Source organism: Equus asinus, chromosome 16, assembly GCF_041296235.1.
Source record: "Equus asinus isolate D_3611 breed Donkey chromosome 16, EquAss-T2T_v2, whole genome shotgun sequence".
Lineage (NCBI taxonomy): Eukaryota > Metazoa > Chordata > Mammalia > Perissodactyla > Equidae > Equus > Equus asinus.
This window is the reverse complement of record NC_091805.1, coordinates 39,002,962-39,075,050: the sequence shown is the minus strand read 5'-3', so window position 1 is coordinate 39,075,050 and position 72,089 is coordinate 39,002,962.

Below are 72,089 nucleotides of genomic sequence, written 5' to 3'. Positions count from 1 at the left end.
TATTGGATGAAACAACTTACAGAAACTGGACATTAATTCATTCTATCATCTATCTATCTATCTATCTATCTACCTATCAATGTATAAATCGAAGTATACTTACACACACACCAAAATAGTGTAGAAAGAACAGAAAGCAAATCAATTTCTTCTCCCTAATAGAATATACGTTCTATAAGGGCCAAGCTATTACATACCCCATTTACTCCTACCTCCCCATTAGCCTGACCAGTGCCTAGCTTACAATAAGCTCCAAAAATATTTTTTCTTTTTCTTTCTTTTTCTTTTCTTTTCTTTTTTTTTTTTTTAAGGAATATTAGCCCTGAGCCAACATCTGCTGACAATCTCCTCTTTTTGCTAAGGAAGACTGGCTCTGAGCCAACATCTGTGCCCATCTTCCTCTAGCTTATGTGTGGGACGCCCGCCACAGCATGGTCCGACAAGCAGTGCACGGGCCCATGCCTGAGGGGGATGGGAACCAGTAAACCCCAGACCGCCAAAGCAGAGCATGAGAACTCAGCCACACGCCAATGGGCCGGCCCCTAAAATATTTTTTAATGAATGATTGAACCACACTTGTTTCAAAGACTAGAGATTCTAATGAGTATTTCCATAGTTTTAACTGTAAGGTACAAGGACGGATGCTCAGAATAGAAGCATAAAAACATTGATTTGTGATTAAATTGTTATCATGTGGGCAACACTAGTAGCACCAAGGATTTTTTCCATCTATACCCTTAATAGTAGACTGTAAAATGTAACACATACATACAATTTATACAAAGCTTTAAATTATAACAAATCTACTCCTTTAAAATTGTTTTTATTAAAAGTGGTTAATAATTCTCTCAAGTAAAATCATGTTAATTAGGAGATTATAAAATATGATCAGTAAATGTTGATAGAAGAAAACCCTATATAAGAATTGATTGAGGCAGGGTTGGAGGAGAAGGTAACGTCAGAAAAGGGATCAAGTTTTACACTTTCATAAGAGCTTCTTCAACCGAAGGGAATGAGGTGATGACTAGGAGAGTTCTAATTTACTAATTTCCTATAAACTTGAATGTTCTTAATCTACATTTCCTAAATAAAAAGTAAAAAAAACAAACTCAGATCTCATGAATCTTGTAATACTCTAAAATCATTCTATCAGTATTCAGGTAAATAGTTGCTATTTAAGAAATTTATTTTTTAGGGTTTTATGTCATGATAGAGCTATCAAGAAAGTTATCTAGCTCTCGCTGTCAAACACAACTCAGCCTTATTTCTATCTAATTCCTTTTAACAACTGTCTGGACATCTATCAATTGGTGAATATGAAAAGCTCTAGGCTTGGCCTGACACACAGACACAGACAGCTTATAGATTCACAGGACAAAAAAGAGTGACCTATTGCTCTACTCTGTTTACCTCTTGTCTGTACACAAATTATGTATGACACCTTTGGATGGATAACTCAGATATGGCTTCTGAGAAAACGGAGGTGTGGCTAACACCGCATGGCAGTATCCAAATTTTTTAGCAGACAGACATGAGCATCTATTGTTCAATGTGATACAGCTGTAAATTCACAGAAGTGATGAGGATGGCAACTGGGCACACTTACTGCAGGAACTGGTTTACAAAAAGTACCATAACTTCAATTCAGTGTTTCAACAGCTTAGCCGATTATGATTTCACTTCCATAAGTACACTTGAGCTCATTCATGTATCTATAGATACAAACACAAACTCACACTCTAGTCTCCAACCACCCTTGAATATAGAACATAGGATCTGCTTTTCTTTCTCTGTGCAACTTTTCCTTGCCCTGGAATTACACTCACCATTCCTGCTACCACATTGTTTATATTATTCTGATATCAATTATCCAATCATTCCTTGGATTATGAATCATCATGTGTAAATCTTTCTGTCCCATTACATTTTAAGTTCATTATTTATCTGATTAATTTTCTGTCATTTTGTAACATTCAGATATACCTGGCATATGTTTTCTCAAGGTTTATGAAGGACAGAAAATATATTTTTAAATTTTTTAATGAGAAATGGTAGCAGTAGAAGTATATGTCCCATAGAAAGTGATACTTTAGAAAAAAGATAAGTGTAAAATCTTTTTGTTTACATACATATATATTTGGAGATATCCTAATCTACTCATATACTAAGATTTTCAATAACAATTTTTTTCATTTTATATAATTTATATAATTTCAAATTTTTATGCTTTAAGATAGCATTTTATATAACCGGATAATTGTTTCCCTCTTTCAATGTATTGTGTATATTAAATAGATACCATAGAACTAAATACAGACCTGTTACAAGAAGAGTTTCACTTAATGAAGTCATCCATTTTGTATCATATTGATACATCATTAGTTTTTCATTGTTTTATTAAGGGGAATTTTCCACCTCACAATGTTTTAAAAATAATAGACTTTGCTATGCTTTTCTAAAATAAACATATAAACACAATTACAAATATTAAATATTGGGCAGCCTTATAGTCAGTGGCTAAAGACAGAAAATGTTAACTTAACAGCCAAAGACTTCTATGCTATCATGAGAAGTTGTATTCTTTCCAGTGATAATTTCTAACGGGTTCTCAGTGGCATGTTTATTTTAACAAATTTCTATTTAGTTTTATTTCCAAAAGTCGTTAAATCAATGAAAGTTTTGTCGTTTCCATTTCTGTTCTTGGTTTCATCACTGGCAATTTGTATGGATTACCTAGCCTCTCCCCAAAGACCAGTGAGGCTGGAATGTAAATTGAGTCCTAGAGCATTCTCTTTCAAGTGCAGTACACTGGGTTAATCTCTACATGAAAGGGTTTGGCTGCAGAATGGAAGATCTGCAGACTAAGGCTGGCAAAGTCAATATATTTTAGGGGATTTATCCCGACACACTTTTCAAAAGTTTCTTCATAAGAACCCTGTGTGGTCTATACTAATCTAATGACTGATTTTCTTTGATATTTAATTGAAACACAACTTTATCTTGCATCTTTATGTTTTCTGGCAAACAAAGAACTAGAGAAACTGATCCTTCTGGACCTCTGATTTTGGAAAGAGGGAGCTGAGACTCAAAGCATGTACACTATTTCATTTTAGTGTTTGTTTTATTTTAGGTAATAATTGCAAGATGACAACAGATGTAATATTAGGACTGTTGTAGATTAGAGGTTAAAGAAATGGTTAGATATTTTCAAAATAATACCCTTACTAAAAATATCTGATGAATGATGCAGGATACATAAATTCCTCCTTTTAAAATGTCTACCCCTAGATAGGAATATTTAAAGAAACACAAAGATAATGTATAATGTATAAAAGCAATAGGATACGTTTTGAGGAATATAGTGGTATACTTAGAAACACCTATTTGAACTAGATGTTCCTTATTCATATTGATATTATTGCTTATAGAAAAGACTAGTGGTTGTACAGTGTAATATTGCTAGTAATCTTTTAATGTAAATAGGTAAAGGAATTATCCAATGATAACCAAAAAAACAAAGGATTTATAATCCAGTAGTAAAGCAGTCTCGGCCTGATTTTTCATCTTATACTCAAGGTATCAGTTCTTTGCCCATGAGCATTTCAGCCCTAAGGATAATGTCTCTCACTGGTATGCCAACTCAGAGAAAATTCTCTAAGAATTAAGGAATTAAAAACATAGCGTCACAGAAAGTTTTTCAGCAATAGTTAAAAAGCTAATTTACACCACAAAGGGAAATTATGAGAGATGACTTAGAAGAAGATAGCTTCAGAAGATAATTTAAGCCATAAGTCTTTCTTTCATTGTATTTCTGTATTTCTTTCTTGGTCTATGGCTATCTTTCTCTCTCTCTTTCTTTCTTCTTCTCTTTCTCTTTTTTCTGCCTTTATAGTTTTAGCGAGCCATAGTGTAAACTAAAAGATTCAATTGCTTTTGGTTTTTAATTTGATAAAATACTTAAGCGCCATTTTTAACTAAAATAAATGTATTTACTCTTTTTAAAAAATAATGCTCCTTAGCTGTTTTTTTGTTTTGTCAGTGAAATATGAAACAACAATGAAAAATTTCCTCATCGTGTATCAGGTCACAAAATAATTATTTAATGGGATTGATAACTGATTTTTTTTTCAGATTTAATAACTACTCAGCATGTTTTTCACAAATGTAAGTTTAAATCTTCATTATACTTTTATAATGTTCTAGCTATATTAGAATATTAGTATGTGAAATAGCATAAATGCATGAAGAGAATGATCATAAATTCGAATAACATTTATATAGTGCATATGAAAATTTAAACCTTACAACTGCATTATTTACCCATTTTAATAAATGAGTCTAATTATAATCCTGTTGCCTAAAGAAGGACTATCGCTTCATATTATTGTTGTATAAAATAGCTGTTTTGCCAGAAATGCAAATCAGGACTGTGAGAAACTTTGTTACCAACGGCTGAACCTGAACGTTGATCAACGAGATACCTCAGATGGGAGGCAACTAGGAAGAAAATTCCACTCCTTTGTCTCTTGTGTGGAATGCTCCAAGGTGTACTTCCTAGTTGCAAAGCTTCTACAAAATCCCACCACGCTGAGCAGACGCACCCAACGAGCAAACTGCACTTTTTCTCACTTCTTGAAAAATAATAACCCAAGAGCCATGATTCACTTCTTTTCCTGCCTCACTTCCATTTTTCTTCATCTTTGCTTCCCTGGGCTGTACCTCCCTGATCAAGCACCAACTCATATCCTTCTGTCAAGCTCTGGCACCTAGATGATAACACCTGGAATTTGGCAAATTTACAGAAATCTCTTAAAATTCTATCTACAAATTTGTTATTTCTCTTATGTCTTTGATGCACATAAAAATAGAGGATACTTTCTAAATTTATGGCATTGTTATTAATTGAAATGTGTCCCCTACTCCATTTTTCTATGTTGAAGTCCTAGTTAAGATGAAATCATTAGGGCGGGTCCAAATCTCAAACGACTGATGTTCTTGCAAAAAGGGGAAATCTTGGGAGAGACAGACACACAGGGTTAACACTATGTGAAGATGAAGGCAGAAGGGTGACACTTCTACAAGCCAAGGAATGTCAAAAATTGCCAATGATTCACCAGAAGGTAGGACAGAGGAATGGAATAGATTGTCCCTCACAGCCCTCAGAATGAACCAACCCTGCCCACACCTTGGCCCAAGCCTTAAAGCCTCCAGAACTGTGAGACAACAAATGTCTGTTGTGTAAGCCACCTTCTTTGTAGGACATTGTTATGGCAGCTCCAGGAAACTAATGCAATCGTTTATAATTCTCTTTAATTAAAGTGTTAAACAGGACATCCAGTATTGTAAAGAACAGCAAAAATGATAGCAGGGATCCATGTTTTATTCCTGATCTTAAACAGAATGTATCTATGTTATCCTCATGAACTGAGTTTTGTTAGAGTAGAAAATTTTATTCTCCTAGTGCTTCTTCATTGTTTTTTTCTTAAAGATTGGCACCTGAGCAAACATCTGTTGCCAATCTTCTTTTTATTTTTTTCCTTCTTCTTCCCTCAAAGCCGCCCCCACCCCACCCCCCCGCCCCCCACACCCCCCCCCCCCGCCCCGGTACACAGATGTATATTCTAGTTGTAGATCCTTCTGGCTCTGCTGTGTGGGACGCCACCTCAGCATGGCTTGACGAGTGGTGCCATGTCCACGCCCAGGATCTGAACCCGCAAAACCCTAGGCCACCAAAATGGAATACGCAAATTTAACCACTTGGCCACAGGGCTGGCCCCTGGAATTTTTAATCTTAACTACATTTTGAAAGTTTTCAGATGCTTTTCTACAAATATTGAAATTATGATGTGATTTTTTTCCTCCTTTAGCACATTGATATGCTTACACTAGTAAGACATATATAATTATATATAAGCATTTTTACATAAATAATTTCTGTCACTAGTGGCTGGCCCCACTAATGTCTTAAAATTCTTTAGTACAGATTAATAACTTTACTGCATTGGTAAAGAAAATAATGTAATGTTGACGCTACAGAAGTTATTTTGGTTTTCATTTTGGCTGGCATCATGGTTCATTTTGTGAAATATGTATAATATATCTGATATGTATTCTGTATGAGAGGTTCTAGTTAGTGCATTACTCCAAGAAAAAGAAACAAAAGGCATGCAAATTGGAGAAAAAGAAGGAAAACTCTATTCTCCACTGATGACAAGATCATAGTACATAAAACATTCTGAGGAATGAAAAAGCTACTAGAACTATCAAACAAATTTATAAGGTTACAAGTTATGAGTTAAACATACAAAAATCAATTAGGTTTCTATACAATAGACTTGAACAATTGGCAAGTCAAATTATAAAGTAATACCATTTATAATAACACACAAAAATGAAATAGTCAGGTATAACTTTACTGAATACATGCAAAGCCTGTGTATCCGTTTGCTAGGGCGGCCGTAGCAAAATGCTGCAGACTGAGGGGCTTAACAACAGTAATTTATATTCTTATGTTTCTGGAGGTGAGAAGTCCGAGATCAAAATGTCAGCAGGTTTGGTTTCTTTTGAGATCTCTCTCCTTGCAGGTTTGCAGATGGCCACGTTTTTCCTGTGTCCTTACATGGTCACCCCTCTGTCCATGTTGCCTGTGTTTTAATCTCCTTTTCTTATAAGACTACTAGCCATACTGGATTAAGGCCCACTCTAACGACCTAATTTTAGCATAATTACCTCTTGAAAGTCCTGTGTACAAATACAGTCACATCCTGAGATACTGGGATCAGGGTTTCAACTTAATGAATTTTGCGGAAACACAGTTCAGTTCATAACACTTGGACACTGAAAACCATGAAATATTGCTGAGAGAAACATAAAATGTGAATAAATGAAAACGCATATCATGTTCATGGTTTGGACCAAGTCAATATCATTAGTCATTAGAGACACGCAAAGAAATACTAGAATGGGACTAACCACCAGAAGTGCTAAAATAAAAAAGATGATGGTATCAGATATTGGTGAGGAAGCAGAATAAGTGGAATTCTCATACATTTCTAGAGGAAAGGCAAAATGATACAGCCTCATTGCAAATCAGTTTGGCAATTTCTTGACATTTTACCAAGGATGGGGCAATTCCATTGCTAGGTATTTCATGATAACAGACATCAGAGGGTGGTTGTCAGGAATTGAGGGAAGATGTGAGGTAGGAACAGAGAAATTTGTCTCTCAAGGACAGGTGGGAAACTTTTTAGGGTGATAGAAATGTTATGTCTCTCATTTGGGATGTTCATTACATAGGTATACATAATTGTCAAAACTCATTGATCTGAACAACCTATTTTATTGTAATATAGATATATAATGTTTGTTGCACATTTATTGTCTATGATAGTTATTCTGAACTTATTGAGTATAATAATTATTACATATTTAATGCATATTATAGTGCTATCTTACGCAAATCATGTCCAACTTCACAAAAACTATACATTATTTTAGGTCCAGTTCAAAATCAAGTTGTTGTAATAAAATCTCCAAATATTTGACCTTCACTGATCTCTCCCTTCCATGAACTCCTATCTGTACCATAAAACTTAGCACTTAGTTTATGTAGTATTATGTTATCAGTATTACTCTACTAGGAATATAACTCTACTGGGAACATTTTGTATAGTAAAATATGAAGTGCTACATATAGATTATTGTAATGTCGGTTTACAATAAAATTTATCAAAACATTAAAAGTGATTAATAAAAATCATTTACTAAAAAGTGATCTGCATGCATTTCAAAATTAACACTGATTTCCAGATTCATCAGCTCTTATACAGATATCCTATATCATTGACGGTTACAGACCTGAAAAATCCACTTCTTATATTTCATTTTTTGATACACTGATGTAGGTCTATTTTAAAGTTGATGTTTTCACTGTGTGATTTCAGATGTGTTTTGGCATTAAACCCTCTCAGTCCCTTATTCATGTTAAGTGTTGGGTACAAGTGTGCCTCCAAAATTAAGACCCAAAGAACCATGAGTAACCATACTTGCTTGGTATCCTTTGGTACATGCTACAGTTCTTTATTTGTACAACATTATAATATTTATAAGTACTAATTTTTAATTTAACTGGTGCAACTTTTTTTTCCCCTGCAGGGTCACCGAACTTATGCAGAGAAGTTTTTCTATAATGCATGTCTGTTCCCTTGTGTGGACCAATTATCAGCAAGACATAGGGCCTGAAATCATATCACAGAGAAGGCTATGTAAAGAGAACAAATTTACTGCCATAGAAAACATTTTACTTTGACTAAAATACTATGGAAATAAAACATGGTGAACATATTTGTATTTCCATTGAAGAGAAAAATCAATAAATTGACATTGTATCACATTTAAAGCCAAGATTCTTTACCTTCCACATTTTAAAAAATGTTCGCTAACACATTTATTAATTGTTTCAATATTCCTTTTTACACTATTTCATTTCCCCCAAATCTATCAGTCTTTATATTTGATATGACATTGTTGTCACAATGTTGAAATTCTGTCATCACAGCAGATGGCATCAGTTTAGTGTGTCACCAGCTTCTAACATTTATTTCAGTGAAAAGTCAAGGAGTAAGGATGCAATAAGATGAATTTTATCTTTTGCTAAAAAAGCTAAGCAAAATTCACTTTAATTTTTATAAACAGTTAAAATTGTGGTCATGAGAAAGCCTAACAATTTTTTTAATTATGAATATTTCATACTGATCGTTATAAAATTTTATTGCTAAAATCAAAAACCTGTTTGTTGATTCCAATTACAAGTTATCACTCAGACAGCATGTGCTAACTGGTGGAAACTGTTGCATAAATAAGAAATTCTTGCTAAATTTCTATCCTAAAACTGATCAGTATTTATCAATAAAGAGCACTGATATAAAATGAAATAATCAAAACCACTCGGTTCTTAAGCAAAGGGTTTATTTAGTAATTGCTTTGCTTAAGGAATACTGATCTGTAAAAGTTTTTGAGAAAACCAAATATAGTACATTAAAACTATCTTTAGAAAAGGCAAACAATTAAAAGCAAAATAAATGACTCAAAGATAAACAAAAAGAATAGATAGATTGTTCCATAATAGGTTGTCTTCTTTAGAGTAATTTATCTAAATGATTTAAAACAGTAATATGGAAGAAGGATAAAGACATCATAAACCAATTTGCAGATGATTCATCAATATAATCTTACTCTTCTCAACAAGGTTTTATTAAAAAATCTGTAACAGATATTGTGATAAGTTTTGAGAATATAAAGTCAAATAAATAAGGTCTTTGCTCTCAAGGTATTTGTACTCTGGTAAGAGAAATACCTAATGCAAAGATTTAAAAAGACTGTGGTAAGAGCCATGACAGAGGTATGTAGGCAGGTATTCTGCAAGTTCAACAGAGGAGACTCTATTATCACTCATGAGGAATGAAGACAAGTATGTGGGGTGCTTTTGAAAGAATAGCAGGTGTTACTCAGATAAGAAAATTAAAAATGTATTCTAGGTAGAGGGAAGAGCATCATAAAAAATGTAGAGGTGGTAGTGACATTATGCACTTGGGGAACTGCAGGGGCCATTATATTCTGGAGTGAAGGGTATATAAGGCAAGAGTGAGACACTAGAGAAGAGGCAGCAGTCAGATTATGAAATGCCTATGTGCTAAGTACAATATATTTGTACTTACTAATGTAAAATTTTTAAGGAAAGGTTTAAATCAAATCAAAAAATGAAATAAACTTTTTCTCCTAGAAATGAAACTGGCAATAATGGGAAAAAATGATTGAAGGGTGATCAAACTTGAATAGGTGAACTCACTGGGAGGTGGTTGTAATAATGGTAAGAAAAATGAGCTTGGATTAAGCTTTAATGGAGGAAAGAAGAGGCAATTTTAGCAAAAAGAATCTCAAGACGGATTTATAAACTACATGTATGAGGTAAAAGAAAGAATCTTGCAAGTTTGTAGCTGCACATAGCCACAGTGGGCACCGCCCAGTACAGATGGAAGGGAAGCAAAACTGAGGGAGCAGTGGATTGTGGGGATGGAGAAGATTTCAATTTTGATACATTGAATTGTCATGCTTTTGGAACATCTTCAAATGGTGATATCCAGTAAATTGTTAGATCTTTAATCCTTTTCCAATCATTTTTACACAAATACATACACACATGCGGGCACACGTACATTAAAAACTCACCACTTTTGGAATCTTCTAAAAAAATTATATTTCTTAAGCAGTGCTCTGAGCAGCTGAGGACTTCAGTGGGAGGAGTCAGAACGAAAAACAGCGGGGATCTATTATCGTACAAAGCTTTACATGGGAAGTATCATTAATATGGCGAAAGATATAAAAGTTCATGGCAGGCCAACACTCTTAATGCGACTGCTACAAAAGACAAAAAAATAAGCTTTGAAACTTTATTTTAAGAACATGGAAGGACTGTGGAATCAAAAAGGACTAGATGAACACAAAATCTGGAGGCATTTGCCATTTCTGAGTATAGGCTGAAGATCTAGCTTGGCCTAGGCAGAGAGATCCTATTGTTGGAAAGAAAGCAATAAGGTTTTGGCAGTTGGGTAGGGCTGGTATCATGGACTACAACCCAGCAGAGCCCTGAATTCATAGCTCGTTCTAACTATGATTTCTGGGGTAGCTAGGGAGACTAGAGGGCTGACCAGCAAGGTGCAGCGCAATCTCCCACCGTCTCATAGCACTTAGGAGACAAAGTTCCACTAGAAGGACGGAATCTATCATAAAAAAAAATAATAAAACAAAATTTCCCTTTATGACTTTTGAGGCTGTGTGGGACAGAAGGATAAAAAGCTATGCACACGATCTTCAAAGGCAGAGCTGAAACTCTGGTGGCGTCTCAGGTCTGAGGTGTCAGAGACCCTAAACAGGCCTTAAAAATGCTAGGAGAGTCATCCTGAAGAACAAGGTAGACTGGGTCTTCCTAAAGTAGTAACCCAGCTCTGATTGAATCCAAGCGAGCACACGTTCAGCCTCAAAAGAAAATTCTATCTGGTAGAACTGTCATTTGCAACTTCTATGATTCTTTGTCTAGCCATATAATGAAAAAATCATGATATATGTGAAGAGTTAAGGAAACAGCACCAAAAATCAGAGGAAAGATAAATAGAATAGCAAATGCATGGACAATCTAGTCTCCGGAGTTAGCAGACAGGAACTTTTTAAATACTTGTGACTAATACTTTATATTAGAAAAATACATAGGGAAAGGAAAAAATATAGGAAAAATATATAGGAAAAGATATAGAAAAATTTGATAAAAATTGAGAATTTCAACAGAGAATTGAAATAGATGGGAAAAAAACAAATAGACATTTTAAAACTGTAAAATACAATTAAGCACTTGCTCGATGAGTTTAACAGCAGAGTACAGGTTGAGTAAATATAAGCCAACTCAATACAAAAATAGATAAACAGAAGCACTGAGAGAAAAAAATGGAAAAAAAAAAAAAGACAGCAAAAAAATCCAATCTATGGGCATAGGTTGAATCTGGAATCATACTGACTGGAAATGGACAGATGGGGCCAAGTGTGGTGTGGGAAATGTTCTGTACCTCAATCTTGGTGGTTATTGTGCATGTATAACCATATATAAAAATTAATTGAGTTGTATATTTAATATTTCTGCACTTTTGTATGTTATAGGTCTGTTTAGTTTGTGGAAATTCATCAAGTTGTAGACTTACATGTTCACTTTTCTATATGTATATCACAATTCTATAAAATGCTAAAACATATTTTAAGGAAAATTTATTTCTAATATGGATATGGTAAGTAAGATCAATTCAATCAACAGATTTCTTAATTATCCTCTTGGTTGTGACTGTGCTGGGTCAATTCATTAAGAAGTTGAAAATCCAATGAGAGAAAGATTTGTGATGGAATCAGATACAGTGATACAATAATTTGTTAAACTGTTACAGATGCAACGATGGGGAGGCAAAAAGGAGAAAATTATTGATCAGACGAAGATGAGTTTATTTTACCTGCATGATTTGGAAAATTATTCTTCATCAGAAATAACTCAGAATTAGCCATTTCCTAAAACTTATAGATGTGTATTAATAAACTATCATATGTAGTACATATTTATATGATACTTCCTTCCAGCTATTTAACATAGATTAATAACTGCTGCTTTGTAACAAGCACTTTGAGCTATTTATTTCAAATATACAGAAAATCTGGGTATATAAAAATCCTCCACTATTCTTGTGGATCTTTCAACAAACCCTCAGCAGCCGGCAGCACTATGGGGAACGAGCCTACAGGTTCTGTCTGTCATACTATCTGATATTCATGTCATTTTTGATGATAGACCCCCGCCTCCTGTTTTGGGGGAAGAAGGCTACTTCTAAGAATGACAAAACGAAGGGTTTGAAATGTGATAGGCCACTTTATAACGTGGCTTCATGACTGACTGTGACTAGCACTTTTATGTCACTTTCTGACATACTTTAAAAATACAATTGTTGGAAATGCTAATAATTCGCCTCAGTTGAGAGTGTTTCCTTCTTTTCAAAGAAGTACTATAAACACTTGATTCAGACACACAGAAAAAGTACATTATGAAGGGGTTATCTAGTAGAATAATCGGATTTGCTTTAAATGGCTTCTTTGTTATTACTGATGAAAAACAGACGTAAAACATTTAATTAACTCTGAGTACATCAGGGAACACAAACAGTAAGTCAATTTAAAATATTCAAAAGTGGAATAGCCTAGGGGTAGGCCTTTTTTACACATCACTTATTCTGAAGTCCTTTAACGAACTACTTGTGTACTTAGACACAAAGTGGATCAGGCCATACATTGGTGATTTGGGTTTGAAAAATATACATTTATAAATGTATACACACACTTTCCATTACTTCCCCTGCGTTAGGTTCTAATATTTGAATTCTAGTCTTTGGAGAGAGAGCACAGCTTTATTTTGCACCCAATAATCTGTATCTCATTAATTCCTGCCTTTTTAACATTTCACCTTTCTTCCATTAGACAAAAGGTCTATGTTGTCTTCTCATCCTGGAAGTTTATATGGAAGATGGCTGAGGGAGTATGAGGTAAGGAAACACAGGACAAAGATTTAGTCAGGGGTACTTTAGACTTTGTGCTGTTTTGTGATCAGTTATGGATGTTATATAAAAGGTTGGTTCTTCAATTTTTTAAAAATGATGTGTCAGAATGCCTTAGAACTGAATCGGTTCCTCGCTATTCTTCCCAAAGCCATCTTCTGAGGATAGAGGATACAGACTGTCTTTTATACATTATTGGCCATGTTTTGAATCTTGTGACTCTGTTGTCATGGTCATAAAATGCTAGACCACGCATTTCCCCTAGAAATTACAAGCATTCCATGATGCTTTGGTACCCTGTCTAGAAAAATCAATCCCTTAGACTTATTATATATATTGAGTGGTAATCGGGATTTGGTCAGCTAGAAGTAACAAAAATTGGCTAAAAGTAGCTAGAACCCCAAGGAAATGTATTCTTTACCCAATTAGCCACATGGATGCATGTGATTCCAGGACTTATTCAGCCACTCAAGAGTAGGATTGAGGATATAACTATATCTATCATAATACCACACTTCCCTCAGGATATTGTCTTCAAATCTCAGGCTTGAAACCTCATCGTTCTAAGGTGGCTGTCACAGTTTCAGGCATTATGTGGTTCCAAGGCAGCATGCTGTGCAAAATGGAAGGGAAAAGGAATGAAAGTGTTTTCTCCTCATGACACTGTGATATTTCATTAGGAAACAAAATCCTTCTCAGAAGCTCTCTAATAGGCAACCCCTAATTTCTCACTCACAATCGAATTCATTGGGACTCACACATGCATGAATGAACCAAAGCAATCATGAACCATCACCAGAGCTGACCATTGTTGTCTAAACAAGACAGAGCTTCTGTTTACAAGAAATATGGGTGATTGCTATCAAGTCAACAACCAAAGATGTCATCATCTGCCACAGATAATCATTATGCAATCAAATCTCTATTGGAGAATTTAAATGCAAGGCTAAATAGATAATACAGTGAAAGGAGAAAAGTAGTTAAGAAGTGCTAAAAGTAAAATAATAGCAGACAAGGCAAGAAAGAGTCATGAGTGTGGCAGGTTACTAGACCAAAAAGCAATAGATGTTTGATTCAAAAGGAACAGCAAAATTACTGGCTTCCTATATCTACTGTCTGGGTCATTAGAGTTGCTTATGGGTCACTGGAGCTATGTTTACATTCTGAATGGTGATAAATGATTTTCCAGAGCTCTTTGATATCTTGCCCTTTTGACAGAGTGTTGGTTTTCTCTCTCCCTGACTTCCTCTGTTCTCTCAACATAAATACCACCATCTGAGTGACACAAGAATACCTGTGCCTCTTGAAAACTAAAAGCACTATTATAGAAGAGAGATATGAGTTGGACTACAATTCTTATACGAATCATTCATTCAATGAATATTTATTCACGCCTCACTGCGTGCCTTGGCTCTTGTGATAAAGGGTAAACAAGACAAAGTCTTTGCCCTCACAGGACTTCATTCAATTCTAGGAGAGAGATAATATTCAAGAATACATATAAATTAGTAAAATACTTTTCTGTAGGTGTGATGTTGAAGATGACGATAATGATGAATATTAGCATGTTAGAAACGGTCTAAGCATTTTTTCCTTGTTAATATATTTAGTTAAGATTTTAATGTAAGTATCCTGTGTTCCATTTTAAGGTGAGAAAATGAAGCACTGACGAAATGTATAAAAAAAAAAGAATGAGGGAATTTTCAGTGAATGTTAGATAACCATTGATGTATGACTGTGTGAAAGAGAAAAAAATGCACAAAAGGATAAAAGAGGATGTGGAGAGAGATTTATTAGACAGAGAGATGAGCAAGACTAAAGGCTATACACCTGCAATAAGTATGGCATTTTGAGGAATAGCTAGGACGTCAAACTGGATCAAGTCCAGTGAGCAGGAATAAGAATGTAAGAGAATAGAGCTCACAGTTATGTAGTGAGAGATTATGTAAAGCTTCCTAGGCCATAAGAGGCTTAATAATTTTATTCTGAAGGCAATGGGAAGTCATAAATTGGAGAGGATGATGTGATTCAACTTTTAAAAAGATCATTCTGACTGCTGCATGGAAAACAGGGTCTAAGGGACCAAATTGGAAGCGAGAAAAAGAGTTAGTTATTAAGGAAGTGTTGGCAATAGATAATGGTGCACACTAAGGTGGAAACAGAAAAAGTGAATGGAAGTAATCAAATTCAGGGTATATTTGAAGATTTCCTCCAAAGTATTTATTGATAGACTGACTATGGGGTAGAAGAGAAAGGAAGCAAGGATAACGCTTAGCTTTGAGCATTAAAAAAACTGGTCAATAGCAACCCCTTTCACTGATGGGAGAATAGTGGGGAGAACCAGTTTTATACTTTCTTTTTTTTAAGTGGGTAGAGGTGGGGTGTAGAATGACTAGAATTAAGAATTCTTTTTGAGGTATCTATTAAATATCTAAGTAAAAATGTCAGATGGACGAAAAACCAAAACAAAACATTTTCTTTCTAGACTACAGTCAATAGGATGATTAGTAGACTTGTTTTTCTCACTATTTATGATGTTACCCATTTTTATTTATCCATGCACTCATTCAAGAAAAAATGTACAAATTATTTTAGGCACTGGGTAATGGCTTCAGATATTTTTAGCCCTCTCCTCTCAGTTGAGCTTCATTTCACCAACCATCCACAGTACATATTCATTAAGATACTTTACTAGTAATGGACCAAGCTAGATTTCTCTGTTCTAATTTGGACCATCTCTCCTGTTTTTCCAATGGCCATGCTGAACTATATCCAAGCCCTGTAAGGCCAGAAAAGAGCAAATATTAAAACATTCTCCCACAATCTGTTTTCTAGGAAATGGCTTACTACACAGAGCCAGCCTTCCCCATATGACTTAGATGAGACTCACAGTTGCCCCCTTTGCTTCTCTGACAAGGCCAGACACAGACCCTCCAAATCTCCATTCACTGCCTCATAAATTATTAGATCAATGGTTTGGTCCCCTGATCAATCAGAACAAAACACTTATTAGCCAAACTTTAGTTAAGATTCTTTCCTTCGACAGGTCGCTGAATTTTGGTCCACCCTCAGCTTGAGCCAGCATACAGCACCTTCTTAAGGGCCTCTTCCAAGAACAGATTCACTGCAGGGTAAACAATCCCGCATCTCCTACCCAGTCATGCTACCCTTTCATCTCACACTCAGTTCCTTCTAGCCTTGTTCACTCTCTCCTATAACATAAACTTCTTTTTGCCTAACCCTTCATACACTTGCAGAGCTTATGTTCAGAGTGATCTCCTTAACGCAATAGTTCTCCTCCTATTTCAACAATCTCTTCCTTCTCTTTGCAATAATCCTTTCAAACAGCAGCTCTCCTTACCAAGTCTGGATTTATTTACTGGACATCAGACACTCCGAATTCAGTCTAAAAGATTTAGAGCCATCTTTGACTCACTATTTTCTCAACTATTATTTCTAAGTACTAACAAAATTCTATCTCACTTTTTACTCTAGAATGCACTTCCTTTTACCTTTTCACTCTCCACAAGGATTGGATACTATTGTCACAACCCAAAGTGCCACAAAACAGGGAATCAGCCACTTGCACTAAAGAGTCTAACCATTTCACCCATCGCTCAACATTGCCAGTTGATTTTTCCTTAAGATCTCATCTTCTTGTGCTTTTCATAGCTAAATATAAAATATTCAAAAAACAACAACAACAATAATTTTTCCACCTTGTCTAGGAAGAAGTCCAGGAAAGAGAAAGCAGGTGGAACAAGCTACACTAGATTGAAATTTGGGTAATAGGTAAAGGGAGGAGGACTCAGGATATATGTTAAAGCATCATTGAAATGGAAGCCTTCTGAATCTAAACTAAGGACAAGGAAAATTGGAAGAAAAAAACAGGAGGATTTGAGAGTGTGAAATCCAGTTAAAGAAAAAACATTAAGAAAATTATTTTGAGAATTTCTTGGAGGAAGTTAGACCAAGATGGCAACATAGGAGGCTCCCGAACTCTTTTCCTCCCATTGACACATCAAATGTACAGCTACACACGAAGAAATTATCTCTGAAAGAAATCCAGATACTAACTGAGTGACTCCTACTCACTGGGCAAATGAGAAAATACCACATCAAAATGGGTAGGAAAAGCTGAGACTCATTCTCACCATAAATCTCAACCCTGGCTCCAGGTCCCTAGGTTTTCCAGCCACAACCTAAGGGGCCAGTGGCTCTGTAAGCCTCCAGGGCTTTCATTCATGAGTCCCAAGGACTATAGAAAACTAAGAAGGAGTTAGTAACTAGCTATCTCCCCAGGGCTCAGCACAGAAGGAACAGACAAAATGCCCATCTCCCAATCTTTCCATGTAAGGGGTCCATCTGCGATCTTTAAAAGTTGCTGCCTGAGGAGCAGGCTTCTAATTTAGCATACATCTAAGGGCTAGCTTTGATCCTCACAGGGACTGAGGAGACCAACAGACATCCCTCACCCCCCCAGCCCCCATCTCCCTGTAGTGCAGGCCAGGGTACCCATATCTCAGTGGAAAGAGCTTATAATATGTCTGCACCACAGCTTTTATAGCTGCTGCCCAAGAAATGGGTCCCTGGATCTATTGGCTCTGATAGCCGACAGGGCTTTCATTCACAAGCCCCACAGGGCTGTAGCAAACAAAGAAGCAATTCTTAATGGGTGCAAGATCATCCTCCCCACCCCCGCCCCATGGCTATATATACACAGACCCAGGGCAGAAGGAGCAGGCAAAACGTCCTACTTCCCAGTTACTTCCTGGAAGGCACTTAACTACAGACTTTCCCAGCTGCTGTTGGAGGATCTGGCTTCCAATCAGCCTGTATCCAAGTACTGAATGTGATCTGACCCTTTCGGACACTGATGGGTCTTCTCACATCCTCAATTACCGGGGGCCACTAAGAACAAGGCTTCAGCTTGGACAGTTACAAAGGTTTGAGAGACAACCAAGAGCCTGAGCTGATTGACGAGGTCCTACACAAGCCCACTCTGTCAAGACTGAGAGAGGGATCTGTTTTATCCAACGCTCAGAAACCAACAGAGAGGCAAGAAAAATACAGGCATGGAGGATTATGGTCTAAAAAAAAAGAACAAGATAAATCTCCAGAAACAGATCTTAATGAAACAGAGATAAGTCATTTATCTGATAGAGGGCTCAAAATAATAGTCATAAATATGTTTACTGAGTTCAGGAGAGCAATGCCTGAAAAAAGTGAGAATTTTAACAAAAAGACAGAAAATATTAAAAAAATGCCAAGCAGAAATCACAGAGCTGAAGGATACAGTAATGGAACTGAAAATTGAATAGAGGTTTCAACAGCAGACTAGACCAATCAGAAGAAAGTGTATAGCAAGTCTATACTTATCAATAATTACTTTAAATGTAAATTCTCCAATCTGAAAACATAGAGTCACTGAATGGATTAAAAAGAAAAACAAGACTCAACTATATACTGCTTATAAGAGACCCATTTCAGCTTTAAGAACACACACAGACTAAAAGTGAAGGGATGGAAAAGATATTTCATGCAAATGGAAACCGAAAGAAAGCAGGGATAGCTAAAGTTAAATCAGACAAAACAGACGTTAAGCCAAAGACTGCAACAAGGGACAAAGAAGGCCATTAAATAACGATAAAGAGGCCAATTCATGAAGAGGATATAACATTAGTAAATATTTATGCACCAACATAGGAGCACTTAAATACACAAAGCAAATATTCATCTATCTGAAGGGAGAAACAGACATTAGCATAATAAGATTAGGAAACTTCAAAAGTTGAAAGTATGCAATCTCGCTTTCAACAATGGATAGATCATCCAGGCAGAAAATCAATAAGGAAGCACTGGACTTAAACTACATGTTAGACAAGATGGACCTAACAGACATTTATAGAATATTCCATCTAAAAGCAGCAGAAAACACATTCTTCTCAAGAGAACATGGAATATCTTCCAGGATAGATCATGTTAGGCCACAAAACAAGTCTTAATAAACTAGAGTCTAATAAACTTAGAATCTTAACAAACTAGATCAATGAAACTTAAGAGCTGGTTTTTTAAAAGATAAACAAAATAGACAAAACTTTGCTAGATTTACCAAGAAAAAAAAGAGAGAAGACTCAAATAAATAAAATTATAAATGAAAGAGAGGACATTACAACTGATGTCACACATATACAAAGGATCACAGGAGACTAGTATGAACAATTATAAGCCAGCATTTTAGAAACCTAGAAGAAATGGATAAATTCCTAGAAATATACAACCACATAATAGCATGAACAGTTGATAGTTTTTGAAAATATGTAATTATTTTCTAAAATCTGTGTAATGCCTGTCTAATAGAGCCACATAGAGCCATGTCTAATAGAGCAGGCAAATTAATTAGTGAACGGTATTATAGATTTCCATCCCTTCTATTCATAGTCTCTTGGCCAAAATTAGTGACATGGCTCCAACCTACCAGTAAACAAAATTAAGCAAGAACATTAAATGTGTGACACTGAGCTCTAACTTTCTTTTGCAGTTCTAACAGCCAGAGTGTTGTATTCTTAGAGGAAATGCTATAGACAAACGTTGACTCTAATCGTATTTCACTAGGCATAAAACCTTCAAGTAAAATTCTGAAATATTTTTTAAATCATCTAATAGAAAAATATTTCACATAAAAATCTACCTCAATGTTTTCTTAGCTAAAGATTATCCTTAGCTCAACAAGCATTTTTTAACTATCAGGGAGAATAATGTAAAGATCTGGATAGTGAATGAAATGTATACACTTCAATAACCACATTTCCAGTTAGAAGTAATTGGAGGGTTGCAATGAAACAGCACTCGTAATTGAGCAACAGTCATTATAAGTCAACTTGGCTTGAAATTGGCACATCTAAAATAATAGTTCTATGAATTTAATTATTACCACATGGAAGAGTACAAAATTGTCATGCCTGACTAAAATGATATTTGTGCCAATAAAAACAGTTTGTCTCAATTTTGGTGTTTCTGTGCCTATTTAATATATTTTGAGTAGCTACAATGTACAGGTCTTAAAATCAAAATTATAAATATCTTTGATATTATTAGCAGATGTCATTTTTTAAAAATCAGGAATTTGTTCAGTGGAGCAAAGACAATTTAAGATGCCATGTAAAAAAAAGAATGGATGATTGTCTTCATCAGTTAGAGCTGCTATAACAAAAATGCCACAGACTGAGTGGCTTAAACAACAAACATTTACTTCTCACAGCTCTGGAGGCTAAGAGTCCAAGATCAAGATGCCAGCAGACAGTATCTGGGGAGAGCTCTCTTCCTTGTGCATGGATGGCCATCTTCTTACTGTGTCCTCACATGGTGAAGAGAGAGAGCTCTGGGCTCTTCATCCCCTTATGAGGGCACCAATCCCATCAAGGGGGCTCCACTCCCATGACCACATCATAACTTAATTACCTGCCCAAAGCCCCACTTCCAAATAACGTCACGTTGGGGATTAGGCTCCAAAAATGAATTTTGGAAGGACACAAACATTCAGTCCATAGCAATGATGCAAGTATACAGGATTTGATTTTCCTTTCTTTTTATAAGAACAAAATGAAAGTGCTTCTATAATTTTATTCCTTTGAAAAACACAAAAAGCAACAAAGCATAATTCATTTTCATATCCAAGAGTTTCCTAAGGAGACGTGGCAATTAAATTTTGTGTGGTATCTTTGATCATAAAAAGGACAGTAGGTAAAATCCAAAAATTTCTGAATAAATTGGACTTTAGTTAAAAATAACGTATCAGTGTTGGTACATTAATTGTGACAAATGTATCATACAATCATACAATAATAGAGGAAAGTGGGTGTGTGGTATATGGGCACACTCTGTATTATCTTCAAAATTTTTCTGTAAGCCAAGCTATTCTAAAATACATTTATTTGAAAAAATAATTCATAACTTAATCCTGAAAACAGTATTTCTTCAAATAACAATTATTTCTATCTGAAAACAAAATTTGCCTTTTTCTACCCAAATATCATGTTCTGATGTTCTCGATAGCAATGCTTTAGTGTTTTGTAATTCAAAAGCTCATAAGGTCAAACAAGATTTGAAATCTCATAGACTACAGTGAAAACAACACTTACGAATATAGCATTGCCTGCATCCTTCAAAATGACATACTTAAAAAAATAATGTGCTATAATTTCAATGTGTACTATTTGACCACAGATATTAGACTATTTGCCTTTTTTCCACAAAAAACCTCTCAACAAGGATCTCACATTGGTTAATAGTATAAAATAAAGGACAAATAGTTATCAGAGGAACGATTTGATTGACATGTGTTGTTGGTTAAATATAATTAAAAACGAAATTTCCAGGGCCGGCCAGGTGGCACAGCGGTTAAGTGCACATGTTCCTCTTAGGCGGCCAGGGGTTCACCCAGTTCAGATCCCGGGTGTGGACATGGCACCACTTGGCACGCCGTGCTGTGGTAGGCATCTCACATATAAAGTGGAGGAAGATGGGCACGGACGTTAGCTCAGGGTCAGTCTTCCTCAGCAAAAAGAGGAGGATTGGCAGCAGTTAGCTCAGGGTTAAGCTTCCTCAAAAAAAAGAAAAGAAAAGAAAAGAAAAAATGCCTTTAAAAAATTTTTTAAAAAAATAAATAAATAAAAACGAAATTTCCTCCCATCCCTGATAACCTCCACAAAGGTAGAAGAGAAAGAAACAGTTTTCTTATTGAATAAGCATTCAATTAGAATATGATGCACATCGCAGGTAATCTGCTAAAAAGATTGCAAAGACAGAAAGCTGTCTCACCCCTTGAATAGCCAAGCATGTACAACCCATTACAAGCATGTTTGAACAATAAACAATATCCAGTCTTTAAGTGAGAAAACTTACCAGCATGTCACACATTGTTCATCCTAAATTCACCTGGCAATTGGGTGACCATCTGTATTACTACTGTTGGTTTTATCCAAAGGAAAAATAAGCTTGTATCTTTACAACAGGAGATAGTTTTGGAATGAGACACCCAGAAATTTAGCCTCCTACTCTGTGACAGAAACAGAAATAGGGGCGATATCTTCCTTGATTACTTTTCAAAGATATGTTCCTCAGGTCCTTGAGAAAGACATTCCCGGGTCATAACCCTGGCAAAAGCCTTGTTTAGCTTTTAAAGGGATTCACATACATTTTAAAGAGATAGAGAAAGCACTTAGTTATAAGTTTTCTAAAGTAAATGCTTAAGAAAAGGGAGGAAAGGAAGTCTGCCCCATTATTTTCGACAGGAAGAATTAAGCCTCTTATTTTTAATTTGTTTCTGCCCTTACGGTATCCACATGCACTTGAACTGTTTGGACCATCACTCTCAGAAATATGAGGGGAAACTCGGAAGCAGCACAGGAGATGCATGCAGCTCAGTTGACTTTGGAGAAGAAATAGGAGTGAGTTAGAGGCAAATTATTTCAATGTTTAAGTTACAATGATATATATGGCTATTGTAACAATAGATTGAAACCAAAAATAATTACCTCTCTTAAGTATGATGTTCTTGAAAATATATAATTATTATGGCAAAAATTGCTGCCCTGGGGTTCTAATTATAAACAAATTAGTTAACTGAGATTTCAATACTAGAAGTCCTTCACTGAAAAGTTTTACTCCTGTTAATTTTTTTGTAAATTTATTCCAAAGTATAAAATATCTACAGGACACTGTATACTTTGCTTATTATTTTAACATTAGTGTGCCTGTGTAACCAGGTTAAAATACAGAACACTGTCAGCACACTATTTCAAAAATCTTTACTTGCCCTAAGTTTGTGATACTCTCCTAGAAGCTTTACTGTTTTACATTTTACATTTAGTTCTATAATCTATTGGGAATTGAACAAGATTATTTTTTCCTATATGTATATTTGAATGATCCATCACCATATATTGAAAAGACCATCCTTTCCCTCATTCACTACATTACAGTGATAATTTTGTTACTAATCAGTTGACCACGTATAGGAGGGTCTGTTTCTGAGGTGTGCGTGCATTTTGTTTTTTAGTTTTGGTTTTCCTGTTTCTTTGGTCTACGCATTTAAACCTGTACAAATACCACAAGGTCTAAAATACCATGGTTTTATAAGAAATCTTGACATATGGCACTTTAAGTCCTCTAAGTTACTTCTTCTTTTTCAAGCTTGATAATTCTAGGTTGAAATGATTTCACCTCATAAACATTCTGTTATATCAATCACCATATTTTCCTCCTCTCGGTATGCTCCTTTCCTCACTGGGTTAGTGTTATGGAAAGTTGTGATGGCAATAGGAATAAGGACATGGTGAATGTCGAGGGTTGTTGATAGATCTTTGCTAACCTCTCCTAAGCGTGTGTATACTATTATTTGATTAATTAAAGTATTTACTGAGAGCAAGACATTTTTCAAAATGGTTTTTCAGCTAGTTAGAGATATAACAAGACCTCTCTGTGACTTAACTTTAGTCAAGTTCTTCTAAGCCCTCTAGGCCTTGACCTTGATATCTGTCCTTGTCAGATCTGCATTGCCTAGTTTTAGCAAGAATCCTGCTAAAACAGTTTAGCCAAAATTTCACATCCTTGAATCTTAGCTGATCCAATTTCTCATCCATCCCATCCACCAGGTGATATTTGATAACCCTGGCCTACCCTTTACAAGAATCCTGTTTAAAACAGAATCGTCACCACCACCCCAGATGTTTCCTCTTAGAAATTTTCCATCCACTGATTCACACCCTGCTCCTTGTCTATAAATCCTTTCTCGTCAATGTTGTATTTGGAATTGAGCCAAGTTTTATACTGAGATCTCTTTGCCCTGTTACAGTAGTTCCTGAATAATAGCTGTTTTTACCACTTTACTGTTCAGTTCTGGTTTTCTCCAACAGTTATGGTGCCAAGACTTGGACAGGATCAGATTTGCCATTGAATCCCTGGACCTTTTACCCAGGATTCCAAGTGTACACCTTTAAAGTCTTTGTCTTTATTCCTGGCTGATTGATCAGGTATCCATTGGGGAGTCCGACTCCTAAGCCAGTGCTCTGGATGACAGTCCACTGAAGCACAGTGAGGACAGATTTTGATTCTTAAGGTTCTGAGTACACTCTCTGAAGATGGATTACAGACCCAGCTTCCTTGTTTCTTGGCTCATTGTTTCAAGTTGGAATTCACCTCCTGACTCCCTGGGCTAGAAAATTCTTCTTGACTCATTGTCTCATGTGGGAATTCACTCTCCAACTCTTGTTCAAGAAAATTTTTCCCAGCTCTTTGTGAGGCCTCTCTGTTCTTCATATTTGATCAAGCTTTTTCCATGGGAAATTCTCAAGTAACTGAAACTTCCATTCTTGAAACCATGTTGACTATGTGCTTCATCAACTCTGTCTTCTTCTTTTCTTGTTGGCATAACTTTATGAATAATAATATGTAACTTCAATGGTCTTTATGGGAAACTTAAGACTTCCCCAAACTGGCTCTTCTAAGACCTCTCCTTTCCCATTTTTCTGCTCTTCCTTCTTCCTTTTGACACCTTCAATCCTCCCTTCAGCTCCCTTAGTCCTTTGATATATCCCCCCTTCAAACTCACCTCTTCCGTCCCTCTGTCCACCCTTGCTAGATTTTTCCCTTCCTCCTCCAACCCCTCAGTTTCTTGAACTTTGGACTCTCCTGCCCCCACAGTTCTCTTGAAAGACTAAGGAACCTCCAAAAGCAACTGCCTGAGGCTGAATGGAAGAAAAGACTAATTAGAAACACACTGGCTATTTTATCCATTTACATGAGCTTTGTAAACATCCAGATAAACTACTTGATGTCCTTTCAGTCTCTCATCTCACCCAAACATAGTCCACAGTCTCCAGAAGATTACATGTTGGGGCAAAGGAAAATCTTAAAAGTCTCCTCCGTAAATATTGGTAGAAGTTTTAGCATTCATCTTGAACAAGTAATCTTAACTTGTTCCATGTACTATAAGTACAATTCAAATACAAATATAAAGTGGAGCAAAGATGAGGTATATTACTGTGTCTGACACATGTCTAAAATTTTAGAATCAATGCAGTAGGATCTCTGTGCCTGTCTGTATGTATGTTATGTATATATGATATTATTCTACCTTTAGATGCTATTACCAAATTAATTTATAAAGTCCTTTAAAGGAGTTCTACTCAAATTGGCTTAGAGATAAATAAGCTCTGATATTAATTAAATATTGGTAAAACTCTCAGAAATAGAGAAGCTAACCCAAAAGCTTTTCAATTTCATGTGACTTGAGTAAGTCTGTGGCAAATAAGATTAGTTTAATATGTATGGGTTTAATAAAAACAGCTATGTCTCTGAGTTATCAGCACTAAGTATAATATGAACGTGCATTTTTTAATTACATTTTTAGGTGTTTTTCTCTTGTTATACTTGCCTAACATGTGTGTTCTGTAAAAATAATTAACAAGGAAATAACTTGAGCCAATGGCTGCTTTGTTTAATATTATATGTGTGTGAGAAAATAGTTTCCAAAGCCTTTTTTGGTAACTTGAAACATTAGACCTATGCTAAATAAAATTAAGCCATAAGTATTCACTAAATATTTAGATGATTTGTAAGTAAGAAAACTGCTGAAACACTTATTGCTAAGTATGACTTTAAATTTATATACTTTTGGTTTTTATTTTTATGTGATATAGACAAGTTAAATGTATTTGGTTCAGTTAATAAATATGTTCCTTTTTCCACCTGGAAAAATTGTACCATGAGGAACCTATAAAAATTGTGAGATGCTATATTCATAAAATTTGCTAGTCTGCCACAGAATCCTAGTATGTGACACACATTTCACAATTGTCTTCTTCCTAGAGTTCTCTGTAAAAGAAAGCCATTAATGGTTTGTTCCACAATGAGAAAGAGGAAAATATAGGAAAAGAAAAGAAAAAAAGCTAAATGAATATAAAAAAATTTGTAGTAGATTTGTGGAAAGGAATCTTGGAGAAGGCATCTTATCTTATGTGGTCAAAGCTGGCTAAGATTGAATGGATTCATGTGTAAGATTTTTAAAAAGAGAGCAAAATAGTGTACAGATGCAAAAGTAGAGTTTAGTTTTCCCTCTACTAAAAACCAAAGCTTTCTTGGATTATTGGCTTGCTCGTAGAAGGAGATTATAAAAGGTTTTCTTTATTTTCAAGTAATCTGCCTAGGAATCCGAAATTTTGTGTCCTGTCAGAATAATTTCCTGTGCTTTATATTAATTTTATCCTGTCCTCAATTATTTAAGAGAAGCTAAATATTGTTTCATGGTGATCGATAATCCTACTTAATCAAATATTCAAATCTTTTGACATTTTTGACAACTTCTCCAAATCAAATTCTAAATTAACTCTTTGTTCTCAAACTGACTTTGAGATTTTCCAGAGGGCTCCAGGAAAATCTCAAAGAATTTGTCCTCTCACAGTGTAAAAAAGAGACGTTGAACTATTTCAGTTTATTTGATATGGTGAATTACATAAAAAGGCATCATCAAATAAGAAGAGATGCCTTTACCTTCCCCAGGTTATATTGGTATGGGAAGGTGTTATTAATATATGTATTTCAGAAATTCTATCAATTTCAAAGAAATTTGTTAATACCTTCACTGTCCATGATAGGCTGAGTATGATGTTGTGTCATAATTCCACATATTATTTTAAAATATTTTATGCCACAGAAATAACCACATTTTCTGTCAAATAAACTCTCAGATCTTTTGCCATGGCCATTTTTATTCTTTTATTGTCCACAGATAGTTTCTGTTTCATTCTGATTCTTCTGGGAATGTGTTTGAAATTAGCTACAGACCAGAATGCTTCATTTTCAACAAAAAGTGACTGTCTCAGAGACCCATGGAAAGGATTATGACAGGTAATCTGGGGTACAGGCTTCTGACAACATTGTTTAAATAACTTTAAAAGCATACCACTGGACTGAGTAAGAACTTCCAGAACACTAGTGGAGAAGCTTATGGATTCATAAAACTGCTAACCTAAGATCGTGTGGAACAAGAGTAAATTACATGGGACTGAATGGACTAATAAAGGATGATTAGAGTTTTTGTTTGGGAGACTGCCAATTCTTTAATGTTCTATTTTCTGTATATAAGGAACCCATTTCCCTTTTCTCATAGCTATCTATAACTCATAACAGTATAATAGTTTATACTTTTGTAAATAAAAATGAAACATTTACCTTTCTCCCTACGTGGTCCTTCCAGAATTTGGAAACTACTATAGAATATTCTTATTTTCATTAAAGTATAATTATTTTTAGAAGTTCAATAAGATTCCGTTCTCCTTGTAACAGGACATAATTGGAAACATCAGTTATATTACCAAGTTTTTCCTGGAATGTCGTATTTGAGAACGCATAGAATCAGATATGACCAGATAGCTTTAAAGAACCAAGGTTGACTTTACGGTATCAATGGAAAAACTGGCCTGGTATCTGGCTTATAGAATTCCTAGCCTTAGAGGTGAATAAGGAAGATCACTTCCTGGCAGGTCCCGGAAGGTTAGGATAGCTTGGGGACCCTGAGAAGGGAGGAATTCACCCAAATCTGTAGGCAATGCAGAAGTCTAATGGTGAGATTTTGGCATGTTGTCCTAGGCTCAAAAGGCTTTTAAAAATCTAATCTGAGATTCTTTATGAAAAGGACCAAGAAAGCAAACTTAAAAAAAACCATGTGGTCAATTACCATTCTTGCTGCCCTTATGTAAATAATCAGACCAAATCTAATGAGACCACGCTTATTTTGTAAACAAGAATCAAAAGAGGTGTGACTATAGAGAGAAATTTGTGATTCAGTGGGAAACTATAGCACACCTATGTGGAATATTATATCATAATCTTGTTCATTGTCTTTGAGGTATTTTTTACCTTGAGGTAAACTCCATTTTACTTTCCATTTTTTTTATCTACCTGTGAATTGGTCTGGATCCTGCCTCTTATGGATTTTGTTAGTAATTAACACTTCTAATTTTTCTTCTACCCTCCTGACTTGGCATCTCTGAGAGCTAAAACTGGCCAGTTCCTGGAGTCCTGCAAGCTGAAGCTGGATGGCTTGATATGACTTCTAAATATCATCACAACAGACCATGTATGAACAGCCTTTATGCCTGCTGCTGTGTGGGACACCTAGAAAGTTCACTGGAACACCCAGTGCCATCATCAAATACATTCAAATCAGGAAATCTATTGGATTGCCTCTGCTGTCTTCACTCCACCATCTAAAGATGCTTCCAGGGGCCGGCTCCGTGGCCCAGTGGTTAAGTTCTCACGCTCAACTGCGGCTGCCCAGGGTTCGGATCCTGGGCGCAGACATGGCACCGTTTGTCAGGTCACGTTGAGGCGGCGTCCCACATCCCACAACTAGAAGGACCTGCAAGATATACAGCTATGTACAGTGGGGGTTTGAGGAGATAAAGCAGAAAAAAAAAAGATTGGCAACAGTTGTTAGCCCAGGTGCCAATCTTTAAAAAATAAATAAATAAATAAATAAATAAATAAATAAAGATGCTTCCAGTCCAACGTCCAGAAATCTTCCTAACTGACTGACTTCTGGACTCAGAAACTGGGTGCCAACTATATCAATCATTGTTTTTCTTTTATTTTCGTAGCAACTCTCCTCCTTAAATGCCTCTTTGCACCATTCAGCAAAAAACCTCTACTACCAAGTCCCAGTAGATAGTGCAACTGATCCTTAATAAATAACAGATATCCAAATGAAAAGTGGACTTATATCATTCAAAGAAAAGAAAGATTCCTCTCCTTTACTTGAACACGTGGAGGGACTGACAAGATGCCCTCTTTGACCTAACTTTAGTCCGGCTCCTCTAAGCCTCGACCTTGACATTCATCCTTGTGAGGCCTGCATGGTCAAGATTTAGCAAGAATCCTGTTAGGTAAGTAAGTTTAACTGGAATCCCCGACCCTTCATGTCTGATCAACCTCATTATCTAATTAAATCCCTCAGCTCCCACCATCCCCCAAGTGATATCTGATCACTCTGGCCTGCCTTCGGCAAGGACCTGTTAGTTGTGTTTAATCAGAATTCCCTCCTTCTCTTGATATTTCTTCCTAATTTTCCCTCCACCAATCCCCACCTTTCTTGCCTCTTTCCCTACTTGTCCTTGCTGTATTTGGAATTGATCCTAGCTCTATACTGAGGGCTCTTTCTCTTATTATAATAGTTCCTGAGTAAAGTCTGTTTTTACCACTTTAACTACGGTTGGGCTCTGGTTTTCTTTAACAGTTATCAGCTATAGATACATAAATCACTTTAGCAATAAAAAAGATAATTAAAATGCCAAATGCTTAGTATAAAAAATAAGTGATACTTAGTTGAATTCAAGCTAATTTATTTAGATCTAGAAAGCTAAATGTGATTTTATTAAAGACATAGATTGCAACATAAGTATAAATGTGGAGATAAAAGCAAAATGATATACTCGGGTGAAACTTAAAGGACTTATCTAGCTGATCAAGCAGCTTTTATAATGGACATAATCCTATTAGCGCTAAGAAGAGTTAAGATTTATTGAGCATACTGTTGTAAGTGCTCTGCAGGTATTAAAGTCTTTTAATCCTGACAAGCACCTTATGTGGTAGGGACTATATACTTTTAGATATAGATTTAAAAATGAAACTCAAATCAAAATGTAAAATAAAACACTAAAGTTCATAAACCAAGTATCTTGTGTAAGTCGGGGTTGGGGAGAGGTCTGGAGCAAAAGAGAAACCATGCTTTTAGAAGGCAGGTCCTGAACGCAGAGCTTATATATTCTAATGCAATTACGATTTCCACAATCAAGTAATTCATTTCAAAATATCTTAATATTAGCTTGTCTAGCTTGCTGTAAGTCAGTTCACTTTAAAAAAAAATCTCTATTTGGTGTTTTTCATCTCATTGTTTAATTCTGGTTTTGTGTAAACACATTTCCCTGTGGCCCTACAGGAGTTAACAGCTCCTTTGTTGCCACTGGCAGGATATTGCCATATTCCCTATAGCTTTCTTCCACTCTGAAAATAATTTTGTAAATAGTCCCTCCTTAACCTGAGAGGGGGCGTGATAACAGTTAGGGGGTGGTAGAGCCTGTTTCCTGAGCCTTAGGACTTTCTTCTACCATGTGCCAGGAAAGTTCCAAATTTTTCCCTCGTTAACTATAGGTCATATTGAGTCCAGGCCTTAATTAACTAACATAGGAAACTAATTACTTCTCTCCTAAGTCTTCAAGCCAACCCATTAAATCCAAAATCCTGGATGAGATACGCTTCTGGCAAGAAATGCAGTCAGCTGTCTTATATTTTGTCCAACTTGGTCTGTCATCCCTGTAATTCCCACTGACGTGCCTCAGCCTCCTGCCAAAATAGATTTGTGAAACTCTGGCTTTCCTCATGTTGGCCGTCTCCACATGGAGGTCTTTGCCTCTCATGGTAGGCTGTGCTGGGATGAATACTATCAGAGGCTTGGGGCCAGTAAGAACAGTGATGATAGATATGATCAGGATGATAGATGATAGATAGTTTATCTTCCGAGGAAGATAAACTTCACCTTTTGGGGCAACTTCCCTAGATGAAATTGCAGAAAGGCTTTCATGCAAAAGAGGAACTGGTTCCCTCAAAAGGAGGAGGACTGTCTGCCTCCAGTGGCAAGGGGAGTTTAAGGAAATTTGTAAGTTTGATATTCTTGGCCTTATCTATGTCTACCTAAATTTCCCCACCACACGTTTTAGGATTCTGTTCCTTCCCTGCCCTGCATTTATTTTAGCACAGGAGATTTTGAGTGTGGAGTGTGGGGCATTTAATTGGCAATCTAACTCTCTCTCTCGTTCTCAGATTCAGTCTGACATTCCCAGTTGTTATAGGAGATGAAGAACTCCTTTAAAATTTCCATGGATGTTCCCAATTGTATATTCATGACTTTTAATTTCCCTCTTCCCTGGGTGCACACTTTAGCACCTTCCTAAGAAGTCAGGTGACTCTACAAACTTTATAAACAACATTTTTTAACATAACAACTAAATTATGTCACTTACTCTCACAGTACATTGACCTCATTTCATACATACCAGGCTACCAAGGTCAACCATTTGATTTGTCATGATTGTATTGCATACCATGGATATCCTATGTTCCATTTCTCCGGCCAGTAGTCATCTCTGAGCTCCTTTAATGTATGAACATCCCAATACAAGAATTCTATTTGGAGGGTTTGCTTCCTGGGGCTACATTCAGTATCGATTACTGTATCAAATGAGTCAATCATAATTCAGAGGTGCTTCCTCAAATTTGGATGATTTGAAAGTTTGATAAAATATGGACAGGAAATAGCGAAATCACAGACGATAATGCAGCACATCAATGTTAGAAACCATAGAGCTACACACACCCCTGCTCAAAGGGTTTATGGCAGGGAGCAGCATACAAACCCTGGAAGAAGAGAGTGATACAGAGGGTTGTCCTGATAAAGGGAATGACTTTCATACAAGGGGCAGTGAAAGCCTGATATGACTGACAGAGGGTAGGAGCAGAAATCATAAATACCTATATTTGCTCTACTTCCTCCCTCTCTTCTCCTGCCGGGTGTCCCCATTGGCTAAACCTAAAGAAAAATACAGGGTAAGGGAGCTCAGGGCACAGATCAAAGTGAAGAGGGTAGAAGGCAATCTTGATGAGCAGGTGGGTGATATCTAGAAAATGATATATGTGATGATAGTTAAAGAAAAACCAAAGCCAGACAGTAGTTACAGCAGTGAAAAGAGGTTTTGTTCAGGAACTATTGCAATAGGGAAAAAGAGACCTTCTGTAGAACTGGGCTCGATTCCAAATACAGCTTGGACCAGTGAGGATTTCTAGCCAAGGTCTGGGGATGGGGTCAGTGGGTGGAAAATTACCAAGAGGAAACCTCAGGGGTGAGGGTAGATTCTGGCTAAACCAACTTGACAAGATTCTTGCTGAAGTCAGGCCAGGATGATCCGATATCACCTGGGAGATGAGGAATTAGACCAGATATCAAGGGTGATCCAATATGAAGAATGAGAGTTCTCTCCACATTCACAGGCTTCTGGCTGAAACTAGACTATGCAGGTCTGGTAAGAACAGGGCCTAGGCAAGAAGAGGGTTCAGGGGAGCCCAACTAAAGTTTGGTCAAGGAGAGAGTCTTTTTCTTGATGTCTGTTTCCTTAATATCACTGCTCAGATATCTACCTGGTTTTTCAAGCTTAGTAGATCCAAAAGCAAAACCTACTCATCCTTGAGTTCTCTCTAACTGAGTAAAAAAGAATAAAAATCATCATTGAAACATTTGCTCAAATGAACTCGGTGTCATCTTTGAATCTTAAATCTCTATCACATATTACATCAGCAAAATATATTGATTATATCAACTGAATGAAACACCCAAATGAGAACATGCTGACTCTGACCTCCTACTAATTCCTCCTGTTACCACTCTGCTACGGCTCTAGTCAAAATCACCACTATAATAGCTTTCTTATTGTTCTCCCTGCTTGCAATCTTAAATACTTGCAGCACATTTTATAATCACTGTGATCTTTTAAAAATATGTCAAATATATCATTCCATCATTTCCATTCTTAAAATCCTGTAAAGACTTCCATCATATGTAAAATAAAATCCGAAGTCCTTATTACGGCCTATAAGATGCTAAACATCTAAATTCTGGTTATCTTTATATCCTGGTTTCCTACTTCTTTCATTTCACAAATTTTGCTTTAGTCATGCTGGCCTCCTTCCTTTGCCTTGATCACTACCAAGCTGACTTCTGCTTCTGGGCCCTAGCCAATTGATGTGCCTGGAATCCTCTTTTCTCAGTTATTCAGAGGCTCACTAAATTCATTCAAGTCTCTGCTGAAATATTACATTCTCAGATAGCCTATCCCTAACCGATGTATAATATATATATATATAATTTTATACATTATAATTTTATATATATAAAGAATATAGGAGAATACATAATCAATAGTTATACACGTTATATAATATATATAATTTTACACATAAAAATATATTTTGTAAGTTAAAATTATATAATTATATATATATTTATCCATGTATCATTTTATATATATAAAGAATGTAGGAGAGTATATATATCAATACATATATACAATCAATAGTTATTAAGACAGTATGTGGCCAAGTGTTCTGAATGGTGATTGTCAAACTTTTATTAAGATTTAATTAAGTTAGAAAAGATAGTTTTCTAAAAATATTTTCATCAAACACACAAACACACAGCACATTTTTCTCTTACAGCAAATTTTAAAATAATTAATACAAGTGAAGGAGTCTACAGACTGCAGTATTGACATCTTAGACAGAATTTGAAAAATATATTTTAATTATATTCTAATTGCTTTTCCTCTAATAGCTCGTCTCTATTTTTGAGTTAAAAGCTCAGACACTTTTGGTTCTTTTAAGCACTCGGCTTTTTCAGTAGCTGCAGTTTCCACTAGAACTGCGGTGGGGGCGTAGATCTCCTCTGAGCATTCAATTGTGTCCCTCCTTTTTCTTTGGCCAAATGTTTCATATAACTTCTTAAGGTTGTGTGAGGCTAGTACACAGACATCTTTGCTTTAGTCATGCAACTTTCCTGTTCTAGAGTTTACAGTTTGTTTTGACTCTACATGTAGAAGAAAATAAACAAGAGGAAATATACAGAGCAAAATGCAACAATAATTATCTATAACTTTATCTGAAGAAGTAAATGTTTTGACTTAACTTGCTAGACTTTCTTAAATATTTATACTCCCATTACTCTGAAATTTGAATCTGCATATAAATTCTATCACAAAATGTATAATACTTAAAGGTGTCTTGTCTAAGACTTAAGATTTGTCTAAAATTTAAGAATATATCATTTCAAAACTGCTTCTGAAGTGAAAACTCTTAGAAACTCTTCTGTAAAGGGCTTGTATTCCCTTAAAAGAAGTGGGAGGCAGATACAAAATCATATTTAATCAAGAGTTTTTAGCAGACATCTAATTGGTTTCATTGATTTTCTCTCTTATGGAGTGACTCTTAGGGAAGATAATGACATTTTTTCTCATAGGGTTAAATTTATTTCCAAACTTTAGAAACTAGGTAGAATTATAATAATATTGCTGCCATTTAAAGGAAGATGATGTAGATGTTGAATTGCGTGTTCCCTTTGAGGCAGCAATTGAGAGCTAATAGATTTGAACAGAAAGTTAGGAGAAGCTCTGAGCTTTCATAGAGGCCCACGTCTTCTTTCTAGTGTTCTAATTACGGAACAGCAAATAGCGAACAAAACTGAGCCTCGCCTGAGTGGACGTGGTGACTCAGCCTTGCCCAGCTAATGTGAAGTAGGCATTCAGCTCACACACTTTTCTCATCATATTGTAGGCTGCCTAGTGCTCTGACTCACAATTTCTTTTTGTAAGAATAAAATAAAGGCAGTTGTACTCACAGTTCCCATCATCTCTGATTCCAGCAGCATTCATAGTATTTGCTTCATTCCTTACTAGTATGAAATTTCTGGCCTCCACACTTTTTACAAAGAAATAATGGAAATGTACACAGGTGTATTCATAAAGAGGTTGATTTAGGGAAAATATATAACGACAGCTAATTAAATTAGAAAAGACTATTCCTATCCATGTTTTTTCAATGATTTGCCAACAAGACTGTAGAGTTGTAAGATGTATTAACTATGTAAAAAACAGCTCTTTGGGCTGGCCCAGTGGCGCAGCGGTTAACTGCACACGTTCCGCTTCGCCGGCCCGGGGTTCGCCAGTTCAGATCCGGGGTACGGACATGGCACCCCTTGGCAAGCCATGCTGTGGCAGGCGTCCCACATATAAAGCAGAGGAAGAGGGGCACGGATGTTAGCTGAGGGCCAGTCTTCCTCAGCAAAAGGAGGAGGATTGGCAGATGTTAGCTCAGGGCTAATCTTTCTCAAAACAAAACAAAACAAAACAAAAAGACCAGCTCTTTATATAAACATTTTATCCATTTTTTCCTCATTTCTTCTGATCCTCTTTTGCAGATGAAACATATTTCTCTCAGACTAATATGTGTACAGTTTTTTCTTTTCAAATCTGAAAGACATTTAAGAGAAGACTTGCAAACTAATTTCTGATGTTTATAACATGTATAAGAACATATATGGATTGACTCTATGACATAATATTCTCCAGATTATAGACTTTCCCTATTTAAACTCACTGCATTTGTCAAAAAATAGTTTGCCCAAATTACTAACAAATTATAATTTTGAGTCAATAATATTAATAGTCTGAGTCACATATTTTGTTTACTGGTTTTGAAGAGAACGAAGTTTTCCAATTTACTGATCCAGTGTATTCAACATTACATAATATAATAAAACACTGTCTGTTTAAACAGCAGACCATCCTCCCAAGTAGTCTCAAAGTCCTTTATTTTAGCCAGTTCATTAGTTATTCATATATAACTCTTGTGTATGCAATAATAGAATAAGACAAATTATATTCTGGGGCATGAGTATATATCTCAGCAAGAGTTTTGTGTTCAAATTAAAAGTAATCAACTCACAGTGATTAGATTATTTGTTAATAAAATATCTTCCCTCACGAGGAAAAATTCATCTCTGCATTGTTCCACCTTTAGTGGTTTCCCAAATAAAAAATTATTGCCAGAAATTACATACATTTTGTGGATATGCTGCACACATTGTAAGTCTTCTCTAGCTGCTTTCTTCTGTAGTATTTTAGGATGTGCCATGCTTTTTTATAAATAAGTATCGAAAATATGTAAATTTCTTCTCTGAATACGTTATTAGTTCCTTTCTAGCCAAAGGAGATTTCCCCCATGATCAAATTCAATCATTTTTCTATGTTTTGGAATTCTGCCTGAAATATGCTTATTTTTATTTATGAAAAATGTGCCAGAAGATCTGCAAGTGCAATTTCATAACACTTATATAAGCATTTTTTTTTCCAGTTTAAAATTGAGCTTACAGCTAGAAATAGCAGAACAAATGGAAGAAATATCATTATGAATTTGTAAGTGCTGTGAATTCAATAGCACGGCTAAGAAAATGAATGAGAATACTTTGGCAATATTTTATTTTAGTATCATACTAAGAGTGGACAGAATGTGTTTATTAAATAAAACTGATATATATCTGGAATATATCTTTCTAAAAATCTTTCACTGAGCACACAAAAGTTTATATTGAAAAATATTGGACACTGAGGTTGGCTGAAGTGCATATATTGAGATGATCCTGTAGTATTTTAGTTTTAGTTTTTTAATATGGTATGACACATATGGATTTATCATCTCTCAGCCATGCATTCACCCTTTTTGCCTGCTCTGTGAAAATGAATCTGACCCCCCTAAATGCTTTTCTGTTAACACCTGACACTGAAGCTTTATCAGTAGAGGGAAGTAGAGAGACACTACAGAATAGAGTTTTGCTTCCCGTTATGCTCATTTGGCTCCCTCCTGCAGTGTGCTGGGCTGCCTCTAGCACCAGGCTCCTGTCGTGCTCCCAGCTTCTCCACTGCCTGCCTCCTGCTACGCATGGAGGCCAACAGTGTCTAGCAAGCAACAGCTTTCTCCTGACACCCTTTCCAAATATTATGTAACAAAGTGCCCCTGGTGAAACTCTTCCCCATGAACAGCTTCCACCAGCTTTCATCCTGGAGAGTAGGTTGCTGGCTAGTTCACCACAGCGACTTCTCTGCCCTTCAGTGAGTCAGAACTCTGCTCTCTCCACAAGGTCTTGATCTGAGGCCCATGTGTGTGCTTTGGAAGGGGAGTGCTGTTCTTTGGGTTTTCTGTGTCAGCTTTAAGGGTTTTATACCTGTTCTTTTATCTGTTATTCCTACAGTCAGTGAACTTACTAGAGATTCTGGAGTAATTATATCTCTTTGTGCAGCTGGATGTGATTTTATTAGCTAACGTGGCTGGTTGTGTGAAATGTGGACTCAGAAGTAGACTATAGCTACTGAGACTGAATTGCCAGAGCTGCTGTAGTACAATGTGGAGGAGGAAATGCAAAGGCCTAGGGAGGCAGGACAACCGAACTGGAATTATCCCCTAATCTTCAATTGTGGATGTGACATCTTTATTGGAACAAATCAACACAAGCATTGTTTTAGTTTCTTTGTTCCGTTGTAACAAATTACTAAAAGCTTTGTGAATAAAAACAACATAAATATGTCATCTTATGATAGATTCCAGGATTAAGGCTTGGACATCTTTAAGGGACCATTATTCAGCTTACCACAGTGCCTAACACTTGGTTTGCAGCTATTGATCTGACCAATCCTTTTTTCTCTGTACCAATTTGCAACGGTTACCGGAAACAGTTTGCTTTCTTCTGGCAGGGCCAACGATGTAGTTCTAGAATGTTATTTCAGGGCTGCACTAATTCTTCTACTCCTTTCCATAATGTAGTCTATAGATCTTGATCGTCTTGATGCTCCACAGTCGTCTAAGTGGTCCACTACACTAATGACACTATGCTGATTGGATCTGATGAGCAGGGAGTAACAAGTACATTATGAAAAGGAGAGGATAGAATATATACACCCAAATTTTATAAGCCTGCCTCCCTAGTGTAGTTTTCGGTATTTCAAAAGTCTGGAGCATGTCAAGATATCCTCTCCAAACTGAACAAGTTGCTGCACCTCTCAACATCTACTTTGAGAAAAGAGGCACGATACTTGGTAGGCCATTTTGGATTTTTGAGGCAACATATAGCACATTTCAATGTATTCATTTGACTCGCCTACAGAGTTACCCATAAAGTTTCCAGTTATTAGCAGATACCAGAGCAAGAGAAGACTCCACAGCACATTCAGCCTTCAGTATAAGCCATTCTGCCACTTGGGCCTCATAATTTAACGCATCTAATAAAACTTACAGTGTATATGTCACAAAGGTATGCTGTATAGACCTCTGCCAAGCAAAAATAGGAAAATTGCAGAGAACTTTAGGATTTTGAACAAAGTTGATGATACTTTCAGCAGATAACTAGTCTCCTTTTCAGAAACAGATTCTGACTTGCTATTAGTCTTTGGAGCGACCGAAAGCCTAACCATGGAAACTCAGGCAACTAAGGCACCTAAGCTTCACGCCATTTCACATGACATTGGGTATGATCAAGAAATTCATTTCAGAGCAAAGGAAGTACAGCAATGGGCTCACATTTCTGTAATTAATCGATTTTACCATATCATCCATCAACTGAAGAAGCTGACCTAATTGAAAGGTACAATGGATATTGAAGACTCTTTTTGTCACCAGCTGGGAGAGAATCAACTGAAAATATAAAATTCTGTTTATAGGATGCAGTATATGTTTTTAATCATAATTCTTCTATAACGCTGTCTCCCCAAAACCCAGAATCCTTAGATCTGAGGAACAAGATGCGGAAGAGGGAGCAGTTCCTGTCATATTACACCCCAAAACCCACTTATAAAATATTCGTTTTCTATCTGGTAACTTTGAGCTCTGTTTCTTAGGAGATTAATTACCAAGATGCTTCCAGCCAGGGCAGACCACAATGGTTCTACGAAACTGAAAGAGGAGACTGTCTCCTGACATTTGAGGCTCCTTATTGCAGCTAAAGTAACAGGAAAATAGGGAAATTAATCTACCGGCTGGTGCGATTGACCCGATTACTAAATGGAAATATGTTGTTTCTGCACAATCAAGTCAAAGTAGACTACGTCTGGATTCCAGGGAATTCTCTGGGGCACTTCCTAGTACATCCATGACTATAGGAAAGATTCGTGGAAAACTATAGCACTCAAAAAAGTCAGAGCATTGAAGATGCAGATCTTTTTAAGAATCAGGTTTGTCACTAGATTAGATAAAGAACCCTGACCACCAGATATTCTGCGTGAGGACAGAGGAAGTATTGAAAGGGTAGTTGAAGAATGAAGACACAGATATCACTCAGGACCTCTTGAATAATTATAGAAATGAAGACTATGGTAGCTTTGCATATTTTCTTGCATACGTATTTATTTGTATATATTAGCCATTGTCTTCTCCCTTTTTCCCATTTTAATTTTATGTACAACAGCCGAGTGTCTCCATTAGAAACTTCCCCATGAAGAACTTTCCCCAATACCCTATAGGGCAGGTTTCTGGCAAGTTCCAGAGGATGGATTTCCAGGGAATTCCAGAAATGCAGCCCAGCAGTGACTGCTCTGCCCTTCGGTAAGCCATAGTTTTGCCATCTCCACCTCATTCTGCAAATCTGAATTCCTGGCAGGGACTCTTCCCTATCTGAATCCTATGGTTTAGTCAGTAAGAAAATTCTTTAGAGTTATGTTTCCTTCTTACTCGCCAATTTACTTTGGTAGTTTGTGTCTTTCCAGGATTTTTTTCCATTTCATCTAAACTGTCTTATGTATTGAAAAATATTATTCAGTATTTGTTTGCTATTTAATTTCCAAACATTTGGGGATTTTCCAGAGATCTTTTTGTTGTTGATTTATGAGTTAACCCTGTTGTATTCACAGAAAATATTTTATAAGATTTGAATCTTCAAAATTAATTGAAACTTGTGTATGTCCCAGAATATGGTCTGTCTTCATGGATGTTATGTTTACACTTAAAGAAAATATTGATTCAGCTGCATTGAGCGGAGTGCTAAACCTCAACTTAGTCAAGAGGCTTTAAGTCAAGTTCTCTGCGTCTGTTGTGTCATTGTTTTCTCTCTAGTTATTCTACCAGTTAGCGAGAAAGGCTACAATTTTAGATTTTCCCATTTCTCCTTGCATTTTTATCAAATGCTGCTTCATGTATTTTTAAAGCTCTGTTATATTACATGGGTAAACATCTAAGATGGCTGAGATTTCTTGATAATTCTGCACCTCTATCATCATCTATCACCAGGACATCATCTTCTTAATTCCTGGTAATATTCTTTACTCTGAAAAATATTTTTCTGATAATAATATAGCTCCTCCAGCTTTTTTATGATTTGGTGTATCTTTTCCATCCTTTTACTTTCAACCTTTATAAGAAAATTGTTTTTATAAGCAGCATATAATTGGATCTTGCTGTTTCATCCAGTCTGACAATCTCTGCCTTTTAATCAGGGTGCCTATACCATTTTAAACTTATGTGATTATTAATATGGCTATGTTTAGATCTAGTATGTTGTTATTTGTTCTCTATTTGTCACATCTATTCTTTGTTCCCTGTGATGGTTAATTTTCTGTGTTAACTTGGTGAGGCTGTGGTGCCCATTGATTGGTAAAACATCAGTTTGAATGTTGCTGTGAAGGCATTTTTTAGACGAGATTAACTTTTAAATCACTAGACTTTGAAAAAAGATTATCCTCCATAAGGTGGGTGGGCCTCACCCAATCAGGTGAAGTCCTTAAGAGGAAAGGCTGCAGTCCCCAGAAGTGGAAGCAATCTTTTCTTCAGACTGCTTTCAGATTCAAGATTGCAACATCTACTGCTGCCAGAATTTCCAGCCTACTGTGGCCTGCTCTTCAAACTTCAAACTCACCTGACCCCACAATCACATGCACCAAATCCTTAACATAAACCTCTTGTCTCTTCCTAATCTAAAAGAGATATATATATATATATATACGCAATATATATGTTGCTTTTCTTTCTCTGGAGAACCCTGACATATCTTCCCTTCTTCAATGACTTTATGTGGATTATTTTTCATAGTTCAATTTCTTTTTTTTAATGTATTGGCTTCGGCTTCTCAGTAGTGATTTTTACAATTTTGATGATTGACATTTTTTTTTTTTGAGGAAGATTAGCCCTGAGCTAACATCCGTGCCCATCTTCCTCTACTTTCTATGTGGGATGCCTACCACAGCATGGCTTGGCAAGTGGTGCCATGTCCGCACCCAGGATCTGAACTGGCGAACCCCGGGTAGCCGAGAATCCGAACGTGTGCACTTAACCACTGCGCCACCTGCCCAGCCCTCATAGTTCAATTTTCTATTTTTTTTTCTGCTTTATCTCCCCAAACCCACCCTGTACACAGTTGTATATCTTAGTTGCAGGTCCTTCTAGTTGTGGGATGTGGGACGCCGCCTCAACGTGGCCTGACGAGCAGTGCCATGTCCGTGCCCAGGATCCGAACCCTGGGCCACTGAAGCAGAGCGCGTGAACTTAACCACTTGGCCATGGAGCCAGCCCTCAATTTCCTTATTAGCTACTTTTTTAAATGTTTGCTTTGGGGTTTATGCTATATATCTTTAACTTATCACCGTTTACCTTCAAGTGATGGTACATCACTTCATGCTTAGTATGTGACTCTTATGAGAGTACAATTCCAGTTCTCACCTATTGGCCTTTGAACTATTGTTTTCCTATCCTTTACTTATATATGTATATTATAAACTCCAAGTAACATTGGTAGTATTTGTGTGGAAACCTTCCATGATCTTTAATTAGATTTCTATAATAAATTAGAGTTCATATTTTTATAACATAAAAAAATGTTTCACATATACCAAGATAGCTACCATTTTGGGAACTCTCCATTCCATCATGTAGATCCATGTTTCTATCTGGTATCCTTTTCTTTTCATTTGAAGGATTTTCTTTAACATTTGGTGTACTGCAGGTCTGTTCGTGATGAAATATTTCAGCTTTTTTAAGTCTGAAAAACACTTTGTTTCACCTTAAGTTTTGCAAGATAATTTTGCTGCATACCAATTCTAGGTTGATAGGTCTTTTTTCTCCCTTCCAGGACTTTAAGTATGTAGCTCCACTCTGTTTTTACCTGCACTTTTTTCAACAAGAAATAATCTGCCATCCTTCTTTTATTCCTCTGTACCTGATGTCTCTTTTCTCTCTATCTGCTTTTAAAAATTTCTCTTTATCACCAGTTTAAACAATTTTATTTTGGCCTGTGTTGGTGTACTTTTATTCACTTGGAAATTTTGGACATTAAATCTTCAAATATTTTTTGTCCACCCCCTTTTTCCTTTGGGGATTCTAATTACATGCTTATTAGGTCTCTTGATATGGTCCTAAAGTTCATTGATGCACTGATCATTTTAAAATGATTTTTCCTTTGTATTTTTATTTTGGATAGTCTTTGTTTCTATGTTCTAAGTTTCACAGATTGAGTTTTTGCGATGTGTAAACAGCCATTAATCTCATGCAATGCATTTATCATTTCAGATATTATAGTTTTTATCTTTAAAATTCAATTTATCTATTTTTTAGATCCTTTATGCCTCAACAAATTCAATCTGTCCCCTAGCTTTTTGTTCACAGAGAATAAGTTCAAAAAACCTGTTTTAATATCCTTTTGTGATAATTATAACATCTCTGACAACTGTTGTTACGTTTCATTGCTTTACCTTCACCCTGATTATGGGTTATATTATTCTGGTTCTTTGCATGCCTCATAATATTTGATTGGTTGCCACACATTGTGAATTTTACCTTGGTGGATGTAGATATTTTTGTATTCCTGAAAATATTCTTCAGCTTTGTTATGAGGCACAGTTATGTTGCTTTGGAACAGTTTGATCCTTTAAGGTCTTTCTTTTAAGATGTGACAGGTAAGACTGGAACAGCATTTAGACTTGGGTGATTCTTCCTCCTTACTGAGTCAAGATTCATTGTAATATCTTACCCAATGCTCTGTGAATGATGATGTTTCCAGTCTGTCTAGGAAGTGCTTTATGCCTAGCCCTGTATGAGCAATGCATATTATTCCCGTGACCTGTAAATTCTCTAAAAGCAATAGTCTGTAGCATCATAGAATTCACCTCATTTATTTCCCATGTCTCAGGAATCACTACTCTTTGTTGTCTAATGTCCAGTCTCCTTAAAACCACTGTTTCATATATTTTGCCTTTTATTCTTAGTTGTTTAAAGCAAAAAGGTAAATCTAGTCCCTGTTACTCTATCTTGATTGGTAAAAGGACAACTGATTTCCTGAATAAAGTTTCTGTTTCCCTGAAAACAAACAAACAAAAATTACCCTAGGGCAAATGTGAATCATATTTAGTAAGGTGATCAAACACACTAAAATCACTCAACATTCAACTGCAAACTGATGCTGGAAGTCATCTCCCATTTACCACTCTTGAGTTAGTTGTTCTGTTCTTTGTGACCCCCTAGACTTTCTGTGGAGTTCAGAACTCTGAAGTTTATTTACTACGCTAGACTGAGTTCAGAGATGTTAAGGGTGATATCTTGCGTTTGTGGTTTCATCAATTAGCACGATAGATTTTCAACAAATATTTGTGAAATGAATTTAAAAAAATATCATAAATACCACTAAAATATAAAAACAAATGCATGGGCAATATTTATTGTATGAGTCCAATATTTTTGAAAAATAGACCTAAATCTTCTAAAGGATAAGCCACACAATTTCACTTTTTTGCCCTGGCTTTTCAATTTGTTATATAATTATTGTTGACCTTTCCAGCCTTTCGATGACTTGAATTATAGTGAACACTTGTATGTACAGCGATAAGGAGAAAACCACCATCTTTCCAAATAAGTTCAGTGTGCCAAGCAGATCCAAATCAGTTTTTTCAAAAACTCAAATGAATAAATAAGGTCGAATTAGATTTGCCTCGTCAAAATCTGGCTGTCATTGGTTTGTTTTAAATATTTTTAAGGCATGTTTTTCTCTCAAATATTTGTGGAGCAACAAAGAGTAGGTACAGAAATTTAGCTGAAGTGGATGGCATGGAAATGCATCCTTAGTTCACCTTGCTCTATCTCAGTAAAAAAACACATTTTTTAAGCAGGAATTCTACTTGAATGATTGACTACCAGTTCTTAGATTCTTCTGAGAATGTTTGATTAGATTATGTTTGGTTATATATCAACAGTCTTTAAGGAAAATGCTGTGACATTTATGAAAAAAAGATAATGCTGCTTTAAGATTATTATATGCTAACGACATTGAATGTATGATAGGTAACTATAAATTATTTTTAAAAACTAGCCTAAAGGCTTTATTAATTCCAAGTTTCACACAAAATTTCTCACAACTATTATGATTTTTGAATTATTATTGGCTTTTTTTCAAATGACAATAAAACATTTGGAGACAAAACAAATAAGGACCTAAAATAAAAATTTGTTGTAGATGAGCAAAATGATTATTTGCACCTTTAATATAAATGAATTACATGTAATTTAAAGTAATGTGTAGTTAGTAGTAAGCATAAAACATGCAAATGAAGAGATTAATCAGTTAAATAAAATTAATGTTTGCTTAACATTGTATTTATTTTATGCTGCTATATCTTTTATTGTGATACAACTTTAATTAGATTATGATTGTAACAAAGGTATGCCATTAAATGCCATAAATGCCATTAGTGTCAATGGCTAATTGATTCCATAATTGGAAACATTTTTAGGTATTTTTCAAATTTCTATAAGCTCTCCACATGCTTATAATGTTAAAGTCAGAGCAGCTTCACAGATGAATAGTCTTTCTTTAGCAATGATAGCTATTTTTCAAGTTTAGTTTAAATTTTGTTTTTCAACATAATTGCCTATCAGAAAATTGCCAATTTAATTCTGAATAAATAAAACAATTGCCATATATTCATATTTTTGTGAATAATCATTAAGGAAATTCTTCAGCAAAATGGACCTCAAATTAATACATAAGCTTCCTCAAATCATCAAATATATAGTTATTGAAAATGGTATAAATGGATTAGAGTGCATCTCAATAAATAGAATGATACTACTGAGTTCAAGAAAACACAGCAATTCCTTAGAATGAGAAGTGAAAATTTGTGGTACACAATTCATTTAGAAGAAAAGATCCTTAAGTATCTAATGCTTTTGAAGCCAATATACAGAAAACACCTATCTAGACCACAGATGGGCAAAGTAAAATCCATAGGGCCAAATCTGACCAGCTGTCTATTTTCGTAAATATTGTACTGGAACACAGCCTCGCTCACTCATTTACGACCATTGTATTGCCTAACATTGATTTCACACTATAACAGCAAATATCATATGGCCTGCAAAGCCTAAAGTATTTCCTGTCTGGCTTTTTACAGAAAAAGTTTGCTGATCTCTGATCTAGAGCAATTCTTGGCCAAATAATTCACTTGGCAGCTCCCAAGCTGATTGATATTTATTTCATTTGCTCAACCAATTAACACCATGCCTTTATTGTCTGGGTTTCATAATTCATAATTGAGTAGCCTATATCTAGGGCTTTGAATTTCCTTATATTTGTGAAAATCAGCAGAGTTGTTGACCCGACTAGGTCTCATTAAAGCTGAGTAATGATACGTCTACTAAGCAGGCAGACACAAATAAAATCCTTGGTGGGTGATTTGTGGTTTTCCTGAGAATGCAGTGCATGAGAACTGAAAAAAATAATCAATAACACAGTGGTGGAATATCTTAATGGGAATGGAAATATACAAAAGAAAGGCCGATTGTTTTCTTTACTGATCCACTCTCTCTTCTCATTAGTTTTTCAGAAAATATAATCAAAATTAAAACATTTCATTGCTAATTTTTACTTGGTCTTTTAAGAGAGGAAGTCTGAAAAAATTATTTTTAAAAATGATGCATTGACCAAGATAAGCTACATTTTTCCATGGTTATAAACTATGCCCAGTTCTCCTCAGCTTACAAAACTCAACGTTTGTCATTCACATTAAATGTTCATTGTGGGTCAGCTTTTGCTCTGCTCCACATCACCTTCACTCCATTATGAGTGTGAGCAGACCACGCCGTATCCAGCAGGCTGTAGGTCTTGTGGAAAAAGATGCATGGCAAACCAATCACTGCTTCTTAAAGCATCAGTTCTGAAGTGGCAAAAAAAGTTATCTGGCCACTCCTAGGTTCAAGAGCACCAGGAAATACAATTCTCCTGCAGGCAGAGAAACTAACAAGCCTGGCTTAATTTGTTCTCCAACAACAGAAAGCAAATATTTTGAACAACAGTATTTTAAAGCACTGTGTTTAGATTTTAATCTTGAATTCCTGGTAAGTTATACGTATGGATATTATAAAATTCTGTAGAAATGTGGTAATAATTTAGTAAACAATCAACTATTTGGAAGGAGAGAAGGGTTGTAAGAAACAATAAGTGTGTCATCTAGTCAGAATTTGAAGTCTTCTGATGAAATCATCTTAAAAAGTGAATATATATGTAATAACTTACAAATCTCATGAAGAACAAAAGAGAGAATTTGGAATAAATTTATGAGCTCACATTTAACATTTCAGATGTACTTTCTTAAATGGAGTAATCTGTGCAGGATAATATGTTATCATTGCCTTTCAATTCTGGAGACTCACTATATATCCAATACTATATCAAATAGTTAAAGTAGTCAAAGAGTTACTTTAAATTATATGGGTGAGCAAAAATATTGTGACTTCAGTATATAATTTTAACTATCCTTTCCAACTTCCTCCTTGGAGAAAGTAAATGTCAGCATATCGATGAAGCCACAATTATATGTCTGAAACAGTGATTTTTCTGAGATACGCTTGTGAGAGAGTGGAGGTCTTTGTACCCCTTGGCAGCAGCTAGAATAAATGGCTATTCTAAGTATACGGTTTGACTTTCTGTCCTTGAAGCTGGGAGCAGGCAAATATCACTGAAGCCCTTAAAAACAATCTCAAAGAGAACGTTTGCTGAATGTGGTCCTTGGAGGAGGAGGCAGATTCTCTTGAGTTTGAAATACATATAAAAGTTAAACTCACATGAAACTTCACGTGAGTTAAACTCTAGTGAAGCTGCTAAACCCTAGGAAAAAAGAAGATCTACCACAAGTTTCCAAATAGAAAAAATAGAATTTTAAAAAGAAAAGAGATTCATACTAACATTGAATCTATCAACACTGCAATGTAAGAAACTGTGAAATACCATCTATTGACTAGTAAGGGAAAAACAATACTGTGATGCCAGAATCTTACAGTCATCAGAAATACCATACACCCATGGGAAGGAGCAAAGAAAGACACTTCTGTGGGACATTTGACATGAAGGAATGTATTGCTCAGCAAATCTCTTCAAAAGCAATGATAAAACTAGATAAAACTATGAAATATAAATATATATGTGAGCTCTGGTAGTTTACAAAGGCATACAAAAAATTGAAAAATGTTTATGCAAGAATACTATTAAACCTCTGGTAAAAATAGTTTGAGAATGTGGTATTCTTACCAAAGACTGCTTACATCCCAACTCAGTCTGGGCCATTGAGATACTTCTACCAAAGCAAGACCAACCATGTAAAACAACAGCTTCACCACCAGAGGGAGCCCAATTCATTTGGAGAAGAGTAGGCATTAAGATGTTAGTAACATCAGTGATCCCAGGGCAAATAAATGGAAAAGGTGAGAAATCCATGAAGCAGAGACTGTGATTCTGGTTGAAGCAAGTGATGAACTAGAGACTAGCCAGTAATTTAACAGGAAGATCCAGGAAATGAAACAGCTCTAAGGGGCATAAGACTACCAAACATCCAGTGGTTGATTGAAAGACTAAATTCTCAGTAAAGAATAGAGAGGGCCCCACCCATCCATATATTCTTAACTGTGAGAATGTGCATAATCTCAGAGAAGACAAAAGATGACCAGTCAAAAGTAAAAGTGGGACCCGTTTGAAAACTGCCTTGAATCCTCCCTCCTCACACACCTACACACATCCGACAGCAGATGGCGTAAGCCTTTCAGACTAGAAGTGTCTGACACAGCCTCTGCCCAATAACTACCTAAATTTAAATTAAATTTAAAAAAAAAACTGACTACAGATATCTGTGGCAGAATACTATGAGGTTCTACAGGTTGAGTTCAGTCAAGTTACTAACCAAAAACAACAACAACAACAACAACAACAAAACAGCAACAAAGAAAACCTTTAGGAGAAAAATAGAGGTCCAAAGTTCCTAAAACATAATACTTCAATTTTTCAAGAAAAAATTAAGACATACATTCTTATATTGAAATTAGCAGGCACAGTTTTCGAAGTAGCTGTTATAAATATGTTCAGAAAACTAATGAAAACCATCGTCAGAGAATTAAAGGAAAGTATGGTAATGACTGCACATACAGAATTTCTATAAAGAAATTATTAAAAGAAACATGAACATTTTGGAGTTGACGGTATAAAAAACAAAGTACGAAATTTGCTAGAGGATCTCAAAATTAGATTTGAAATGGCAGAAGAAAGAACCAGTACACTTCAAAATAGAGAAACGGAAATTGTCAAATCAGAAGAACGGCAAGAAAAAATAAAATAAAATGTTTCAGAGATGTAGGGGACAAAAACATAATTTTAAAATTGGCTGAAAGATATGAACAGACAGTTCACTATAGAAGATACCTCAATTTTACTAAGCACACAAAAAGATCCTCACCATTATTAGCCATTAAGAAAATGCAAATTGAAACTGTAATGAACTATCTTTGTATACCCACGAGAATAACTATAATAAAAAAGATAAACATAACCATGTTGGGGTGATGAAGAGAAACTGCAACCTTCATGCATTGCTGTTAGGAATATTAGATGGTACAGCCATCTTAGAAAACAGTTTGGTACTGGTTAAAAAAGTAAAACATAACTTTACTATGTAACTTAGTCATTTCACTGCTGGGTATTTACATAAAAGAAATGAAAATATGTCTCCATATAACATTCTTGTATATCAATGTTCATAATGGCATAATTCTTTATAGCCCCAAACTGGAAATATCCAAATGTCCATCAACTGGTGAATGGATAAACAAAATGTAGTACATGAAAATGATGGAATGTTATTCAGAAATAAAAAGAAACGCACTAATAAAAAGAAACACACTATGTGTTCATCTTACTATATGAATGAATCTCAGAAACATTATGCTAAGTGAAAGAAGCCAGGTGCAAAAGATTGTTTATTGCATAATTCAATATATGAAATATCCAGAAAAGGAGGGTCTACATAGTGGTTGCCTCAAGTTGAGGCTAAAACCAGGAATTGACTACAAAAGGGGAGGAATGAACTGTTTGGGGTGATGGAAATCTTCTAAAGCTGAATAGTGGAGATAATTTCATAACTATAAGTTTACCAAAAATCATTGAGTTTTACACTTACAAGCAAATTGTATAGTATGTAAATTACACCCCAAAATATGTGGGAAAAAAAAGAAAACGTACAAACAAAAGGAAAGACCATTCAGACATATAAGGACTCAGAATATAACATACATACACTCTCTCAGAAAAACTTTCAAAGATGTACTCTCATCCAACAAAAATTCTGTCAAAAAAACTCAAGAGAAAGGAAGATAAATGATACAGGAAATGATGTAGAATACCTCCTCTCTCTTTCTCTCTGTATTTTATAATCATCCACTTATCTGTATCCTTCCACCCATCCACCATCCATCCACATCACTTTATTAAATGCAACAGAGTAAGTTCAAGAACGCTATATTTTCCTCCTATGGCTACCTTCAAACATAGTTCATCAGATCTCTTTCCCCTGCTCTTCCTTAAAACCTTCAGCAGATCCCATAACCACTGGATTACTTTCAACTACATGAATAGTCAAATCTTCAGGTACTGAAAAGCATAGAAACGTCTCATTAAAAATTTAAATCTTAAATCCATTTAAAACTTCTATCAACTTATCCCACAACTAGAAGGAGCTGCAACTAAAATATACAACTATGTATCAGGAGGGTTTGGGAAACAAAGCAGAAAAAAAAAAAAAAAGATTGGCAACAGTTGTTAACCCAGGAGCCAATCCTTAAAAACAAAAACAAAAAACTTCTATCAACTTAAATGTTATGGTAAAAAATAAGAGGTCAGAGTACATAATTTTAAAATATTTTACTTAACTGAAATTGTCCATATTACTTTTGTATATCAAATGACTTCCCTCATACTGAGCATAGAAATGCTGATATACAAAAGTATATTTGTCAGTTAATTGAGTTTAGTAGATTAACATTTTATGATAGAAGTGGGATTTTCTAGAATGGAAAGATTGATGGTTCAACATTAGAAATTCAAGCACATAGTTCATTACATAAAATTATTATTTTTAAAATAGGAGAATAATTAAAGTGATCTGCATTCCATATGTAGTATATAGTAAACAGGCTCTTTGAAAATAACCTGTTTCTTTCAACACAGGGAGTAAATGGGTCATCATGGTGTGATTAAAGCTAACAGCCTCTCAGGCTAAAGAACCTGGGAAAAGTGTGTCAAGAATGAGTCTCTCAGGGAACTGCTTCTGTAGCCAAGACCACTAGCCATTGGTAGTAACATAACCCAATCTTGCTTCAAGCTTCAGGCTAAAGATGAAATATGTGGAATTATAGCAAAAGAGAGGAACTGGATCTACTGAAATTTATTAGCCTTAGCTTCACACTTAAGCTTTTGTTGCAGATTTTTACTGAGTTTAACGAAGAAACTAAAATTAAAGGAGCATTGTATTCATTATCTATTGTTGCATAACAAATTTACTCAAAACTTAGAGGCTTAAAAAAACACATTTATCTTCTTCCAGTTTCTATGGGTCTGGAATCCAGACATGGCTTATCTTGGTGCTCTGTATCAGGGTGTCACAAGGCTACAATTAAAGTGCTGTTTGGCCTGTAATCTCGTTGGAAGGCACAGCAATCTCACTGTGTGGTCGTTGTTCCTTGTAAGTTGTTGTACTAAAGGATGTAGTTTCTTACTAATTGTTGGCCCGAGGCCGCCCTCCATTCCTTGTGGTGTGAGTCTCTACAAAGGACAACTCATAACATGTAAATTGACTTCATCAGAGAAAGCATTCAAGAAGAGCCAGAGGGAGAGTGTGAGCAAGATAGAAGTCACAGTATTTTATTGTTGTATATCAAAACTGACACATTTGCCATATTTTATTCTTAAAAACAGGTCATTAGATCTGGCCAACACACAAGGAGAGGGTCTCACACAAGGGCATGAATATCAGGAAGCAAGAATCGTTGGGAGTCACTTTGAATTTGATTACCACAAACACCTATGATAACTAAATTTTGTACCTGGTTTCTAGACATTCTTAGGGCACTGGATCCACAGGAAATGAGGGAAGAAGACAGCTGTTAACAAAAACCTGTAGAAATGACATAGGCCTACACATGAATCAAGTGAAGATTATTTTGGCATGTGGGGGACTGGAATTGGCCACCCCAAGATATGTCTCTTTGGCATGAGGATTATTTGGGTCTGGTTACTTTTAATAAACTGCAGACAGGAAAGCAACTCTGAAAAGTAGAATTTATTTACTCATTGTTAAGAGACATTTACATTGTAAAGGAAATCTCCATCTGTAAAGGTGTCTCCCTCTCTGTACCAGGAAGAAGGGGGATGACCTTATTTCTAGAAACTCTTAATCAATGCCAAAGGCAGGGACTTAAATCTGCATCTTGTTTATTGTACTTGTCTGGTGACCTCCTGTAACTGACTCCCCCCAACCCCAACATCCTCCTTTGTCTTTATCTGAAGATGATATTTAAGATGGTGGCTTCAGCCATTTTGGCAAGTTGCTCAGCTTGCCTGAGCCTCTCCCATGTATACATGTTATAAAGCTCTGTTTAATTTTCTCCTGTTATTCTGTCTCATGTGAATTTAATTCATTCTCTGGCCAGAAGAACCCACAGTGGGTAGAGGAAATGTCTTCCTTCCCTACAGGTATAATTTATAGAAGCCAATTTTCATATTGATTAGAATATTTACTTTCATTATATGCATATATAGATCCAACTAATAGTAAAATTTTTTATCATTAATTGATTTTTAGAACATTATTTCAAATATTATATTTCCATCATAACATTACCCAAATTGTTTTCTTCTACTTGATTTAATCTATCCAAAAGACTTGTACTATGGTTTCTTAAGATCTGTAAATTTTTTTAATCCCCTATTAGTGCATTTTTATGTTATAGCACTTGTGTTTACAAATGAGAGTGCTTGATCAGAAAAGTTTATACTTCAATAGTCACTCTACTCCTGTAAGGTATATACTTTTAAAATATAATTTGGGATTTGATCATTCAAAGTGGAAAAGAAAAAGTTAAATTAGTATAGTCTATTTTGTCATTTTAAACTTCTTCAGGTTTCAGGGAATTAGGCGGAATCCAGCAGATTAAAATAATGATCTCAAGACTTGATATATAGATTTAAGCTTTATTTCTTAAACAACAACAGCAATAAAAAAATATTCAACACATCGTCTCCTAAAAGCATAACATAGCTGTTATTCTCACAACATCAATCCAAAAAGAAATTCTCAGTTTCCTACCACATCCAAGGGGTATTATAATTTTCATTTTTAGTACTCTAGGAAAAACTTACTGTAAAATCTTATTAGGCATTTGTAGGATATATCATGCTCCCAGATGAATGATTCTACCATGTAATCTTGGAGACAAGCCTCTAAAGAGAATCCCAAAGGAAACACTTGCATTTTATTCTTTAGCGAGCAAAACAGGAAAAGAAACGTTGTTTCATAATACTAGTAAAGTTAGATTAGTAATATTAATTTAACTCCTGACAAACCAGTGATCATAAAAGATTTACTTAAAAAATCTTCACTGGCCTTCCAAGACAAAAGCACTTATCTAGGCCACAGATACATGCAGTGATAACCAAGACATCTATCTATAGCCTTATGAATATAATAGATCAACAGAAATTTTTTTAAACATGCCTGTATATGTGCTTCCTTGCATACATAAAAAATGGAAAGATTAAAATTGCAAATTAGAAAGCAGACTTCAAGATTTTGCTAGGAGCCCTTGAGTTTATAATTATCAATGTTGTCAAATGCTTGCTGGAGATTTTTACAACAATGTTTTGTACATTTAATCACATATTTCAAAATCAGGAAAAATTTCACCCTAGTAATTAATTTTAGGGTGGGAATAGGGTTTTAAAATTATCTTTTATTTACGTTGAATTTTTAGTAGTGTTTACATTTTAATTTAATAAAATGCACACTCTTACTAATTTTTAAAATCTATTTTTTATATATTTTTTACAATAATTTAAAATAAATTTTGTTACTATGTTCTAAACCTTTCGTTTTGTTGAATGGAATATGTACATGCTTCTTATGCATAAATTTACATGTATCATCAATATAACCATATAATTTTACTGAATTTTAATTTTCTTGCTTCTTAATGGAAACACTCTCTGATTGAATAGTAGAAATAATTAATTATGATCTATCTAATTGCATCTAAATCCACTTACAAAAATAGATCTAGATTACCAATTTCAGAAGTATTTTCTATTATGGCCCTAGAACTAGGTTAACTCTGGTCTTTAAAATGTTTTAAAATATACATATGTATTTTTTTCTTTTTTTTTCTTTTATTTTTTTAGGAAGATTAGCCCTGAGCTAACATCTGCCACCAATCCTCCTCGTTTTGCTGAGGAAGACTGGCCCTGAGCTAACATCTGTGCCCATCTTCCTCTGCTTTATATGTGGGACGCCTGCCACAGCATGGCTTGCCAAGGGGTGCCATGTCCGCACCCAGGATCCAAACTGGCGAACCCCGGGCCGCCGAAGTGGAACGTGCACACTTAACCAGTGTGCCACCAGGCCGGCCCCTAAAATATATTTTTAAAACTACGATTCACAGAGGAGATCTGAATGTCCTTATAGGTCTTTTGCAGCAAAATGTCTTATAACCACTTAGGTGATTTTAGATAGTCATGGACCTAGTGACCAATGATGGCAGGTTAGGCACAGGGGGATGATTACCAATCCAAGCAGCCATTTATACATCCATTCTTGCTCCTTTTGCCCCGAAAGCCTAATCCAACTGTTCTACCCTGACAAGCCAGGAGCTCTACACCCTCAATGGTGCTGCTCCATCTCAACAGTGAAACTTGGCTCAGGAATGTATTTCCCTTTGCAAATGGTGAGAAACTAATCAGTTGAGCATCAAAATAACTATTTTGGAGTCTGGGGAAAACTAGACTTGTAGAAATCCTGGACTGTTGGAAGAAATGAGATGAGCGTGCAGAGATGAGCTCCATTAGTCACTGGTCATTCTTCTTGGCAACTGAGTGCTACAGAGGAGCTAGAAAGCTAAACGATAACTGTTAGTTATTACTAACGTATGTCATATTAGCAACAGAATACCTAACTTTTCCCAGATGCAGGAAAGATGAAGAATCAACATAAGACACAGAAGAGATAGTATTTGAGCAGTCATGTGACAAATTTCTAAACAAATTAACTTTGTTTAAAATTTAGAAAAATATGAGATTAAATTCAAATTATTTGCTTAGAAATTAGAGAAGACATAGAGTAAATTTTTTCAAGGAAGCAAGAGGTAAATGTCTGATATGAATGAAATGGGAAACAAAAAATCCTAAATTCAAAATCTGATTTTTTGAATGAATAGATCAACAAGCTTAAAGAGAGAGCAAACAGTATATTTTAGAAATGTAAAAAGGGTCAGCGATAATAACAAAGAGGTTAAATATTATGATAAATAAATTTTAAAACCTACAGGAAATTGTCGATAATTTAGCGACATATAAATTATCAAATTTGACCCAAGACATACTAGGACTCTTTAATTTGCTAATTATATTTGAAAATAAAAAGACTCAAAATTAATTTTTTAAAATAAGCATTTGGAGCATGCATTTCCAACACCAAGTTCCAACTATCTGGTGAAGAACAGGTAATTCCACATCATGTATTTCAATGATCCAGAACAGAAACATATGCAAAGCTCTCCAGTCAATATTGGAAAACCAATACGTAACTCTAACAGCACAACTGATAATATGAAAAAAGAAAAAATAACTGTATTTTGCCTATGACTATAAATGTTAATATTTTAATTAAATATTAGCGCATAATTTACAAAAACAATGTTCTGTCACTGTATTAGGATAAGACCCTACACACAGTGGCTGAAACACAATAAATGTTGATTTCTCTTGTATCAAGTGCTGCAGTATAAATGGCTGCTCTAGTGACACAGGATAGCAGGACTGTTATGCCCTCTATCATACATGGCTTTCAGCGTTTACCAGCTATTGCTATTTGCAGCCAATGGAATAAAGAAGAGAAAATAGAGGATGGAAGTTCTGATTTTTAATGAGATCAACTAAAAGTTAAATACGTTGTTCTCTTTATAGTCCATTAGCCTGAATTCTGCCATAAAAACACAGTTCGTTGAGAGAGGGATAAAAAAACTGTAGTGTTTAGTCAGATGGTCAATTTCACAACTTAAACTGTGGATTCTATTACGAAAACGAAAGAAGTAAATACCAGATACTGTGAAAATTATTTTCTGTTACAAAAACTGAGTAGATTTTATTCCAGGAATGCAAAGAAGGTTTAAAATCTATTAAAATAATTCCTTACACCCTCAAATTGTGACAAGAGAAAACACAAGCCATATTGATTTCAGAACCATGCATCTCACATAGGCCCTTAGTGCCAAAAGCACTATCTTACCATATTTTACTAAACCATTCATTCTCAGCTCTCTTAGCTAACTATTTTGTAGTTTGTACTCTTCAAAAACCTCCAGCACTTTTTTTCATTTCAAATATTGAAAATCTTTCTCTTTATTTCATTGAGAAAATGCATGAGAAAGGAACTTTCTCATCCTTTGCCAGCTATCTTTCAACTATGTGCAACTCTACCATATGTGCTGCACTCTTTTCCCTTTTCACTGTATGAACTGACTGTACTCCTACCCAAGGCAGCAACCGCACTTGCCGTGAGGACTATGCTCTTTCAATTATAATATTATTATCCGACATCATTGCATTTTACTTCTCTATAGGACCAGTTCCCACAGAAAGGAAAAATGCTGTTATTATTTTCCAACTAACAAAATAAATCCTCTCTTTAACTCAATTGGTTTTATTTACATTTCTCTCTTCTCCTTTAGAGTAACACTCTTCTAAACTGGTCTACACTCCCTCACCTGACTTTCTCTAGAGCCAACTCAGCCAAGCTCTAGAGTCAAACTTCAGTCACTAACAAAACACTAGTGAGTCACCTATGATGCCAGCATTGCTTAATCTGGTGATCAAATTTGAGTTTTAGTTTTAATTAAATTCTCAGCAGCATCTGACACAGCAGATCATTCCTTCCATTTTAGAACATTGTCTTCATTTGGCTTTTGGATTTCCATTCTTTTGTGGGTTTCCTTACAGCCACTGGATATTCCAACTTAATCTTCTTTGCTGGATCCTTCTTTTACCCACTTCGAAGTGCCTTCCTTTGTAGTTCTATGTCCTGCTATCTTTTCTATGTATGTGCATTCCTTGGATGATTTCATCCGGTTTCATCTCTTTAAGTACTATCTATATAGGCTGACACCAGATCTAAATCTCTTTGAATTCCAGACTTGAATATACAACAGCCTCTCCTGTAACTCCCTTTTGGTTTCTAATAGGCATATAATCCCCAAATCAAAGTCTACAGTTTTCTCAAACTTTCTTCTTCACCAGTGTTCCCAGGGCCAGTGAATGATGTTGCTGTTTGTTCCGGTTTTGACTGAACCAAAATTTTAGAATCATCCATCATTTCTTTAACCTCTTCAAATCTATCAGCAAATCTTGTTGGTCTTACCTTCAAAGCCCAATGGCTTGTCAATATTCCCACTTCTGCAAAACTGGAATATGTTGATATCATCATAACCTCTCACTTGAATACTGCAATGGCATTCTAACTGGTCTTCTTGCTTCTATTATTGCTGGCTCATAATAGAACAGGCGAATTGATCACGTAAACCAGATATAATAGAATTTTTACTTTCTAGAAGGTGGAATATTTGAGGACAGGCAAATGCACGCCATCAACTAGAAAAAACAGATGAAATGCAAAAAATAACAATTTAGAAGCATCAAAAATATCTTGAAAAAAGGCTAGATAATCTAATATTCCAGAGAAGTGAAATCCACAAGTCAATAAACTGCATCCACTTCTCTGAGGGAGGCAGTTACCACTTTTTGGTATAAGCAAAAAGCTGTAGCAGAGGGTCATTTCTGGGAGACAGAGAAACAAGCAGCTATTTTGAATGTTACGTGAAAATGAAGAGAGAAAATTAGAGACTTAAAGGGAGGTAAATATAAATAGAAGGTTAATAGAAGTTATACAAACTAAATAGAGAGAAAAAGTAGAAAATACAGAAGTGTACATGAGAACCAAACATGAAACATTCCTAAATGCCCATTTCATACTCATGATTTATTCTGCTCCTGCCACACTAACTTCCTTGCTTTTCTTAAAAATCACCAGATTCCTCACCGTAATTCAAAATTTTTGAATGTTAACTGCTTTTTTCTTCACTGTCAAGAAAATTACAAGGGTATCAACTATTGGTATTGCTGTTTAATTCTTCTTAGGCTATATACTGAATGCAATCAAACAAAACCACAAAATAATTTGTACAAATATTGGCATATCAAGGAAAATTACCTCCTGTTGATAGTCATATGCTTGTATACCTAAAAATCCTGAAAACAGATTCAAAAAGTCTATGTTTATTAAGAGAATTTGTCAAGGGGAAGCATACAAAATAAATATAAAAAGTCAATAGTTTATCTTCTAAACTGACACAATTCTTACATTTTATTTATAGAGAAAATATTAAGCAATGGCCCATACTAGGCCAGGTACTTTTCCAGGTACTTGTAAAACTTCAGTGAACAAAACATACAAAGATCTCAGCCTCCTTGCAACTTACATTTGAGAGCTTGGAATTAATAGATATAATAACAAATAAATTACAACATATACGAGAGAGTGATATTTGTCACAGGAAGAGGAAATGTAGAAGCGGATTATGATGAATGGAATTCAACGCATTATTAGAAGCAGAAGGATCATTGTATCACTTCCTTACAATTCATCCTCCGCATTCAGATATTAAGAGAGCTTTCTGAAATGAAACTTGGCTACTTCAATTGTTTGCTCAGAACTCTTCCTCAGCTCTCAAGTTAATAGAATGACATAAGTAATGCTTCCTGATTTTGTTTCAGTCTACATATTCAGTCATCTCTAACAATTGTCCATAACTAATGGCAAATTTTGGAAATATTGAAATGCTTCCTTCTCTTTTTAAAATATTCTGCTGCCTTTAAGACTAGATAGCTCATATTCAAACTACGACACTTTGCTGAATTTTATTATCTTTTCTGAAAACTTTAGTGACCTTTCTCAAATAGTGCTAATCAGTCTCTATTTTATCTATGAGTTATATGTATATTTGCTTAACTTACTACACGGTAATCATGGATTTACATAATATATAATTATGAAGACATTGCCATTATTATGTAAGTACTATAATGTCTCCCTTTCTAGACAGTGAGCAACTTAAGGACTGGGACATTGTCATTTTTATCATTTTTTAATCTCACAAAAGTAGAAGGATGTTTGATATATTGCAATTATTCAATACATGTTTGAATAAATGATAAATGAAAATAACATGAAAAAATAATTTTAATTATGGCCCATGAGACCTTCTTTTCAAAGGGTCATCTGTATGTATTCAAAGAACATCAAGCATATTCTAGAAACGAAAAATAGAAAATGAAAATGATATTATTGAATCAATTACCTACAACTTTTCTGTTTGACTTCTATGTTCCTTAAGATAGTATGGCACTAGGTATTTACCAAGTAAATATTTTTTCATGAAATAAGTGCCATATGCAGATAACTATATGACAATTTACAAGACTGCAGAAGGTGCAACATTTCATTGGCAAGTTGCAAAAATGTCAAACCAGCAGCTCATATTTATACCATAGATTTTCAATAGCACATAGTATTTATGAATGTAATATTAGAGAGGCTCTTAAATCTTAGTGTAGTGTTGATATCAGATACAGATGAATTATCCCCGTCTACATAATATATACAACGCTTTTGTACAGAAACCAAAAGGTTTGATTTAAGTATAAAATCCAGACATATGATGAAAAAATTGTTCACAGAGTAAAATCTCGATACCTAACCAAACTTAAATCTCATGCAAAGATTGAAGAAAGTATCCTTGTTTTCTCTAGAGCATGACTAAGTACTTTTAATTGTTGAGATTCTCTTGTTAATATTATGTTTCAGATACCAAAAAATATAATTTAAAGTTTTTCCTTAGCTCAGGAAATGGAACATAGTCTACTACTATTATTATTATTTTTAGATTTAGAGTAAGGCAAACAGACATAGCCAAAGGAACATATTTGTATTTTTACTAATTCTACATGGGATTGCTACAATTTTTCTATGAGAGCACAAAATATTTGTAAGTCGTATCTTTTATTCTATATAGTGTGACATATATGTGCCATGTGAAATGTTGAAAGATGTAAACCATCTCAATATGAGCCGAGTAGGGTTACTTGTATTTGGTACATAGCAGAATCACTGGTCATAATATTTTATAGTTATAATTTACTTTGAATTTTCCAAGAGGATTCTGATTTAAAACATTCCCTAAGGGGAATTGCCTTGAGGATCAATATATTTTGATAACAATCTTTGATGGATCTGATGTTTGTACTAAAAAAGTCATAAAATTGTGCCAGTTTTGTGATTTTATCTAGCTAAATGTATGTTATAAAGAATGAAAAGAGCTATCAACAATCAACAATGAAAATAATTTTAGGGAAAATGAGTTCACAATTTAAGTAGTAAATAGCATAAAGCCAAAACTTACAGAACTTCTAAACTTTCTTACAGAAATTCTAAAGACTTAAAATAAAGAAATTGTTGGGCTCATCCACAATACTTTTTCTAAATAAAAACTGTTGAACTCTGTGCTATCTGATTAATTACTTTTATTTACACTATGATTCTATGATGTACATATTTTATTCTTTTCATGGTGCATTGGAGCAATTATCTATATAATTTTTGATGCCTTAACTGACCTTGTCAGAGGACAAAGGGTGGGTTTCAATTTAATAACATGTGCAGGAGTTCACTAGATCCCATCCTCTGTAATTCCATACACATTATTATTTCAATCAGAAATTGTTCCTTGTCTAATGAAAAGTATATACCCTGGAGGTGATCTATTTAGCAGATCATTTTACAGCAGAATTTCTTGATAGGCCATGATCAAGGCTCAAAGAAGGCAGATACAGGTTAGTTACACGGAAGAGGAAGGCAATACCCAGGGCGTGCAAAGGAGATATTAATCTGGAGAATCTAGAGGGTTCTGCGACAGAGACAATGCATGTATTCTTTCCAAAAAGCCTGTTTTACTCCTCCAGTGTCCATTATGTTTAAGAGAGTCATGTTTCTAATTCTAGGCAGAGAATATGGGCAGAGCGAAGCTCTTAGTATGTTTGAAAGTGTAGGTTGAGCACTGACAACCTTTTCCTCACTTTGTCTACCAACAGGTAAAGTAATCAGATTTTGTGACTTCTTTCCTTCCTCCTTCCCTCCTTTAGGCCCTCCTCTCCTTCCTCACTTTTTTCTTTCCTCTTATTTATCCTCCTCTTTCTTCTTCTTCCTCTCTCTCTCTCTCCCCCATTTGTTTTTTTATTTGGTGAGGAAAATTGGCTCTGAGTTAATATCTGTTGCCAGTCTTCCTCTATTTTGTATGTGGGATGCCTCCACAGCATAGCTTGCTGAGTAATGTGTAAGTCCTCATCCTGGATCCAAACCCACAAACCCTGGGCTATTGAATCAGACCACACAAACTCAACCACTACATCACTTGGCTTGCCCCCCTCTCTCTCCCATTTTGTATATTTTTGTCTTTTTTTCCTCATGATTCATCAATACTGAATGATGGCCGGATGGCCAAGTGGTTGATTCCACGCAGCAAATGCATATCTGGATGCCTCCATATAGGGTCATCTACTCTAGATGCTGAAAGTTTTTGGAAGGTAGGCATCAACTGCAAAATGTATATTTTTCTGAATATTTTCTAAGTAAAATGTTCAATTTTTTGTTTCCATCAGTATAAGCGGCAGAAAATCTATTTATTTATAATTTAGTATTATATTGTAGATTCCAAATGTGTCAAACTTTTGGTCTAAGATATATTTTTAAATATACTTTTTGGAATTAAGTTATATGAAGTTAAGTTAATGAAACATATTACAAATGGATGGAAATTAAGTGACATTTAATTATTTACATAGTAGTTGCATTTATTAAAACCATTATTTATATATTTATCAGACATTACACAAATAACCATTCTCAAAAATATAACTGTGAAGATTGAAACTCTTTATTTGATTATGGTGGAGACAAACATTACTATTTGTAAAATCATTCCATTTGCCTCTCTTAGCAATTTCTTAATTAACTGTAGTATGCAAATTTATGGAACCTTTTCTGAAACATAAAGCCACTAACAGCATCACTGCTTTATATTTTTTAAATATATAAATATTTTAAAATGAGATAATTATAGCATTCTCTGAAATGATGGCTTAAGAAATCAATTTTATCTTGTCACTTTCCTAGGGAAGTTTCAGTAGGAGAAAATTACTCTGTAATAGAAATATTCAGACATTCTCCCAGTAGAGTGGACTGTGTCACATTTATAGCCCTTTATTTTAGGGCAGTGAAACCTTCCTTGTGTTCTGTGAAACATTTTGTACTGTTTAATTTGTTTGTCTTGCAATTAATCTCAGTGTAACAGAACAGCAGGAAATATTTCTGAGGTTTAAGATTGTTTTCTTTTCCAAATTTTTCTTCCAATATGTAATCTGGAGATGTCATAAGAAAATTAGTTTTCCTAAAGTTATAATGTAATATTCTTGTGATTCTTGGCACTTTTGTAGCAAGTTTCTATTCTGTAGGTTTCTTTCAAAGTTATTATTATAGTCAAGTGATCATTTTACTCTAACAGTCAACTGTATTTTTATTGTCATCATCAGCTGTTTTCTACTCCCTTATTGGATATCTCCACCTGCTCCTTTACTGGCTTCTCAAACTCAGCATGTTTCAAAATTTCGTTCTCTATTAGTCATCTGATTTAATCTGATCGCTTCTCTGAACCTTGGTTTCTTAATATGTGAAATAAATAAATTATCCTAGTTGATATCTAATCTTTCTCCTAGCCCTTAAATTACGTGTTTTGTTTTGTTTCGTTTTTAGTCTGGTCTCCCCAAAGACAAGCTCTCTGTAGGATTTTCTTCTTGAAATAGATACCACTATTTATTCAGGTATTCACATCTAAATTTTCAAAGTGTATCCTTTTCTTTATCCTTACTCCTTGACAGAATAAGTCTTACATATTTTATTTTCTATAACATCAGTTCTCTTCTCTGTGCTCTTCTCACTTTTGTCATGTCAGTTTGGATCCTCATTAACTTCATCTTGAATTCCTGGCATAGCTTCTGAACTATACTCCCTTCTAGGCTCTGCCTCTTCAAATCATCCTTCTCATAAATCTTTCAGAACATCTCCAGTCATAGTTAAATGAATTCTTGACCCCTCTGCCTACCAAATTGACGATAAACATAATAATATTCAGGAATTCAAGATTTCAATACCTATCTCCAACCCTATCCCTATGGCGTATCACAAAACTCTGTTCCAAGTGAACTGAATAATGTACTTTTCTTAAAGAACATCTTTTTTTGAGGGACGTGTCCCATTATTGGCTTGATGCTGCTTTACTTAGTTATATTTATTTGATTTGGGTTTTTTTTTAACTTTCTCTCTAGAACTTCCCTGTGTATATTAGATACTTTCTTTTCCTTGGAATTCTTTCCTATCTCATCAAAGGGCATGCTCTTCATGAAGTATTATCCAGTTGCCATGATGCTCTTGTCATCAAAAGTAGAAGCTGAGAGAACACTAGGATGAACTCACTATTTTTTTTTTCCTACAAGAAAACTGAGTATCGAATTGTTCCATGGTTTGACAAAGCCATTCTTTCCTTGAGGGCAAACCTGGCGCTACGATAGATAGCCTACCTCAAAATATGGAGAAGTTTTATAAAATTATTTCCTGATTTATTTCATTTTGGTGTACTAGAATTCTTCACATCTGTATTACTGTGGTTATTCTATGCTTCCTTGAATTTTTATATTTGTATTATTTATAGTTTTCTTCTAATAAGCTATCATCTCCTTATTTGTAGAGAATATGTCTTATTTATCCTGTTTATTGCTCTTTAAAATGGGAAAAAAATGTATGAAAATATCTTCAGGTCATGAAGTCATGACCAAACATTTCAGTTAACTGAAATATTCATGGGACTCGCTGATGATATCTATGTCTATATCTGTATTTATTTCTATACCGGTACTTACAAATAGCCATCTTTTAAAAAATAATAGCACAAAAAAGTACCTTTTTTCCACAAACTTGCTAAAAACCGTTGAAATGCATGGCTCAGAATTACTTCTTAAAGTCATATGTAATTGCAGAAGCAATTTAATTGTTAAGTTTGAGGAACATGACACAAATGATTGGAGTGGTTTGATATTTAATTGAATTATTAGTTAAACGCATTTTAATAGTTCTGCATGAAATCAGGATTTGCTCGGCTAAACCACCTGCTCAGGATCACCTTCAACAATTGAATATTACCCAGATATCCAGAATTCTGTTTATCGTCTTTGAAAAAGAAAAGCTCTCACCTCTGAGCAAAGTTGCAATTTAACTCTGACTTTATCAAATCAAAAACAAAGCACCGCACATATATATATGATTTTCCACACACATTTCTGCAGAGAGATCTAAATTCTCTATTGTCTTTCTTTGTGTATATTATAAAACATACAAAAATATGTATATGTAACTGATTGCTATCATCTGGCATGCTTAAAAAATTTGATTTTTAAAAATATATATTCTGTGGATGATTTAATATTGATAGATTTTTTTGAGAAACTGCATATTATGTAACATTGCTGAGAATCACTCAGTTGAACTAAAACAAGCAAACAAAATCTATCAAAGAAAAATATCTGTAGATGAAAAGAGTGTGAAGCAGGGAGGCATTTTAAACAATGAAAACTCAGATATGCTGCATGAACAAAGCTGGGAAAAGATAATCACTTTCATTAATGGGAGAATATGCATGCTCGGTGGGCACTCATAATGAAAACTGTCTCTGGCCTATGTTTGAATATACCTTGGTACTTTACTTTATGTACTTGGCTCAAATGGAAATTAGAGGTTGGCTCTGGACTATGCAAAAATGAAGTCAATACATTCAGTTAAATGGAAAAAAAATCACCTAATTGAGGAAAAATATCATCACTTAAATTGATCACTTTTCATCATGTAGAAAAAGTATTGAGATAATTAGCTGAAATTCCCAAGTAAACAAAATACTTCGTCATTGTGAAGGCATCATAAGTGTAAGTAAAATATCAACAGGACAAATTAGTCTCTCATATGAACAGTGGACTTTCCAGATCTGGTATTAACAATATAAGTGACTTTTACTAAGTCATTTAAGTTCTCTTCAATGATCTCATTTGTTTGTTTGTTTGTTTGTTTTGAGGAAGATAAGCCCTGAGCTGTCATCAGCCGCCAATCCTCCTCTTTTTTTGCAGAGGAAGATTGGCCCTGAGCTAACATCCATGCCCATCTTCCTCTACTTTGTATGTGGGATGCTTGCTACAGCATGGCTTGCCAAGCAGTGCGTAGGTCTGCACTTGAGATCCGAACTGGTGAAACCCAGGACACCAAAGTGGAGTGTGAGAACTTAACTGCTACGCCACCAAGCTGGCCGCACAATTATCTCATTGTTACAGTGAAATATCTAATTCAAAGAGCGCTTGTAAGTTTTAAATGAAGTAGACTGATTTCAGATGGACACAGAATCTACCACCACTCCCTCTTTCCCTCCTCCAGTCGAGGGTCTCTTAGTCAAATACATGATTTGATTAAACCACGTTCCTAAGGCTTTTATGTTTTGCTGTCTATGCCAATGGAATGCATCACACTGTTTACAGAATCCAGACAAGCAATGCATGATAGAAAACAACCTAATTTGGTGCTGGGATTTAGAGTGAATTAAATACATTTTATACGATTCATCTACTTCATATAGTGCATCAAATATTTTGTTGTGGTTAACATAAAAAAAGTCCTAAAGTCCATTAGCACACTTAAATTTTTTTAAGTTCTATATTGAGAATTACATAAATTAATTTTACCATATGGGATATTCATTCAATAACAATCCAAAGATAATTAGGGAGTATATATTGTCTGTCATAGCCAGTACTAAGATGTAGGACATGTAATGGAAAACCATTATTCTTATGCTGTTACTTGTAAGGAATAATGTCCCAAATTTATAGGGAGTTACACTACTATGCGTAAAACGCCAGGAGAGAGGTAAATGCAGGTTATAGGGGATGGGGGTGTAGAGGGGACAGTCTCACAGGGCATAGTTGTCACTAGCTTGTATGGTGCCCTCGTGGAAGTGAGAAAAGGGTACCTCTTCCTCTGTGCAGACACATTCCTGAGCCAGAGAGCAAGGCTTAGGGGCAAGCTGAGTGCCAACAGGATTTCACCTCCTATTTGTCCCATTGGTCAGGGCCTTTGTACAATACATACAAAGGACAATAGAGCTTTGTAGCCCTAGATCAGGGATTGTAACTCAGTTTTGTTTGGTGATAGTATTAAAGATTTTTGCCACTGGGTCAACTAGCAAATTAGCAGATGCAGTGTTCAAACTATGGATATGAGTAGTGATGAAAACTTTGCAAAGAGGAGTGTGAGCAGACATGGTGGAACTGTCACTCTCCACTATTAGCTATGGGAAACTTCTTTGCTGTTCCCCTTGTTTAGCTCCCTCCTCTGAATAGGATGATGGTTTCCTATCAGCCTAGGTCCAGGAAAATTCCCATTCCCTTCCCCCTCATGGTTCCTGCCTGAGTCCGCTGATTGCCTGATGATTGCATGCTGTCCATATCTCTCTCCCTAAATTCATGGCTTTCAAATTTTTTTTCTTCAAAGTATTTAGTAAGAATTTGCAGTAAGGTAAATGAGGAACAACTAGCCCCTAGTCCTAATTGTTTGTTTCTCTGCTCCACTGCTCCCAGAAACCTCTGGGACATCGCCGGGGCACTACAGACTGAAATGCACTGCGCCAGAACTGTCAAGATCCTCCTTACTTGTTCCACAAAAGATCCATCTATATCCCATTTCTCTCAGACTCTGACTTTCTCTTGGGAGATCTAAAAATATATATGTAAACTCAAGGGGCAATGGTTTCTCCCTATCTATGCATTATTTTGAAAAAAATACTCCAAGGCCTTAACCCAAAAGAGTAAATCAAGTGCCATGGGGGAAAAAAATCATAATATATCTTTTCGTTCATGTTAAGGAGCTGATTCTCTTTAGATGTATATTTCCTTGATCTTGTCCTAAGGACCTTAGCAAAATGCTCAGGGCCTGTGATTGATCAAGTTAGTTAATATCTTCAGGTCTGAATTTCCTTTATCTACAAGTGGATTTAATGACATCTATCTAGCAAGGCTGTTATAAGACCTGTATAGATTGCATAGAAGAGGCCTAGTGCAAGTCTCTCAGGAGAGAGTATTAATACTTATTGTGGGAAAGTAAAAGGATGGGTCTATTAAGTACCTTTTCCATTGGAGTTCAAAATTGTCCTTGTGAACTAAAAGCACATGCATTGGGTAGGAAACTCATGGAGAGAAGTCAAAATACTTGTTGACTCCAAGACTGCCACTGACCCAAGATCCACCAAGACTTATAATTAGGAAAACATTTCTCCCCTACCATGACTCTGCTTAGAGGAGACTTGAGGAGACAGTAGTATGAGAGGTATTTTTACAAACATTTAGGCAGGTGTAACTTTACAAGAAGTATGAGTTAAGGGACTACATGTACTAGAAACACTTCCAAAATTCACGGCCCTTTCAGAAAACTGATTTTTGCAAGGCAGTGCTCTCTTATGGAAAAAAAAAAAAAAAAAAAACTACCTTCATGAACACAAGAATAAGCAATTTTTAGGAAATAAGAAGAAACAGTAGTCACTACGACACCTTTTCTCTAACCTCATTAGATGCTTCCCTAATGTATAATACGTTTGCCAAAGTTTAGGTAAAATATTTTTCAAGTGGTTAATTGATTCCAAAGCCAACAGTGATGTGGAGCCTTCACTCTGTCTTTCTGGGTACAGTTGGAACCAGCAGCTATTCTACAACTGCAATTTGGCAAGTTTTGTTTTGTTTTCTCTGCCATGATAACATTGACACAATCAAAATTCATACCTGGGAACTACTGACTGAACTACTTCGCAGTAGTGAAAATATTGCTTTCCAGGAAGTACAAGTAACAGAGCTTTTATTTTTTAATCTCTACTAACAGGAAATGAGCTGCTCTTAATTTCCAGTAGAAAGTTAGCAAGGAAATCCTGAGTGTATGAAGGAAAACTTCTCTTTTTGCTCATTTTGATTGCCTTCTCTTTATATGCTACTAATAAAACATATAGATTGATTTCTACTTTCACACTTTAGAAAATAAACAGAGAATATATGTAACTATATATATATGTACATATAGTTTGTTAACCTAAGTGTCATTGAATGTAGTTACATGGCACTCCGTGAAGTGTTATTAGGGTGATGTTCTTTTGGTCATAGATAGGTGTATATCGGTAAATGGAAGGACAAAGCCATTTGCGAGGAGACGGTCCAAGAGGGGCCAGGGAACAGCAGCAATTTGAGGCAACCAGGCAATTGGGAAGCAGGCCTATGTGTTGCGGGATCCCGGGGTAGAAGTAAAAAACAGAACTGGAGCTAAGAGGCTTAAATTCTGGTTCTGGTTTTACCATTGACTCAGCTCAAATAGTCTCCTTCCGATATACCCATCACACTTATGTTATACCTTTTGTAACTGTCCCACAGTTCTTAGATATTCTGCTCTGTTTTTTCATTTTTTTTTTTTTTTCTTTTTGATTGCTTTCAGTTTGGGAGGTTTCTATTGAGGTATCCTCAAGCTCAGAGATTCTTTCCTCAGCCATGGCCAGTCTACTAATCAGCTTGTCTAAGACATTCTTCATTTCTGCTACAGTGTTTTTGATCTCCTCTAGCATTTATTTTTGGTTCTTTATTAGAATTTCCATCTCTCTGCTTACATCGCTCATCTGGTCTTGTATGCAGCCTGGTTTGTCTGTTAGAGCCCTTAGCATATTAATCATAGTTGTTTTAAATTCCTGGTCTGATAATTCCAACATCCCTGCCATGTCTGAGTCTGGTTCTGATGCTTTCTGTTTCTTCCAAGTGTTTTTTTTTTCCCTTTTAATATGTCTTGTAATTTTTTATTTATGGCTAGACATGACGTACTGGTAAAAGGAACTGCTTTTACCTTTAATCTTTAGTAATGTGGTGCTGAGGTGCTGGGGAGGGAAAGCCTGCTTTAGTGCTATGACTGGGCATCAGTCTTTTGTGAGCCTGTGCCTCAGGACTGCGAACGTCACATGTGCTTCTCTGTTCCTTCCTTTACTCCCTTAGATGGGATCAGATGGCTATAGGGGGCTGGAGATGGGTGTTTCTCTTTCTCGAAGCTTATGGAAGGGTAGATCCAGCTGGAATGGGGTATTGTCGTTCCTTTCCCCAGGTCACTTAGTCTCTGATAAAACCCCAGCAGACTGGGCTCTGGCTAAGTAGTTTCTTCCGAGGGCAGCCCTTGTTAAGAAGAATAGAGTGCTATGGTGTATTTTAAAATGGTTTTTTTCCCTCTGCCTGCCAGAAGCAGAGGAGATTTTTCTCTGATATTCATTGCGAGGACCTGGTCAAGTCCTGGAGGGAACACTCACAAAAGCATGAGGAGTACCCGCCATAACTGGTCTCCCAGGACTTTTTCACTCATACTTGTCCACATTGAGCCTCCTTCAATTCAGTTGCAGTTCAGGTCTTCCTACCCCTACAGTGGTTCCCACCAAGGTTGAGCCCATGGGTCTCTGCTCTGGTAAGTTGTGATTCTCTGTATGGGCTCCAATGTTGGGGGGTGGGGGTGGGGGCAGCAGTTTGCCCTGTGACCTCACTTCTCTTAAAGATCTAAGAGGAGTTGTTGACGTTTCAGTTTGTTCAGCTTTTTTCTTGTTGTTAGGACAGAGTGATGACTTCCAAGCTTCTTACATGCAGTACTGGAGACTGGAAGTCCAGATGTTCTCTAGTGGTCTCAGTGGCCTCACCAGTAAAATAAAAAGAATGAACCACTCAGTCACTGAAGTTTTTCATACTCTGATTGAGTTCGATGGAGATGGGAAGCTATGCATAGAGTTATAGGACTGCTATTTTGTTTACGGTTTTTTCTCTCCTATCCAACAATTACTCAAAACTTACTCCACAGTTGTTCAAAAGTCCTGGTTTCACTTTCAATACAAATTATTTCTTCATTTGTTTGTACAGTAGATATTCAGTGGCAGAAATAATGGATTGACCCAATGTGTTTGGTAAATAATTTTTTTAAAACCATATACTCCTTTGAGTTAATCAGAACTTTCAGATAATTTAAATGCAATATTGACATCAAACTTTATGTCAGCTAGTCTTGGAATGCAGGCTATATATTGATTAAGAAAAGCTCAGTAATGTAGATTTTTTTTTAAAATTAAAGTTACATGGAGTTTATAATGGAGTGATCGTTTCACTTGCTAACATGCATTAGGTAGATTGAAATACACTTCTAAATAAAACCACTTCTTATTCAAAGAAATATGCTAAATATGCAGTTTGAAACACCTTCTACATATTTCTACAGTCCTTAATATATTGCAAATATTGACTCAGTTTCTCAACCCATGTTCCCTTACTGCTTATCACACATTGTCATATATTTTTGTGCGCCTCTGATTAGAGCAGATCATAAAAAGTATGAGTGTATACTTCTAATGATGTCCCAACGGTTCTAAGCTAATAACAACATGTTTGTGCGCCTGCCATATTTGGGTGGATGCCATGAAAGTGAATTTATTTAACCATTATTAATGAATTTTGTTAAATCTCACAATTTATGGTTTAACAATGTTTCTTTCCCACAGAGATTTCTACAGTGAAAATACAGAGATAAAATCATTTATTTTCAATGAGATAGACTGACTTTACAGGTTAATGTGCTTTCATTCCAAAGGTAAACTCTATCATTTTAGTCAATTAACTTTTTGTCCTTTGTTCAAAGTCCAGAAATGATAAGAAGTTGCTTTATCCAATCTGAGAATTTCTTTAAAGTTGTAATTACTGTAGTGAGAATTTTAGATTTATTGCACTTTACTGGTCTTGAAGAGACAACATGGTATCCAGTACAAATGGAATTTTCTGTAATGGATTTTATCTGGTGGTCAAGACCTTTTTAAAGTAATAGAACTAAGGTCTTAGTGTTCATCTGATACAAATAACTGCACTGAAAGGAAAAGGAGTTTTGATTAATACCCTTTTACAAATGAAGTCAGATTGTGCTTTTACTGTAAATGTGAGGGCTAACGACGGAGTCTGAGTTTGCAACTGCAATGAGAATTTAGCACATACCCTAATTCAGGCATTCCACATTTCACACCTGTTTCAACTGATTCTTAACTGGTTTATTGCCACTAAAATTCATTGTAAATCACATTGACATATTAATTATTTGAAAGTACGACTATGCATCTGGAAGATCAGATTTGAAAGCTTGCATTGGGCCCGAGACTCCTGCACTTGGCATACATGGATGAAAATCTGCTTCTCAGACTCTCTAAAGTTTTCTTCTTTGGTCTTCACAAAGTGACCTACTCTGTCATTTGGCTCACTGGAAAGGTCATACTCATCCTTCTCTAGTTACTTAAATATTATTACTCCTTCAAAATTCAGCTTAAGTTCGTCCTGTCCTCTACAATTCTTTACTGGTGACCTCAAACCATACTGAACTCCAATATTATTTCTCATCTCGATTAATCATTTGGAGTTTATTTTATACATCCTTAGATTCTTAGGATGCAGCAAAGCCTGTATACACTTGTTGTTAATCCCAAGTCTGTTGTTAATGATACTAGTGGGGAAAATAAATCAAAATATTAAAAATGCACTGTCCAATAGAATAAATAGTATTTAAGGCTCTTTGTCTCTTGCTTAAACTTGAAGCTGTTTTATTTTTTCAGAATAATAACATTATTATATAATGACAGCCATTAATGAAGCTGGAAGAACTTAATTCAATCAAACAAATCACTAGTGTTTACTGAAGAAGAGTATATAGACAGCTATACAACAAAAATATTAAATTTATATCCTTGATGAAGATTTCAGTCCCTTTTAGTTCAATATTTCACATAAACACTTTAAAAGTGACCCAGAGAAGCATGGTTTCTGAGTATGATGTAAACACCCAGCTGAAATAAATATATACTTTAAAATATAATATGCACAGCAGGACTATCAGCTATTTTCAGAATTAAAATAGAATGGTCCAATTTATAGCTATGTTGTTCTTCATTTATTTCTCAGTCATAATATTTAACACACCCTTGACTAAATAAAGATGAAAAAGCCCATCAGTCTTGCAAAATAATTATTTTCATATTTATAACACTAATTATTAATTCAGTGCAATTTGTAAGATAAAATCTTCAACACCAAAGTTACTTGGAAATAAGCCAATGCCTTTAATATAAATCACATCTTATTAATAAAATAATATAAAGAAAATGTATAAGTAAAATAAATTTGAAATTTTGCAATGAAATATAACTCTTAAAACTCAAAATATTTTTAAAAGATTTTAAAAGTATTCACAGAATATTTAATAAATGTCAATGATTCTGCTTATTTTGCAAAGTATGTGAAAAATAATGTTTCATATAATCCATCTCATAAAGTTATAGATATGATAATATTTTCAGAGAACTATATGATACCCTAGGGATTATGAAGAATGTAATTGATCTTCAAAGGAATGTGGTCAAGCATAGTTGCAGGAAGAGCATTCCAATTCAAAGGAACAGTTTGATCAAATG